The 68,227-nt window shown below is 42.2% G+C and overlaps 1 protein-coding gene across 3 annotated transcripts; it reads right to left on the reverse strand.

Annotated features, from left to right (window-relative positions):
• Positions 1-16,073: 16,073 nt before the first annotated feature.
• LOC124149165 (sodium-coupled monocarboxylate transporter 1-like) lies at positions 16,074-60,619 on the reverse strand. Of its 3 annotated transcripts, none has more exons than XM_046520568.2 (17): positions 60,547-60,619; positions 38,381-38,742; positions 36,054-36,122; positions 35,783-35,834; positions 35,194-35,261; positions 32,410-32,490; positions 31,796-31,866; positions 30,350-30,487; positions 29,567-29,702; positions 28,665-28,753; positions 26,907-27,025; positions 23,158-23,228; positions 22,609-22,695; positions 20,920-21,119; positions 20,687-20,790; positions 19,087-19,196; positions 16,074-18,639 (listed from the first exon to the last, which is right to left on the reverse strand). In XM_046520568.2, exons 2-17 carry the CDS (start codon positions 38,735-38,737, stop codon positions 18,583-18,585), a joined length of 1,809 nt encoding a protein of 602 aa, XP_046376524.2. In that variant the 5' UTR covers positions 38,738-38,742; positions 60,547-60,619; the 3' UTR covers positions 16,074-18,582. The 3 variants fall into 3 exon arrangements, with proteins under 3 accessions (XP_046376524.2, XP_046376522.2, XP_046376523.2); XM_046520566.2 differs by lacking the exon at positions 60,547-60,619 and adding an exon at positions 40,909-41,050; XM_046520567.2 differs by lacking the exon at positions 60,547-60,619 and adding an exon at positions 39,899-40,015.
• Positions 60,620-68,227: the final 7,608 nt, after the last annotated feature.

Raw genomic sequence — 68,227 nt, forward strand, 5'->3', positions numbered from 1 at the left:
TGTAGACGTGCTTGACGGTAGTTTCCTGTCAAAATGGGACGTCTGGCGGGTCATCTGGCGACAATCCCTGCATATCTGAGGCGACGACGTACGGTTTGTGAAGATATTCATCGAAGGCCAGGGATGCTTCTTGCAGTCACTGTTGCTGGCTGGAATCGATTTCGTAGGTGTGTTGTTCGAATCCAGTTGTCTCGTCGATTATTGGTTACGCGTGACCTGCCACTCCGAGGCTGGTCTCTGACTGCATTCGTCTGTTGCCAATGTTGCCATAAACACCCAATGGTGTTTCTGTGGACGTTAAATTGTCTTGCAACATCACGTTGACTCGACCCTGCTTCAATCATACCAATGGCTCGCAGACGCTCTTTTTCGGACAGTTGGGGCATTTCGTAATGTTGAATAATTTTGTTATTTTGTTGTTTTTCTGAGTGGTTGTCAGCACGATGCTAAACAATGCATATGGAATCCCGTTAACGCACATGTTTTTATACCCATTCTTGGGTACTGAAATGCATGGGGCTTGCATAAAAGTCAACTTTTGCATGGAATGCATGCTTTTCTGTAGCAGTTGCGTTTTTGTGACTTGATTCCATACATGTACTACAATATTGAAAACCAAACATTACTTGTTTGAAAAATACACTAAAATATTGGTGTCACAGGAACTTTTGTTGTTTTGTTGTAAATGGATTACAGCCTCAAGAGGGGATTCTTGTGCCAATTAGATCTCAATGGGCGTGGGATAACCACAATGAAAAATGGGTTGGGATACTACTTGACCAAAAGAACCAGCCTCGTCTAATCAAAGTCCATATTCTCATCTTTATCGACCACTGTTTTGTATGTCCCACTGAAAACACCATCGTAAAATCAGTGCCAGCGATATTCAAACCTTAAACCCAAGTTTACCCACATTATGTTGAAAACCAAGCAAAACCAACAACCACAATTATGCACCTAGGCATGGTCCATTGAACAATTTAACTAATACTCCCCATTGACAACTATATAATATAAAAAACTCTTCAACTTATTGAAAATAATACTTCAAAAGCAATCGATAAGTCCCGGAACAGCACATACTCATTATCCAGCGCCACGACCATCGCAGTTTTAATTACCAGCAACTCGTCGCGTTCAGTACGGTTATCACCAAGAGGCGCTAATGTCTGTCTGCAATAAAATGTTGATTCACGACATCCAATGCAGGGGAGGAGACGGGGGTCAGTGTACCCCTCCCGCGTGGGTGGATGACCCTAATCAAGATACAAGGGAAACCTAATAACGAGAGCTGATGAAAGCGAATCATTTCCATTGCATTCCTTCACTCAAATAATCCATTGCTGGCGGTGCGGTCTGGACTTGAATGCGATATCAATATATATGGAAAACCCGTTTGATTGCTTGAATACTCAAATTTAACTGTCCAAACGTTTCTCATGATCGTGGCATTTATGTACTCATTATCTCATGTTTAATCGATGAACGGTGTAGAAACGTATGTTTTTTAAATTCATCACTTGTCTAGGTGGGCGTATGGCGTTGTCATGGACGGGGTAACACAAATAGGTGTTTAATTTCAAGAACTAATAATGATGGGTCCATAATGCTTTATCGTGAACACATTCCTTGTTCCTATTGATAATGTTTTATGGATCATTTTAAATTAGCTAGACATGTATCTTTATTTGCTGTATAAAACACTACAGGGTATTATTAAGAATGATTCATGAGGGAATCTAAATAATTTTTATGTACATTTTCAATAGATTCATATTTTATGAATGTTTGATTGAATGACCGATGTCAATTGTCCATGCTATGGTCAAAAGTCTTACCGATGTCAATTGCCCATGCTATGGTCAAAGGTCTTACCGATTGTCAATTGTCCATGCTATGGTCAAAGGTCTTACCGATTGTCAATTGTCCATGCTATGGTCAAAGGTCTTACCGATTGTCAATTGTCCATGCTATGGTCAAAGGTCTTACCGATTGTCAATTGTCCATGCTATGGTCAAATGTCTTACCGATTGTCAATTGTCCATCAAACGTTAACAGAGAAGTCTTTGCACGTGTCGGTTACGTCACTATCTGAAGCACGGCAGTCGTAAAATCTGGAGCCGTGTGTTTCTGCAATGACCTGAACGACTTCACGACGCCTCCTGCCCTTGGAACAAGAATCCCGTGGATGACACGTTGTGGGATGGCAGCCCATTCTTCACGAAGAGTGAGTGAGTTAAAATTTAACGTCGCATCGTCTTCACGAAGAGCACGGCGTCATTGCTTTAGATTTTGTGGCCCTGATTGACGTTGATGTACTCGTCTGCTGAGCCCATCCCAAAGATACTTAAATAGGTTGAGATCCGGTGACCCTGAGATACATACAACAATATGTTTATGTTAAGAGTTTTCAGAAATTCAATACCGACCCTTGCTTTGTATGGACGAGCATTGTCGTATTGAAAATGCCTCCCGGTTCTTGCGACCGACGTGACAGCGAACGTGAGGTTGTAATTTCTCGTCACGATGACGCACACCTGTCACTGATAAATATATATATTATAGACTTATATACTGCACCTTAGTCAGATAGTCCCTGTCCCGTCCAACTGAGTCATATGCAGTCTTGAAGATGATGGTCTTGATGGTTGACCGGAAGCTGTTGGCACGTCGACCGGAAGCTGTTGACAACCTTGGATCTCCTGAATGTTGAATTGCTCCAGGTATGACCATTGTCTGTTCTTGTGAGAAATGGCTCCTCATATCAAATTTATTAATTGAAATTATCACAAATAAATACCGCCCCCCCCCCCCCCCCCCCCCCCCCCTTTCCTCTCCCCATAACATACACACCGCTGACTTTAAGACACGCCTGCACACGACATCGTGTTTGTCTTGTTAGTGTTGATACCAGGATTGTGCGAAAACGTCAGTATCGTGCCCCACCTAGCTGTGACACATGTCATCGCTTGAAGGACGTCTACAGGTGCTGTCAATATCTGGGGACCAACGTGTCGAACAGCGTGTGTTATTGCCGACGTGTGAGGTGAGGGAGCTGGTCAATGACGCCGTTGAGGTTGCCGTGCAGGGAGGTGACGGAGGAAACGTGCTGGATGTGGCCTTTACATGGAGATGTTGATACAAGATCCGTGGGTTCTGATGCAGGAAAGGAGTGAGTGAGTGAGTATGGTTTAACTCGGATCTTCGGCGAGACGAGCGAACGCTTTAACCACTAGGCTACCCGACCGCCCCTGCAGGAAAGAAAGCTCAATTTGACGCAATACCTATACTATATAACATTGTGTTGGGAGATAAGCGGTCACGACGTTCCTCCTTTTCTTAACACAAATCACCACCCATATCATTACGCTGCCCTCTCTGGACACAACAACGGGCATTCTCCTCCGTTTATTTACAGACCGACGTCACATAGCAATATTGCTGTGTGGCTTTAAACAACAAACAAACAAACAAACGCAGTGATACCCTCAGGTTTTCTATGTTGGTACTCCCAAATTTATTTTTACAGCTCAGAATATATATTTGAGAGTTATGATTTAAATTGCAATAATAAATTTGTTTTGCATTATTACAATGAATGTTAATCCCTCTTAAATATAAAATGTTTTATATTGTCCTGTTTCTTTGATTTGTGCCACTTCAGCTGTTGTGTGCAGCGTGTTTGTGACTTAGGCCGTAACTGCCCTGGTATGTTGGGATTTAGTATGGAGATTAGATACTGTTTCAGCTACAGCCACAAAACAAGATTTTTAGAATTCAAAACTATCAGCCTGCATATTTCTAAGATAAACAAACTGCAACAATGTCATATTTGTAGCACGCTATTGTTTGTCAACTGTCCGAAGCATATTAATTATGTTTTTCAAGAATTTTCGGGGACATTTTCTTTTTCGATAAACCTCAGCCCCTCCCTCCACGCCGTGATGCACTGGACATACTGCTCAAAGCAGCGTTAAAGCAAACTTACTCACTCACTACACAGTGTTACCCAGTCTTATAAGATCACTTTGTGAAACGCGGGGCTGGTTCCGCTCGCTCACTCACTCACTCATGCACACACTCACTCACTCAAACGAAAATGATAATCTTTATTGCAAGAAAAAAACACGAGGAAACACACATTTCTGTGAGCTATCTGCACTCATCTGTTATTTGAAATAAAGCCGATATCTACATTTGGTGTAGTAAAGGCGATTCTAATTGCACCCTACGGCAAATAAATCTCAACCATTTTCCAATTTAGAAATTGTGCGAATGCGTTCTAGTAACCCACTTGCGATCTATCCCCAAAGTAGTACAACATTCCATTGTGTTAACCATGAGCACGGCGATTGGGGTGTGTATTACTTGGACACGTGTAGTTCGGGGAGCTGGGAACACGAACGCAAAGCGCCCGAATCAACCGTAACCTGCCCTTCAGAACTGCCATAGATTTAAACCAGCTGCACCGTCACCGACGACATCCCCGACTTTCATCATTCTCCCATATTCAGCGGAAACGTAAAATTATTACCAAAGAACCCAACAGGGACTGGCAGCGGTTTAATTGGAACCATCTGCATCGTCATTTAAAAAACCCGTTCAATTAAAATACAAAAATACGAATAAAAACATGTCCTAACAAAAAAAGCCAACTCCCGTGCGAAATGTCTACGAGCGGGGGCGGTGAGCCTCCCTTTCACACCGAGGGACCAACGGGAATCGATCAATGATTTCTATCGAACGAGGTTCGTTTCCCTGGAAAATTTCACAAGACGCTGCCGCCGCTTTTTTTGGTTGGTTCCAGGAATCGGATCAATGGTGTACATGTTTCCGGCGTTCTCCAAGAGGAACATGGAAACGAGCGATCGTGTCACTCGCAGTCGAGTCAGACGGTTAAAGAAGTGCTCCTTGGCGGCTAAAACCCCACAGTGCTAAACCGCTTCATGTAATTCACGAAAGTTCACATGGCGGGGCTGTCTTCTCGAAGAGTGTTTACACGGCACCAAAGGGTATTGAACTCAGTGCCTTGTGGGTTACAGTGGCTGGCATCAGGACGTATTCTTGTCAGGATTCTTGCTTCTTAGAGAAAATAATTTATTTTGAGAGTGTTCCTGTAAACAAAAATGGTCCTACTTTTGGAACGAGACAATTTGTTGAAATTGTTTGACTTAGCTCTGGTTCTCAGGCACGTGCTTCGAGTATTACGAAATATTCTAGCTTCCTGGTTGGGGTGAACATGAAAGGGCAATGTTTGTTTTGCGACTTGGGGGTTGAAGTCAAATTTGTTCATGCTGAATGGCGAAAGTGTGTTAATGATATCGACACGCGAGACGTTCAAGAAATATGTTAACATGTTGGTGAAATCGTTGTTACAGCATTTTTTGTGTAAATTGTTAGCTGATGATAAGCAGGCTGTCAGAGTGGCAAACTATCAACAAGACTGTATGACAAGAGGAAAGGCTTCAACTCTCCAATAGTCAAGTTTCCCTTTATATCGAGCAATAATTCCAGCTCCAGCCTTTGGTGTCTTCATTTCAGAAGTAAATCGAGCAAGCTGTTTCCTAGAAGATATCAAGAAACGTCTTATGACTCTGGCACAAAAGTTGGTTCATCGGGGTAACAACATTCAAGGCCTCAGCACAGCTTTCATAAAGTTTTTGTTTGTTTGTTTGTTTGTTTGTTGTTTAACGCCGCACTCAGCAATATTCCAGCTATATGATGGCGGTCTGTAAATAATCGAGTCTGAGTGAGTGAGTATGGTTTTACACCGCTTTTAGCAATATTCCAGCAATATCACGGCGGGGGACACCAGAAATTGGCTTCACACATTGTACCCATGTGGGGAATCGAACCCGGGTCTTCGGCGTGACGAGCGAACGCTTCGACCACAAGGCTACCCGACCGCCCCTAATCGAGTCTGGATTAGACAATCTAGTGATTGACATCATGAGCATGAGCAATGGGGATACGATGACATGCATCAAACAAGTCAGTGAGTCTGACCATCCGATCCTGTTAGTTGCAAGCATGGGTTGCTGAAGACAGATTCTAAATGATAATAAAACCGTGGACTGAAAGGTAGCGATCGAGCTATCATTCCATTCGCTGCGTAATCTCAAAACGAGGCTTACATTATCGTGCTATTTTTAGCATCACTGGTATTTTATTCACATAAGTTGTACATGGCTGATATAACATTGGTGACGTGTGCGAACAGGACTTTCACTGTGACGTAATCAGGCCACGTGTTACTTTAAGTCGTCCAGACTTTTAGTATAGCTCTGTTGCTTCCTTTAATGATACAATGCAATACAACGGCATGTCACTGAGCAGAGTTGTATCTTTTCTGTCGTGGATCGAATCCCGAATTCACTCATTCCTCGTCTGTCATCACCATGCAACCTGTGCTCATGGGTTTCACAAAAGCGATATATGTTTAAACCTTTATGACCCACATCGCGCTGACGCATCGTCATAAAAATTAACATATATAAGGTTAACCCCTAATAACTCCACTCATCCACTACTGGATACCCAAGAAGATCCGGGGTAGAATAAGTCTTCAGCAACCCATGCTCGCCGTAAGAGACGACTATGCTTGGCGCAAAAGGCGACTGACGGGATCGGGTGGTCATGCTCGCTGACTTGGTTGACGAATGTCATCGTATCCCAGTTTCGTAGATCGATGCTCAAGATGACAATCACTGGATTGTCTGGTCCAGACTCGATTGTTTACAGACCGCTGTCATGTAGCTGGAATATTGCTGAGTGCGGCGTTAAACAACAACCATCCAACCAAGCAACCCCTACTGAAGATACACACCATACTGTGTTTGGTAGAAGTGTTCTCAACGAGAATGACCATCACCCAGTGCCGTCGAAAGTCATAAACAGTATGTATACAGTATACAGTAGGCTGAGGTACTTATATAACGGCAAAACATGTAAGTTGAACGCACTGGCGCAAATACTTTCAAACACGCAGCCACATCCCGGAAAAAAACAACGTATATCAAATGTCAACGTCGCATGTTTTATTATGAAAACGTTTCGTTTGACAAGCACCAATTTGGCGATATGTTCTTGACAATGATTAGATTCCGCGTAGCTCGTTGTTGATCAACAGCTGAGGAGGATAAACACTGTTAGTGGAACTAAACTTAATGTGTAGCATGTGCACAATACAACTATACGGCCAAGATACTCCATCCCGGATGGGTGCGGAGGATCTGTAATGAGTCATCGGCAAAATTAGTTAACCATTTACTTGCACAGAGCTTACGAAGTTACCGTCCACTTGGTGTACAGGAGCGGACTTAAAACAGTGCATTAAGTTTCATGCATCCATCATTGTGGAAGATACGATTGAATTTGTACATTTTTTTCTTGTCGAGTTCAATGTTTTTACTGAGCATTAGGAACATGGTATTTTAGTTCTTCATGATATTATATCACGGTTAATTTCAATTAGCTTATTTGTGAAATATCATTACCAAAGTATGAGGCAAGTTTGGAGCAGTTTGCGAGTGAGTGAGTATGGTTTTACGCCGCTTTTTGCATATTCCAGCAATATCACGTCGGGGGACACCAGAAATTGGCTTCACACATTGTACCCATGTGGGGAATCGAACCCCGTGGTCTTCAGCGTGACGAGCGAAGGCTTTAACCACAAGGCTACCCCACCACCTGTAGCTGTTTGGAGCCGCGTTAAAGGCCGTTTATGTCAGTTTGGGATGAAAGTCCCAGTAATACGGATGCCAGACGTTCGCCACAAGGGTTGAAACCCTTGAGAATGTGTCAGGTGCTGAGAGGCTAATAATAACATCTGGAATTTTAATTCACGACTAACGGATCCTGGCAAGGCTAAGGGAGATGTCTGCACAAAATGATTCCCAAAAGATATATAATTGTTCTCTGGCACCCATGCTTATTTCTGCGTCTACTTATACTGGATAAGGATGATTAACATGTGTGAACACGTGGTATACGTGGTATAATTGCTGTATAACAACCACCAGTCACTGAAAGATCCGGGGTAGAATAGGTCTTCAGCAACCCATGCCCATTTAAAGGTGACTATGCTTGTCGTAAAAGGCGACAAACGGGATCGGGTGGTCAGGCTCGCTGACTTGGTTGAAGCATGTCATCGATCCCAATTGCGTGGATCGATGTTCATGATGTCAATCACTAGATTGTCTGGTCCAGACTCGATTATTTACAGACCGCCGTCATATAGCTAGAATATTGCTGAGTGCGGCGTTAAACAACAAACCAACCAACCAACATGGATTGGCCCGCCTTGTTTATTTACAGGCTGCTGTTACGAGGTGACGCAATAGACACAATTCATAGGTAACAACTGTATGATGGATATTTTACTGTAAAGGCGACGTTTCGGTATAGATACTTATATGGTAGTCAAGCAAGTGCTTCTTCTCTAGTCTGATGAGGCTGTTGATGGTGTTGACTGCTACGTCTCCATGTAGACGACGGATTAATTGTTTGATAGGCATTACTAAGAAGTTGACGGATGACAAGGTAGACAAGTGCATGAAATTGCCCTCTTGTCGCTTGTATATATGTACCTGCCTTCTAGAAATTACCCACCCAGAAACGTCTCGAACGATCAAACCTTGTGTTAATGTACACAACTAGGGGCAGATAACTCTAATGACGTTTTGGTATAGATCCTTATACCGTTGTCAAGCAAGACTGTAAGGGTCTATACCGAAACGGCGTCTTTACAGTAATATATAGAAGTTATCCGTAAAGTGTGTATACTTGCCAGTACTTGGTCATCCGTCAACTTCTAAGTAATGCCCATCAAACAATTATTACGAGGTGATTTCAAAATGGAAACACAGAGGTTTACCTAGGAATCGTTCGCACAGAAATATATTGTGAATCAGTAAATGAGTGAGTGAGTGAGTTGGGTTTACAGCCGCTTTTAACAGTATTCCAGTCATATCACGGCGTGTCAGCTTAATGTGGGAGGAAAGCCCGAAGTGATGCAGGTCTCAGACGTTTACCACTTCGGTGAAACCCACGAGCACGGGTATGGTGCTGACAAACCAAGAAACATAATTGGGGCGAACCGAGATTGGAACCCACAATCATAGGTTTCTGGCGTGTCCAAGGGACGCAACTCTGCACAGGGAATCGCGGCGCCTTAGACGACTGGGCCACCCGTGCCCCCCAGTAAATGAATAACAATGAATAACAAATAAATTATTTAAACCCACAGTTTCAGGAGAATTACAAACGACAATACAATTGCAATGGGTCATTTAAGTGACATCAGCAAATAGTAACAGACCCTAAATTAAGTGCACTCAAACCAAAATCCGAATATTGTCAGTGTTGACGATCTTGAAAGGGGTCTGTCTACTGTCTTGAATCTAGAATAGTGCTGGAAGCCTGCAGGAAATCCAAATTTCCAAATAGGTTTCCAAACTGCGCTTGATAAGTAGATTAGAAACCAGCTAGGTCGAAAAGGGCGCAAAATCGCTCAAGAAATATCTCGAACGATCAAACCTGTCCTGTTAATGTACACAACTAGGGGCAGATAACTCTAATGACGCGAGTACAAAACCAGTTTGGAAAGCTTTACTTGCGGCTGTCAATTTAAATCTGACAACGACAGCACTTGATATATATTTAATCGGTGGCTCACTCATTTGTTGCCACTTACTTCCTACGCGATATTAATTTCTAATGGTACCTTGCTCTCTAGGGCTACCGGCCCGTGAAGACCTGGGATAGAACAGGTCTTCAGCAACCAATGCTTGCCATTAAAGGCAACTAACGGGATCGGGTGGTCAGACTCGCTGACTTGGTTGATGCATGTCATCGTATTCCAATTGCGTGGATCGATGCTCATGATGTCAATCACTGGGTTTTCTGATCCAGACTCGATTTAATTACAGACCGCCGTCATATAGCTGGAATATACTAGGAGCGCGGCGTTAAACAACAAACACACACACACAAACAAACAAACAAACAAACAAACGCTAGGGCTTCCCCGTTTGGACCCGGGCGCAGGACCCCATTGCTGGTCACAAGAGGCGACCAAATTGGGCAACCCGTAAAGATCCGGGTTGGATTTAATCTTCAGCACCCCATGCTTGTCGTAAGAGGCGACATGTCATCGTACCCCATTTGCATTGGGTGGTCAGGCCCGCTGACAAACAAACAAACCAACCAACCAACAAACAAACAATAAATCAAGTACACTTAGCATGAAATTTAGGTCACGCCGGGCTTGACTCCCCGGGCTTGACTCCAAACATGGGTACATATGCGAAGCCCGTTTGTGTCCTCTGTCGTGATTCTGATAGAATATTGACTGGGGCAATTTCACGTAAATCTCGGTGGTCGATGGGTAGCCTACCGAAGACCGAAGGCCCGGGTTCGATTCCGACATGAGTACAATGTGTAAAGTTCATTTCTGGTGTCCCCCACCGTGATATTGTTGGAACATTCATGAAATATGAAATACGACCACGCGACTCGCCAGTCCTGGGACATTTAAGGAGTGCAAGTATGCAAAGCAATATTTTGTAATTATGTTCTTATTAAATTAAAGAATCGTCAAAATTCAACAAACGGTCATGTCATGTTTCTGCATTTTGTACAGCCAGCCAGGAGGAGAAGCCGGAGGTTAACGGGACACAACGCACCATTCCATTATAATGAGTTAGAAGATCAGTACAGTGTTGTTTTAATTACCTCATTCAACTTTAAGTCAGTCTGAATATCGTCAAGCGTTCTCTTTATTCCCCTCCAGATCAAGGTCAGATGAAATGGGGTTCAACTTCGCTTTCAAGGTTATTGTACTTAAATAGCAATGTGAATAACAGGTGTACGCGTGCGTGCGTGCGTGCGTGCGTGCGTGCGTGCGTGCTTACGTGTGTCTGCTTCTACTTTAAGACTGTTTAACGCCACACTTAGAAATATTCCATCTATATGACGGCGGTAGAAATAATCGAGTCTGGACCAGACAATCCAGTGATTGATATCATGGGGATCATTGATATCACGATGACATGTCGCCTACTACGACAAGCATGGGTTGCTGAAGACCTATTCTAACCCGAATCTTCTCGGGTCCACAAAAATAATCTGTTAACGCCTTTAGGTATGAGGCGACCAGGGGGTTGAACCAACGACCTTCTACTCTAGAGGTAATGTTATTGTTTTGACGGTATACATGTATCTAGCCGCATTCGTGACCAACTCGTGTTATTCCGGATCTTCTTGCAGGTTACGGAAAGGGGCGAGTGGTGACGAATGATCTAGTCGGTCAAAGGGAAATAATCAACTCTTATCGCAAGATTGCCAGTCAGCATTCAAAATAACATATATACATTTAGTTTGTTTGTTTGTTGTTTAACGCCGCACTCAGCAATATTCCAATCTATACGACGGTGGTCTGTAAAAAAAAAGAGTCTGGACCAGATAATCCACTGATTGAAGTGAGCATCGATCCACGCAATTGGGAAACGATGACAGGCATCAACCAAGTCAGCGAGCCTGACCACCCGATCCCGTTAGTCGCCTCTTATGGCAAGCATTTTTACGGCAGGCATGGGTTGCTGAAGACCTATTCTACCCCGGATCTTCACGGGTCTGGCATTCAGTCTACATTGAGTAAAATTCCAAATTTAGTAAATGTCTGGATGGATGGTGATATTTAACATTTATTGTAGTTAAAACATTCTCACAAGTAAAAGCACCTGCCATTATAAATGACCATTTGAGCATATTTCAATGTTCGAAAAAGACGCAAAAAGGCCCATTTAAAGGTTGAAAATATATCACCCTGCTGACTGACTTCTGTCTCCTTGGCAGTTGAGCAGGGAAAAAGCTCTGGCCTACCGCTCCCCCTCACCTCTCTCACTTTTCATTTGATTAAAAGTTAATGATGATGTTTATCTCTAACCAAATTTACATCAATCATGCAGTGCATTTTCGATTTATTTGTTATTCCTGTAAATAAATATTCCTTAAGGGCACAAGTATATTTCAAGCATGCAGTTATCGCCGTTAATTTATCATCGCGGTATTTCGTTATTCTATTTCAAATGGCGGGGGATATACTATATATATCTGTCGCCACAAAGTGCCGTGATGCCCTGCTGTCGCGGTGGCGGTGACACAGGAAGAGGCGAAATAAACCATTTCTCTCGCGACAATTCGTGTCATTCTAGGACAAGATTCTTGCAGGTTACGGAAAGGGGCGGGTGGTGACGAATGGTGACAAGTGCAATTATCATACCTCCATGTCAGAAGGATGAGATCTGATTGGTCCACGTGATCTTGATAAAATACTGTGTATCCCGCCTTCGAGGGGAACAAATTTCTCAGCGGGGGAATAAATCTCTTATACACCGCCACGAACAAGTAAGGCTTCACGTGGATTTCTGAGAGGCAGAATAAATCCCTTGTACCCCGCTTCAAAGCTTTTTCCGAGTCAGTGGAAATCACGTGATATAGCGCAAGCTAACATTTTCTGTCAATTTTGAATTTGTTTGAATTCAATTACAATGTCATATTAAAACATGTCGGAAAGATAAATTCGTTGTAGCAGGATCACCAGGGGTACATGAGGTTTTATGCGGGTGCACGGGAATCACGCACGTTGAGACGCCCAACGCTAACACCGTATTCGTGCGTGCGTGATTCCCGTGCACCCTTTCAAGTTGAGTTGATTGGTTCAACTGTGTCATATGGCCCTGTGACATAGGGGTAGCATTATGCAGATGGCTGTTTCAATGAATGCTCGTTCCACCCGTGACGAACAGGTCTGGTTGTTGATGAAATATAGTGATAGCTAAATAGACAGATTTTTTATTCATGCACCGATTTTCTTTATATGTAATATCCAGTTATGTTTGACTGTTTAATAACCTCACACCAAGTTTGACTGGAGTAGGTCCAATAGTTTTTCAGATATTGTAGTAAACGTCGGTACCTTGAATTATCTTCCAGACTATAGGTTCCGAGTGCGTTCGGGATGTCATGTACGGGACATCCGGGTACACGGGTCATCGTGCAAAATCAAGTGTCAAGGTCAAGACAATGGCGGCTCGCACACTGGTTACAAGATATGGCGGACTCGCCACATTTACTATAGTATCCGAGATAAAGAGCCGTCATCCACTTTTTAAAAACTAACAAGCAAGAGACTGACAAGACAATAGTCATCCGTATATTTTCAACAAATGATGGGGCGGTGGGGTAGCCTGGTGGTTTCAAGTCTTCGCTCCTCACGCCGAAGACCCGGGTTCGATTCCGCACATGGGTACAATGTGTGAAGCCCATTTCTGGTGTCCCCCGCCGTGATATTGCTGGAATACTGCTAAAGGTGGCGTAAAACCATACTCACTCACTCGCCAACAAATGATGACACCGAATTAAGCTGAATTATGAAAATGTCTACCACCAGACGTAAACATTACAATTACCGCCACGTGCACATTCACATATTTCTTCTGAACGATTTTATTTCTCTGTTCGTTTTTACATGAACGTTGTACGTTGGTTTGGCTGCAATAGTTGTTAAAACCAATTGACGCCGTCACCTTTCACGGCCCGAGCCACATGCAAGATTTTACGTACGCACTTCCTAGTGTCAGACTTCCGGATTGTACAAATGGTCACACGGCCGTCATCGAATCATAGTGAGGCATTGAGTGAGTGAGTGAGTGAGTTGGGTTTAACGCCGCTTTTAACAATATTCCAGTTATATCGCGGCGTGTCAGCTTAATGTGGGAGGAAAGCCCGAAGTGATGCAGGCCTCAGACGTTTACCACTTCGGTGAAACCCACGAGCACGGATATGATGCTGACAAACCTAGAAACATAATCGGGGCGAACCGGGGTTCGAACCCACAATCATAGGTTTCTGGCGTGCCAATGTGACGCAACCCTGCACAGCGAATCGCGGCGCCTTAGACGACTGGGCCACCCGTGCCCCCTTGAGGCATTGAGGTAAGCGCGGGTGTGAACGTATTCATTTCTTATACAAAACACCCTCCACACGACTGTGTGACAATTGGGGTGACTTCAAATTTCCAAAAGTATTTTTGTCCTTAACGTCGAGCAATATTCCTGCAGTTCCAGCTCTTGGTGTTTACATTTCACAACTTTTGAGACACAATCGAGCATGCTCTTTCGACCAGGCTTTCAAAGAGCGTCACAGAACTCTGGCTCAGAAGTTGTTTGATCAAGGTTACATCACTCAAGACCCCAGTCAGGCTTTCAAAAAGTTTTATGGTAGACATTTATAAATTTGACACATCAGTAACAAAAATGATGTCCGATGCAATTCCCTTTTTTGACTTGTACCATATGTTCCCGTGTTTTTTCATGTGAACAATTGACTTGCCTTTGCATGTGTGTGTGGCGCGTGACACCGGTGGGGCAGGATACGCTCACCTTTTCACGAACACCTGGCATCATTATTATTTGATAGCGTTTCATAAACATATGCTCATGATATAGTCGGAATGGTACAATTACCCTGCTTTAGCAGAGATTTCTATTGAATGTGGAAAGGGCTTTATCGCTTTTATATACGTGTACCACGAGTCTAAATGGATATGCAGTGTTTGTAGTTATGTCCTAATCAGCAGGGGGTAAGGGTGGCCCAGTCGTCTAAGGCGCCGCATTTCGCTAAGCACAGTTTGGTACACCAGAAACCAATGATGGTGGGTTCTAATCCCGGTCCGCCCCGATTTTGTTTCTAGGTTTGTCAGCACCATACCCGTGCTCGTGGGTTTGGCAAACGTCTGAGACCTGCATCACTTCGGGCGTTCTTCCAACATCAGGCTGACACTGGAATACTGTTCAAAGCAGCGATAACCCAAACTCACTCACTCTTAATCAGCCATTGCAACCTTAACGGGGAGACCAACGTTTGTCACGACAATCACTCGGTGGCACGTATAATCTCTTTTCTACTAACGGCAAAAGGCACCACCAGTTCAGCAGTTGACTTATGTATGTACATACATGTTTCTGAATAATGTAGAGCCGTATGTGAGTTCTACCTACCTACATTTGAATGAAGTAAAAGAAAAACGATTTTGAAATGCAATATTTAAATTGCCTTTGCAATTTTCACAAAGTAATACCAAATAGTTTATAAGTTATGCTCCCAAATAAACCATACTCTCATTTGAGCATGTTTGATGTGTTGCCTTGGAAGCGGAAACAACATTTCTATATTGCAAGGCTTTTCTGGTATGTATACAAAGTTCCACAATAATTATTGAACAGATTAGAATAAATCCTACACTAATTTCCTCACGAAAGAAGATAGCAGGTGGGACTAGATCGGTCTAGTCCTTGCTGGTGTTAAGGTAGTTCGGAAGGCGAAATGACAGGTATTGTTGCTTTGTAATCAAATGCAAACTGAAACCATTTGCTTTGTTTTTTTAGTGAATTATCCGGGACTTGGGAGCGAATGTCTGAGTGATGGTATTTCATGAATATAGTTTAAAGCGGTACCTAAGGTTCCTGTCATGTAATCGGACCAGGAACATCATCTCTGTACTGTTGATGATTAACGATTTATCAAACTTATTAACCTGTAATTGATATGTATTTAATTAAAATATAATTACAGACACCAAATTAACTTTTGTGAAAAGGAGCTCTATTCCAGATTCTCTTGATGAGAATCAATCATGCTTCATGAACTTTAAATGGTAACAGTTATGTTAAACTTTCGATTGACAAAACTAGGATTATTTTGTAAGGATAAGAATTCATGGATTATTTTGTAACATTTGTTAAAAGATTATCAAGAGGTTGTACAGTTGAAACACGTAAGAGGTGACTAACGGGATCGGGTGATCAGGCTCGCTGACTTGGTTGAAAGTAATAGTAACAAGTGGAAGAAGACGTAAAAGAAAATGGTTGGACAATGGTCGTAGACAGGGTAGACGGGAAGAAAGACGGACACTAACAAGACTTATAAACAACAAATACAAATGTTTGAGTGAGTGAGTGGGTATGGATTTACGGCGCTTTTAGCAATATTCCAGCAATATCACGGCGGGGGACATCAGAAATAGGACATTGTACCCATGTGGGGAATCGAACCCGGATCTTCGGCGTGGCGAGCGAACGCTTTAACCACTAGACTACCCCGCCGAACCTATAAATGTTTGAGATGAACAAAACAAAGTGAATACAGACAAAACAGCTTGGATTTTACAAAAAAAGAGATTTATCAAACTTCTGGCGACGTTTTAGAAAGTATACAACTATACAACATTAGTTTGGAACAGTGGAATGCTTTTTTCTCAAATTTATACACGAAGACAATCGTGATACTACTTAAAACTTGAATGGAGATATACGGAAATAAGAAATAGATAAAGCAATAGACGAACTTATATATGGGAAAGCAGCTGGGAGGGATAAATTAATGTCATTTTTGAAGGAAGGAAAACAATATGTAATGAACTATATATGATGACTCTTTTTAACTGTACATTCAAGAACGATATTGTTCCTTGGAATCATTCTACCTATACATAAACGTGGTGACAGGACAAATCCACATACCTTCAGGGGTCAACATATTATATACATCAATGTTAAACACCAGAATTTCCTCATGGGAGTGAGTGAGTGAGTATGGTTTACGCCGTTTTTAGCAATATTCCAGCAATATCACGTCGGGGGACACCAGAAATGGGCTTGACACTCTGTACCCATGTCGGGAATCGAAACCGGGTCTTCGCCGTGACGAGCGAACGCTTTAACCTTTAGGCTACCCGGCCGCCCCTCCTCATGGGTAAACGAATGTGTGAAGATAACCAATGAACAAAGAGGATTCCGTGAAGGATATTCGACGAAGTTCTTGATCGAATTTTCCATAATAAGGCGTCCATCTTGAATTCATGACATATTGAGGGTTAACGTATGGTTTTAATTAATTGCTTGTACAAGAAAACATACAATAAAATATTTTATCTGTGGCACCATCATGTTCAATACCAAAAGATATGACGGCCATGTTGAACTTATCACATTTTTGGGTTAACTGTTGAAAATACAGCCCGGCAAAACACCTAAATCAATTTGAGACATATCAATACGTCTTGAAAAGTTGTTTGCCATCCATAAACATGAAATGCCACCACCATTAAGATTTTCGGAAAAATTGTCTAGTCTATCGGAATTGCAAATAGATCTTGATACTTTGTATTTATATTGTATAAAATTGAAGTTGAAAGTTAACTTAGGAAAAACGAACATTATCGTTTTTCGGAAAAATGGTCCATTGAATAAATGTGAATCATGGAGGTTTTGGAAGGAGATCATTGAAAGAGTCTCTCAATACCAATATCTTGAGGTCATGTTTAACTTTAATTTAATTAATGCAGAATACTTGTATTGACGATAAAGGGGCACAATATTAACTTCTTGGTTGAATAGATTCTGTTGGTCGTGTTACCGTCGACCTGTTTGATATTTGACATGAAGATTAAACCTATTAATTTGTATGGATCTGAATTGTGGTGTGCACAAAAACAAACAAAAGCATACACAAGATTTTTAAGAGTGCCGAAATATATGCCAAGTGTAATGGTAATTGTTTGATTCAATGCTTTATAAGATGTGTCAAATACTGGTTGTCTCTTGTATATATGAAAATTCACGTGCTCCCAAGAAAGCTTACAATATGTTATACTGCCGAGAAGCACAAAAAAACCGTGGATATCAATCATTAGAAAATAACGTTTTACAATGTCTTGGATATACATCGGTTTGTCACGAAGTCGGGAATACTGAATACTTATCAAATGGAGTCAAAATGAGACTGAAAGATATCTCCTTTCAAGAATGCCATGCAATATTGAACAAAATCTCCAGATTATTTATTCCAGTTATAACATCATTTATATCATGAATCTTATGTTACAAACAATAATGTATTATATATTAGACAGCACCTAGCACTATTAAGAAAAGGTGGGTCAGGACAACAGCCAGATACTGGAGGTAGACAAAATATCCCAAAAGAATTTGTATTTTGAATATGGTTGAAGATGAGTACCACGTTAACTTAAAATCTCCATTGTATGATACTATCAGAAAGCTATATGTACCCCCCAAATATAGAGAAAATTGTAATTTTGAACAATTCCGATTTCTTGAGATGGATACTAATAATGTAATTGTTAAAAATTGTCTAAACTCTGTAACGGAGTTATATTGATCCGACAATATGTTTGTTAACGTCATATACACTGTAACCGCCGTCATATAGCTGGAATATTGCTTAGTACGGCGTTAAACAACAAACCAACAACAACACTGTAAATGTATACCCATAATGATTACTTGCCTTAACATTATGTAACCTATATGTATGTGGGCCTTTGGCCTTGAATACAATAAACTGAAATGAGTATGCATATACGATTAATATATACTTTTCTATAGTCACGATTGAACTGAAATACTGCCGAGGTGACTTGAAACTTACTGCAGTAAAATAAATTGAAGCAGTTAGTGAATTGATAATCTTGGAACATTTGGCCAGACTCTGAAAGTGTTAAAGCATTAGATCTTGTTCTTTTGCGTCCACTTCTTTATAGTCTTCCGGGCGTTTCTGCAATGAAAATGATGACATCGTTCGCGAGGAGGTATAACAACATAATACAATTGTCCTTAATGTACTGTAATACAAAATGTTAGGGTTTGGGGGAACGAGTGGCGCAGCAATCTAAGGATTGCATCCCTTTGAAACGCCAGAAAACCTATGATCGAGGGTTGGAATCATGTTTCGCCTGATGTTTCTATGTTTGTCAGCACCGTACCCGTGTTCGTTGGTTTCAACAAAGTGGTAAGCGACCAAGTCCTGCTTTAAATGTCCCGCATCACTTCGGGCGTTCCCCCTACATTAAGTTGACACGTGGTGATATAACTGGAATATTGTTCAAAACGGCGTTAAACTCTCGCGCACTTTACTTTACGACATAGGATAGAATTCATTAACAGTGCTTACTTATAAACACTATTTTAACCTCTGTGACCTTCAAGCTAAAACATGTCCTACCGTTATGCTCATTGTGTTGTTGTCCTTGTTGGAGGCGCCCTTCATCCGCCACAGTCGCCGTGCAAAGGGGAACAGAAGAGTGGGATCGTCAGTGCCGGAATCAAGAGACCCTGAAGCAAACGGCACAATCATATGATTCCAGTGATTTAGCATACCGTAACCGAACTGAAAACACGTCTTGTATATATGTTTGTATTTTTTGGTTTGGTTTGGTTTGTTGCACTCAGCAATATTCCAGCTATATGACGGCGGTCTGTAAATAATCGAGTCTGGACCAGACAATCCAGTGATTAATCTCACGAACATCGATCCACGCAATTAGGATCGATGACATGCATCAACCAAGTCAGCGAGCCTGACCACCCGATCCCGTTAGTCGCCTTTTACAACAAGCATAGTCACCTTTTACGGCAAGCATGGGTTGCTGAAGACCTATTCTACCCCGGAATCTTCACGGGTCATATATGTTTGTAACTAACTGAACTATTTTAATACTGTATGTTCAATGAGAAATTCTAACTTGACGTCTTCGGGATTTTTAGTTTAATTGAAAGGAGTGAACGGATATTTATTTCGTACCATTTAAAATATGAATCCCTTCTAGAAAATGTGTTGTTTTCGAGATGATAAATTCATAAAGGGATTCACATTACATGCAAAATCAGGAGCAGCCCTACCTCTATGTTTTCCTGAATGTTCCAATTCATTCTCACCAGAAACATGAATCATGAATCATTACTTTACCGAATATAATGACAGCTGACGTAACCAATATCTGTCTATAAGGATATGATATCATCTCTAATGCAGCCTTAACAACTAAAGTACAACTTTGAAAAATTGGAGAGCCATGTTTCTAACAACCCAGATAAGGAATTTATAAGCACAGCAAGAAAGGCTATGTTCCATGATTTGTCCTGTAGAGAACCTGATCTGAAACGGAGGTCACACAAAAGTTGACAAGAACGAGACCCTGCAGTAGAGATCACGTATACTCAAATTCCAATAGTTCATACATGTGTACTAACGGCCTTGACACCTAGTTCATACCGAGAGACCTTGACCTTTAATATTCAATCACATATCAGAATGATATACAGAAGGCACATAAGGTATCAAGTTTCTAACATCTGTTTTAACGGCGTGGTTGAGAAAACTCATTGCGCCATGGTGGAGTGTCTTTTGAGCAAACACACTGAACAGCTGATATCACACGGGGATGCTATATTTATGATAAACTCATTGTTAATCGAAGAGCCGATTTACTGACTAAGACAGAAGAGGACGTACTTGGGAATTTCCAATAGCAACAATAAGCTAAGTGTAAGGGTGTTCTTTTTTTGTTTTCTGTTCCTTAACGTCGAACTCAGCATTATTCCAGCTATATCGCATGGCTTTAAATAATCGAGTCTGGGCCAGACAATCCAAAGAGCGCTATCATGAGCATCGATCCATGCAATATGGACATGATGAGATGGATCGACCAAGTCAGCGAGCCTGACCAACCGATCCCGTAATCGCCTCTCACGACAAGCATGGGTTTTTAAAGACCTATTCTAACCCGGATTTTGACGGGTATGCAATGATACAAGATAATTACCTGTGCAGTAACTGACTACTGAACCCAAAACCATCACAATGACCATTGCGAACACTCCGTACCAGTAGTGTGAGGTGTCGTATATCGACGAAGGTGGAGCAGAGCTGTAAAAAGACCATACTTGTTACATCTACAAATGTGTCACATGAATCTGGGTATGGCCATGTATATATTCTATTAGGTTTATTCTAATAAGCATCCGTCGTCATGGTGATACCCTTAAACATATTAACCTTGCTCCAGGCGAAAAGTGCGTTTCCATCACAACTGATGTCTTATTGAAGGCAGGGTGGGTTGAATTAAAAGGAGAGATTGCATCACAGTTGTCTGAGGGTGCAGGTGGGAGATGGGTTGTCGGGGTTCCATACAGTCTGCTTCCTATAGTCAGCCATAAGTTGACAGTCAGCGCAGCGAGACCCCCGGACAGGGCGCCCTGAGGAGGGAAGAAAGATGTTGAAGATTGACTTAGCTAACCTCTAAAATTACATTTATCAATCCCCCGTGAAGATTCGGAGTAGAATTGGTTTTCAGCTAGCAATGCTTGTCTTCGGAGGCGACTAACGGGATCGGGTGGTTAATCACTGGATTGTCTGGTCCATATTCCATCATTTTCAGACCGTCGTCATTAACCTAGAATATTGCTGAGTACGGCGTTAAAAACAAACACATATTTATCAACCTTGTACGCAAACTGTGGACGTTGACTGACAGGGAACCCAAAATGCTGTTGGTAAGATCGGAATAAGTCTTTATATAGTGAGTGAGTTGGGTTTTTCTCCGTCATTAGCAATACTCCAGTACTGTCACGGAAGGCGGGGCCAGATAAGGGTTTCCCACGTCGTACCTTATTTGAAATGGAACGCTGGCTTTCGGCGTGAGAAACTCGGCTATCTCACCGCTCCACATATTCGTTTATACCTCCTGCAACTGATGCAACACATATGCACCCAGGAACATGTTCATAGATTTGTATTTTCATTATTTTACGCCGGTCAGCAGTATTCCACCTTGTAGGGTCCTGAACATGCTCGAGTCTGGATCAGACAAACTACTGATGTATATTATGACCTCCGAGCCTGACCACCCGATCCTCTGCGTCTCCCCTTACCAGCATATGTTGGTGGGAACCAATTCGAACCCATAATACCCACGGGACCCCTGTTTTAGATGGCATCACTGACGTGTGTGAGATTTTCGTTACGATGTCTATTGGAAACGATACATCCACACACAATTTGACGACGCTTTGAACAGTATTTCAGTTATATCACATGGTCTCAGATTGATGTGGGTGAGAAGTACCAGGTGGTGCAGATCTTAGACGTTAATAAATTTGACGAAAGCACGGGTATGGTACAAACAATACAAGAATTATAATCACGGTAAAACTGGGATTCGAACCTACGATCCCCACGCGGAACACAAACTACAGAGCTAATTGAACCGTATCAGATGACTGGGTACAGTGACCCTGTGTCCATACGAAACTACAAGCATTATGAAATAAGAATGCTTGTAGTTGGTTTGTTGGTTTGTTGGTTTTTTGATTAACGCCGCACTCAGCAATATTCCAGCTATATGACGGCGGTCTGTAAATAATCGAGTCTGGACCAGACAATCCAGTGATTAACATCATGAGCAACGATCCACGCAATTGGGATCGATGACATGTATCAACCAAGTCAGCGAGCCTGACCACCCGATCCCGATAGTCGCCTTTTACGACAAGCATAGTCGCCTTTTACGGCAAGCATGGGTTGCTGAAGACCTATTCTACCCCGAATCTAATGCTTGTAATCAGGTGAGAATCAGAAGCAGTTTTGACCTTTTATGTGATAAACTCTTACATTCTCTATTTTCATTTTCGCTCATGTATCTAACATATATGATAGCATGTTATGATTGACATGACCCCAACGTACATATTTGTTTGCCCGTGGAACACTAGCACCAAGACAGAACATGCCCGTCACCGGACCTCCACAAGCTCCCACCACAGAAATGACCGTCTGAAAACAGAATCATGAGGCTACAGGTAGAATATAACGATGTGTTTGTTTGTTTCTTTGGTGTTTAACGTCGCAGTCAGCAATATAACAGCTATATGACGGTGGTCTGTAAATAATCGAGTCTGAACCAGACAATCCAGTGATTGACATCATGACCATCGACCTACGCAATTGGGACACGATGACATGCATCAACCAAGTCAGCGAGCTTGACCACCCGATCCCGTTATTCGCCTATTACGACAAGCATAGTCGCCTTTTACGGCAAGCATGGGTTGCTGAAGACCTCTTCACGGATCAGAATATAACGAAAGGAACATGATGAAGTATAGGCTGGCAATAAAGAGGATATGCTGTGTTCGCTTAAAAAAAATCTTACATATAATCTATATTGAAAATGATTATAGAGTAATGTGTTTTTTTTAAGCAAAAAAGGCAATAAAAACAACAACATGCCCATACCCTCACAACAGTTCCCGGGAAAGACTTGGCAGCATAAACCAATCCTACCGTTAACGCTCCATAAAAGCATCCTGAAGGAAAAGAATCACAGATCCTATGCAAGAGTGTCAGGAATAACAAGATTAACTTCGAAATCTTCAGTCTGTACAATTATGACGTCGTCATGATGTAGTGGATATATTGGTAAAAGACGATGCATCACAATTCGTTGCTCATATGTAGTCTAGCTCTATGGGTTATTGTATAATGTCTCTGTATTAAGGACAACCACTACTTTCAATTGCCAGACAACTAGTCATCAGTATTTTTAGCTAGAAGCTGAGAGGGTGAATTTCAACAGAAAGGCCGTTGTCCCACGTTAAAATATGGTATTTAAATATCATATGATTGCGACAGAATGTGACGGATGACATGCACAGATAGTATAATATTTTCAGTAACAATGCATTCCTTGTAGCTCAAGGGGGGCACGGGTGGCCCAGTCGTCTAAGGCGCCGCGATCCGCTGTGCAGAGTTGCGTCCCTTGGACACGCCAGAAACCTATGATTGTGGGTTCGAATCCCGGTTCGCCCCGATTATGTATCTAGGTTTGTCAGCACCATACCCGTGCTCGTGGGTTTCACCGAAGTGGTAAACGTCTGAGACCTGCATCACTTCGGGCTTTCCTCCCACATTAAGCTGACACGCCGTGATATAACTGGAATAATGTTAAAAGCGGCGTTAAACCCAACTCACTCACTCACTCACTTGTAGCTCAAGCCTCCTTTACATATTTAATTATAACATTTTGTTGATGGAATGATAACAGTGAGTTGCACATCTTGGTATTTAACATAATAATGTGGCATGAAGTTTTGTCTCAATATATTAAAGCACGGGCGTATGAACAAATAGATTAAAATTTCTTCTCCGACCTGCACATTACATAACAGTCTTTCGCATTTAATTTCAAAACCATATCACCTACCTACGTTTACCATTATTGCAAAGTCTCCTACTCTGAGCAACGAAGTGGTAAACGTCTGAGACCTGCATCACTTCGGGCTTTCCTCCCACATTAAGCTTACACGCCGTGATATAACTGGAATACTGTTAATAGCGGCGTTAAACCCAACTCTCTCACGACACTGAACAAACAAAATAAACGTCTGTATTCTCGACATGGTAGTGTAGACTTATTTTTTTAACAGTTCACAGAGATTTACGTTCTTTATACGGTAAACTACGGTTATAACGAACTCAAAGGGACTACTATTTTTAGTTCGTTATAACCGTAGTTCGTTATAAGCATATATACAGCATAACTACAGCAAATAGTCGGGACTAAAAAGTTAGTTCGTTATATCCGTCAGTTCGTTATAAGCGTGTTCGTTATAACCGTAATTTACTGTACATGACTAATTTGTTGGATTCAGATACTTTACCACACAGATCCTGCTGATTACTGTCTTTTACTCTTTTGACAAACTCTATTATATACAGTGTTTAGTCTCCCACTAAATCCAAACATGCCCAAATCCATAAGGAAATAGAAGTTGATTGACATATCTAACCCATGCTAAACGATCACACTAGATCGCTTGAAACGAAACGAAATGATGACAATATTTTCGGCGTTAAACGCCACTGCAGCCTGGATATTAAGGTATCAGTGTATTGTTCTCTCAACAAAATCTTCTTGCTCTGCATTAATGTTGGATGGTGATCTCTGGTTGATCTGAGTTGCCTGTGTGGTCTTTGGCCAGATCTTGTTGTACATCCAGGAAGTGATACATTTGCTTGTAGGTGAAATAGGTGTACATGGTAATGTTGGGGGTACACATCACACGTTCAGCATAGTCACATAGGTGACGCCTTCACATTGTTAATAGATTTTCACTTTTACATTGTTGAATCCACGGACTTTATCTGACCTGATGATCCTGGGCAAAGGTGAGCAGCTGTTAATTTGTTCTCGGGACTTCTAGAATCTTGGGTTTTGATTTGAATGGTTTCTACTCATAGATTTCTTGAAAATACATTGTGTGTTTGTTTGTTTGTTTAACGCCTCACTCAGCAGTATTACAGCTATATGATGGCGGTCTATAAATAATCGAGTCTGGACCAGACAATCCAGTGATTGAAATCATGAGCATCGATCCACGCAATTGAGATCGATGACATGCATCAACCAAGTCAGCGAGCCTGACCACCCGATCCCGTTAGTCTACTTTTACGACAAGCATAGTCGCCTTTTACGGCAAGCAGGGGTTGCTGAACACCTATTCTACCCCGGATCTTCACGGGCCTGGCTACATTAGACACATCTGTAAAGTCCATATCCCACCGAGAATTCAAACCTATAGCTGCAGCCACCACTCTGTTCCGCTTGAGTCTATAACTCAATGTGAATAGGCAATGTGAAGCAAGCCACTTCTTTATGTGATGTAGTCCGATCAACTTTGTCCTGCTTTTCGAAAATGGGATAAAGTTTAATGGGTCCAGAAAAGGACGCTTGGTGTTGGTTGGTTGTTGGTTTGTTGGTTTGTTGTTTTACGCCGCACTCAGCAACATTCCAGCTATATGACGGCGGTCTGTAAATAATCGAGTCTGGACCAGACAACCCAGTGATTAATGTCATGAGCATCGATCCACGCCATTGGGATCGATGACATGCATCAACCAAGTCAGCGAGCCTGACCACCCGATCCCGTTAGTCGCCTTTTACGACAAGCATAGTCGCCTTTTACGGCAAGTATGGGTTGCTGAAGACCTATTCTATCCCGGAATCTTCACGTGTCCGTGAATGAAATATGTACCAGAAAAATGCTCCTACCATCCTTCAGCTAGCATGATGAAAGTAGAAATGAAAAGAACAAACTGCATAGACTACAGGTTAAGTCTTTCAGAAACATTTGTTCACACAGCTGATTGACGACTGGTTATGTGACCCGATTTTATGCTGTAGCATGCCGGCGAGCTATGTGAGCGTGACGTCACTCCCTCGGTACTGTTATGAGAATCCATTATACATATTTACTTTTCATGAAGAATATATTAAATGTACTTAGTTTTCATTTAATGTATATTCCTACCTTTTTTTATATTATGTTACTTGTGTACAGATTGCCAGTGATCAACACTGACCAATTACACACTTCACTTCACATTGTCTATATGTAAGCCCTGGTAAGCTCACAGCCAAGTAAAGGCTGATGTTATGCAATTGTGGCTTGGCTAATGCTCGACATGTAGATCAAGTGGTCAGTTCCCAGGTCGGGTTGAGGTGTTAACTGACATGCCATGTCGGCAAGATTTGAAACTTTAATTCTGTATGCCATGTCGGCAATGTGTGAACTTGAATTATGGATTATATAAAACATTCACTCGATCCTGTTCGGAAGTGGTAGAATATTCAGCATAAAGTAAGACTGTTTTTGATTGATACTTGCTATTGCTGTTTGTGAATAATATGAAGCTTGACTAGACTGCCAGTATTAAATTGTTTTTTAAATGTTGTGTGATCTCTCCTTGTTATGTATGGAAACTGTTTAGTGGATCCACTCGTAACAATACCCTGTGCACTGTTGACTTTAGAGCCGCAGTCGGCAGCAGGCTGCACTGGTGATTAACGTCCAAAGTACTATCATCACCTTTCACCACAAATATCCATATACTTAACATCGGTATACTTAATAAAAGCACTTTGACCAGAAAAAAAACAAAAGTGTTCTCCACGAGAACAAAAATTAAAACCGTTGTTGACTAACCTGATAATTTAGCAACGATGGTTGTCTGTTTCTCTGTCAAGCTGAACCTGCTGACTGGATACTTCAGAAGGTCCTCTACAGTGTTGGCAGACAAGGCGTTAATCAAGGAAGATGCAGTGCTGGTAACATAAAAGCATTACGATTCAAATTGTCTTAGACTCATAAAGATCCGGGGTAGAATAGGTCTTCAGCAACCCTTGCTTGCTGTAAAAGGCGACAATGCTTGTCGTAAGAGGCGGTAACGGGATCGGGTGGTCAGGCTCGCTGCCTTGGTCAATGTTTGTCATTGTATCCCAAATGCGTGGATCGATGTTCTTGACAGCAATCACTGGATTGTCTGGTCCAGACTCGATTATTTACAGACCGCCAGAATTGTCATATATTTACAACGTGTATCCCAATAGCAGTATGGTTATAATTAATAATAGTAGTTTGACAGAATTTCCCTACTTTGGGCATGGTGCCTCTCGACAACTCTATTTTGTTTTAAGTTCATATCTGGCAAATCGACACAGATATTTTTACTCAAATCCGATACCTTAAAGTAAGGCGAACAAAAAGTTATAATAAGAAATTTAAGTTCTTCTAATCATTGCTGTTCTATCCATACAAACATTTGTGTATTAAATGACCTGTATCTTGTCAACTGTGAACACAAGATACATCACTGGATGATGACACAACACCCATCCATTGAATCTGAATTGAAGGGTAATTTCACAACATGGTTGTTAGAGAGGCGGCTTCTATTCCCCCGTATGTTGTATGGTGAAAGTGGAAGAAAACCCTTTTATATTTATGTGTGCTCTAAAATGACCACCTGCTTTTAAATAGCAAACCAACAAAACTCTCTTGTCTCATGTACAAAGTAGGTTACTAGATTATTTTGTTGTAAAATATGAATGATAAACCAGAAAATAATTCCATCACTTGTATTCATAATATTCTCATCCAGACAGGTAATAACTACATTTGGACTTCTCCCGCAATAGAAAAAAACAAATCACCTCAAATTTAAAATTTTAAAAATTGTCTTGAAGACCAATATATTCCAAACTGGAGATCTGACACAGACTCCTCATGTAAGGGTATTCTATACCATAATCAAGAAAACTATATTGAAAATGAATTGTATTTACAAAATCTGCCCAATAAAGGTATTTTTACTGCAATACAATTGAGATTTTCAAACCACCGACTACCAGTTGAGTTTAGTCGGTGGAACCATATACTTCTGTTAGAGACAAAATGTTTCTTATGCCAATCTAGTGATAGTGGGAACTAGTATCACTATTTATTTGTTTGCGAATATGCTGTAGCTGTAAGAAAGAATATATTGTCACCATACTTTCTAAAGAGCCTTTCTATGTTCAATGTGATAAATTTATTTAAAAGTGAAAATAACATAATAATAAAGAAACTTTCAAGATTTTGCTGTCAAATAATTAATAAGTTGTAATCTTCCGCCACATACCTGTATCCTGACCTCTGATAACTACTTCATTATGCTGAGTGTGCTATGTAGCCTTGAGTGAATATTGTTCTGTTCTGGTACAATGCCTAAAGACATTCTTTGAAAGAAACTAAAAGTCTCCGAAAAACTCTCACTCACTCACTCACTGTAGATGTACTGAAATTAGCATGAACGAAATACCTCCCAATTCCTACGCATTTTCCTATTAAGTGAATAACAGTTCATCTTGTTCATCATGAACTAGTTTTGTTTCCATATTCCACCAAGATAATCATTTGATGTACCTCAAACTTCCACTGAAGAGAGTTGCCATGTAGAGTCCAGATAATCCAGGCACTGACCTCAAGATGTGGAATACATAGTAGGGAACTATCTGTGAAAAAAACAGCACAATCATATCAAAAAGTTAAAACCTTTCATCAAATTTCAATTAGTGTTCATAGATTACACACACAAATATGGGACGGCCCCCGTGTTCTTGTGAATAGAGCGTTTGACCAGAGAGTGGAAGGTCCGTGGTTCATACTAAAACACGTTAAAGGATGGTTCTTGTTGTTGACCTGCCAGTACCCGACGTAAATGGGGTACTAGGTACCCGTTGGGGTGCCGGGTAAGAACGTAGGTCAACAGCAACATATGCTTGGCGTTAGAGGTGACTGAAGGGCTCTGGTGGCCGGGCTCGGTGATGCAAAATATGGTCGTATCTCAATTTGAGGTCAATTAGATTTTCTGGTCCAGATTTGATTTCTGATAGTACGCCGTCATGTAGCTGGAATATCGCCGAGTGTGGCGTATAACAACCAAACCAGAACGATTTTGTATAGAGATTATATAGTTTTTCAACTTCAGCTGCAAAACCAGATGTTTTTATGTAAGACTATGGGCCTGATTTATTTACCTTGCATCAATGTTTTTTTTGTAGCAGGCTATTTCTTAAATAAATAAATAATAAAATAAATAAATTTTAAAAAATGTAAAAAAAATATAATTTTTTTTATATATTTTAACTTATTGTCGATCCCTTAGTCCTATGGAGCAAAAATGACACATTATAATTGATACAGTGACCTTTCATTAGCAACACGTTTTAGTGATGGTATATATACACGTAGATCATGTTCATAACATCATTCAAACCTGTTATTCTAACATTAAATATGAAAACTCAACGGTACTTCTAACTCACCTGGTTGACATTAGATATGAATCCAGCTTCCTTAGGATCACAATGGATGGAATGAAAGTAAGCGTAGATCAACATGCCAGTAAAGTTCAAGATCAGGAAGAATGGCACTAGCATTGGAATATTCATCAGATACGCCCTGTAAGAGACATGTATTTAAGGACTAGTTCAACAAATGTTTGCTAATGCATATCAGAATACCACTGTTTTATTCAAAAATAGAAAACAGAGAACGAGTGAACTGCTTTGAGCGTGTGTCCCCCAAATCCATCTTCAGCAATAGTCAGGGTGTTGGTTTATGGGAATAAATTGAAATCAAATATCACAGCAGTTGCAAGTAGCACATTTAACATACGTTAGCATATCTTAAATACAAACCGTCAAGGCCGGAGAATAATCAGTCATGATTGTCTGCCCAAACAGATTCCATTGCACGTAAAAGGCAAAATAGTGGTGAAAATAATGTTAGTCGATCAATGAAAAACAACACATGGACATATATTGGAAAACATTTATCGTCAGACATATTTGCAATACTACGAAAGCATGTCAGGTTGTGTGCAAGGATCGCCCATTATTTCAATCAATGTCTGGTCAAGACACGATTACGTTGAGACAGTCGTGGAAAAGTTGGGATACTACTGCGGCGTCAACAACAAACAAAACGCATGCCGCGGGCGCGTACAACGGATCAACGGATCAGTGCACATCCCCTTTGAATTCTCAGCTCCCTTGGTAGAATATTCCCTCTGCATTCTCAGCTCCCTACACAAGTACAATACTCACAGCTTTGCTTTTCTGAGACTCCCGACTGCCCCCGTCCTCTGTATCGTTGCCTGGCCGAAGGTGTAGGAGAAGAAGGAGAATGCACTACCAAGTGTCACACTCCATACGGTGTAGCTAATACGTGGGTCAGCACTCGTTCTGAAATATGAAACACCAAAAACAGTCAAATGTTGCATAACTAGTAAGTTCTTGGTACAAACAAAGGTCACATAAACGGAAGATCGGCTGCTATCTGGTTTTAGTTGCAAGACCTTTTGATTTTTCTTATCCCTTTCTGGGGTTGAGGACCCGTGAAGATCCGGGGTAGAATAGGTCTTCAGCAACCCATGCTTGCCGTAAAAGACGACTATCGGGATCGGGTGGTCAGGCTCGCTGACTTGGTTGATGCACGGTCATCGATCCTAATTGCGTGGATCGATGCTCATAATTTCAATCACTGGATTGTCTGGTCCAGACTCGATTATTTACAGACCGCCGTCATATAGCTTGAATATTGCAGAGTGCGGCGTAAAACAAAAAAAACCCAACCAATCTGGGTTTGAGCAATTATTCCTGTTTATGCTCCGCCAATAATTGCAATCTCAAATTACGACATCAGTATACTAATTGCAAGATAATGAATGACCCATGGGGAGTTCCTGAGCAAATACCGTTCAACTATAACCTTACCCTGACATCATTTTCTTGTCTTGTCTTTCGCTGCCAGAGGCGTATATGCCTATACATTAAGACGCCATTCGGACAATGGACTCAGTGGATTTCTTAATATTGCCGAAACGGTCTTTCGATTTATTGAAATAAAACAAAACGTGATATCAAATCGCTGCATGATATTCCTTGGCATATCTGGACAGATACATATAGCACGAGGTGGACATGTATAGTGGACATGTATAGTGATATGTGTACGTTGAAGCATTGGGTATACATGTATATCATTAAGTATATATGTATATCATTAGGTATGCATGTATATTATTAAGTATATATGTATATCATTAGGTATACATGTATATCATGAAGTATACTTGTATATTATTAAGTATATATGTATATAATTAGGTATACATGTATATCATGAAGTATACATGTATATCGTTAAGTATATATGTATATAATTAGGTATACATGTATATCATGAAGTATACATGAATATCATGAAGTATACTTGCATATTATTAAGTATATATGTATGTCATTAGGTATACATGTATATCATGAAGTATACATGTATATCGTTAAGTATATATGTATATAATTAGGTATATACATGTATATCATGAAGTATACATGTATATCATGAAGTATACATGTATATCATGAAGTATACATGAACATCATTAAGTATACATGTATAGCATCAGGTTTTATTGTATAGTAACATGCTATCTATATAGTCCCTTGACAGAATAGGTATCCTATGCTTGTACATGGAACACAACTCACTCAAACTGCACTCTTCCTCCAATGATATTTAGCTCCGATATCTTTGATGGGTCTCCGATGTCTACAATACCCTGAAACATAGCATCACGTTCAATAGTGTCAGTCATATATTGGGTAGGCTATAGCAAGTTGAGTTGTAATTTATCAGTTCTCGTTGGTGGTGAGTACTAATGTTTGAAACCGAGAATAACAACTTAAGTGGGGAAACGGGTGGCCCTGTCGGTCTAAGGCGACGCAATTCGGTGTGCAGAGTTGCGTCCCTTGGGCACGCCAGAAACCTTTTGATCGTGGGTTCGAACCCCGATCATGTTTCTAGGTTTGTTCCCCCTACCTGGGATCGTGGGTTCACCAGAGCGGTAAACTTCTGAGACCTGCATCGAACTGGGTTATCCTCCCACAACAAGATGCCACACCGTTATATAACTGTTAAAAGCGACGTTAAATCCATCTCGCAAAGCTTAATCCAACACGCAATGCTTAATCATGTTCATTGTACAAATTAATACCAGTTGTGTTCAAAGATACATATAATATTATATTTTTCTCGCATGAAATACATGTCATGTCTTCAGAACCACAGCACATACATAATGCTGTTTCATATCAGGACGTACCTTTATGAAAACTGCAATCAAACCCAAGTATATGACTACTGTTTGAAAAACATCTGCCCAGATGACACTTTTTAGGCCTCCCTGAAATAATAGGTGAAGTGGTGTCAGATTAAGAATTGCAATTTAAAGTGGAGCACTCCAAAAGTAATATTCGAATATATAAGATAGCTACGCGATAAATCGCAAAGAACAATGAAGAACGAAGCGTAGTTCTATCATGACGTCATTTCTGGAGATCAAACATGTGCTCGCAACCTGATGACGTCGTATGTTTGACGACGTTATTTTTGATAGGGAAGTTTTCTAGTGAGGTGTTCCCCTATAGATGTAGCTGGACATCGCAGATAAACGCGATGGCCGAACGATCGCATCCAAAAGCGGGTGAGATGTGACAATTGGTATTGGGGGGAAAGGTACAGGTTATCGACGTGACGCGGGAAATATCCACCTGTGCATGAAAGTATCTTGTCCGTCATTGCCGAGGTCGGGTTCCATTGAGGGAGTCATCACTATTACAATACGGGTAAATATTATCAAAGCTTGTACCTTTTATCATCATCCTTAGAGAGGTTGTACATGATGTTGAAATCTCATGTAAGAAATAAACGTGTGCGCCCCTCATGGTTCATTCTCCCTGCAGTGTTTTATTGTACGCCCCTCATGGTTTATTCTCCCTGCAGTGTTGTATTGTACGCCCCTCATGGTTTATTCCCCCTGCAGTGTTGTATTGTACGCTCCTCATGGTTCATTCTCCCTGCAGTGTTTTATTGTACGCCCCTCATGGTTTATTCTCCCTGCAGTGTTGTATTGTACGCCCCTCATGGTTCATTCTCCCTGCCGTGTTGTATTGTACGCCCCTCATGGTTCATTCTCCCTGCAGTGTTGTATTGTACGCCCCTCATAGTTTATTCTCCCTGCAGTGTTGTATTGTACGCCCCTCATGGTTCATTCTCCCTGCAGTGTTGTATTGTACGCCCCTCACGGTTTATTCCCCCTGCAGTGTTGTATTGTACGCCCCTCATGGTTCATTCTCCCTGCAGTGTTGTATTGTACGCCCCTCATGGTTTATTCCCCCTGCAGTGTTGTATTGTACGCCCCTCATGGTTTATTCCCCCTGCAGTGTTGTATTGTACGCCCCTCATGGTTCATTCTTCCTGCAGTGTTGTATTGTACGCCCCTCATGGTTTATTCCCCCTGCAGTGTTGTATTGTACGCCCCTAATGGTTCATTCCCCCTGCAGTGTTGTATTGTACGCCCCTCATGGTTTATTCTCCCTGCAGTGTTGTATTGTATGCCCCTCATGGTTTATTCCCCCTGCAGTGTTGTATTGTACGCCCCTAATGGTTCATTCTCCCTGCAGTGTTGTATTGTACGCCCCTCATGGTTTATTCCCCCTGCCGTGTTGTATTGTACGCCCCTCATGGTTTATTCTCCCTGCAGTGTTTTATTGTACGCCCCTCATGGTTTATTCCCCCTGCAGTGTTGTATTGTACGCCCCTCATGGTTTATTCCCCCTGCAGTGTTGTATTGTACGCCCCTCATGGTTTATTCCCCCTGCAGTGTTGTATTGTACGCCCCTCATGGTTCATTCTCCCTGCAGTGTTTTATTGTACGCCCCTCATGGTTTATTCTCCCTGCAGTGTTTTATTGTACGCCCCTCATGGTTTATTCTCCCTGCAGTGTTTTATTGTACGCCCCTCATGGTTTATTCTCCCTGTAGTGTTTGAGTGTACGATAAACAACTCCCACTCGTTATTTATTTTTTGATTAAGCCCATGGGGTTAAGTACTGGTTTTTAGGCCCATGAGCGTAAGAGAGTGTGTGTCTTAATACGAGAAGTCCCGGTTTATTGGTTAATATGGGTTTGAGAAAATTACACGGGGGCATGGGGACGAGTAATCGTTGGAAAGATGGAACCAAACTTTTAAAAGAATCTTTGTGTAATCTCACATGTGTATAATGATATGTATACATACATAATATATAAGTAATAATGAAAACTGTTCATTATTACACTAAACATGTTTATGTTATAATCATAACAGGGAGCCACGTGATTTTCTAGCCCTAGAACGCTTCCGCTTCTCCCCTGCAGCCGCTAGGAGGCGAAAGGCAGGGTACCAGTCTAGCTCTGTTCGACCAATTTCCTCATACAGATTATCGCTATGGGGTAAACGTTTACCCATTTCCGTGGAGCGGACTGTCTGTCAAGAGGCCCTGGGACAGCCTACAGCACAGGGTCGAAACGTTGACCCAATTTCCGTGTGGCGAGATATTATCATTTTTGGACAGTGTGAATAATTGACGTGTCAGGCTACAGAAGTAAGCATATTATCATTAGGGAGGTAACTCTTCTAGAGAAGTATGGTTAAAGTTACAAACACACTAAACACGTTAGTTAGTTATTTTCAACAATATCTGGATGTCTCATCAGATCTACTTCATTATAAACTAACATAACAACAATATACCTATTACTTTGAAAGGATTATTTATGAAAACATATTAATAACTTTATGTCAATGTGAACAGTATCATGTATAACACTATGATTGTGTCAACCCCATGTTCTCTGAAAATAATAAGAAATGTTTCAGGAAGTCATTTTAGAGAAAACATATTACTACTCTGGTTTTGTTTTCATAATTTGTTTGTTTACCACTTTTATATTACATAAGTTTTTAAAACCAAATTTTGCCATATTCTCATTCCTGATTCTGAAGGTACCACATGCTAGCATGACTTTAAGCAGGGCATTGCTGATGGTGCATACAACAAACTCACCAGAGATGTATACACCGTGCCAATACCACCGATGACAACTGCTGATACCCAAAGGGGGAGCCCAATAGCTGGAATATATAATGTGAATTTGAAAATAACAACGGACCAATATACTTTTCGGTCACTGCTACAGAATATATAATTTGTTTCTCTCAAAGGAGGAACACAATTGAAAGATATTAATGTAGATTCGTTAGGATGGCGTCTAAGATATCACCTAGGAGAGTTATAATGCTGTCTTAAGAATTTAGCACAGTTATTACACCACGTCTATCAACAAGGGGTATGGTTGCTCAACTGGCCAATTATTACGGTACCGTTATACAGAAAGTGTTATTCTTGGATCAGTCGTCTAGAGCGCACCAATTCACTGTGCACAGTTGCGTCCCTTGGATGTGACATGATATGGTAGAAATTCCAGATTTGGCCATGTTAGAATATTGGGGTTGTCAGCACTATAACCGTGCTCTTGGGTTTCACTGAAGTGGTAAATTTTGAAGACCTTTATAATTTCGGGCTTTTCTCTCTCACAAAAGCGGCATGCGCAACTCGGCGCATGACACAACTCAATCATTCAACATATACAGACCTGCTTGCATAGCGAAGGCTGGGGACAACAATGTGACTGTGGTGTACATTATCTGTAAGAGATAATTTCATTAAACATTTGATTCAATACAGTTTATTTAGCTTTATAGACGAAACGAGGTACTGTGTTCCTTTTAATAGACTTGCGTTGATATATTATATTATAAAGTCATATAAGGTATTGATATATTATAACAGTCAAGATTAAGCTGAACATTTACATAAATATTTACTTGCATTGGATTGATACCAGATAAGTTTAAGATTCTCACCTGAACGAGAATTCCTAGGACAACTCCTATCATTCGCACTGCATAAGATTTGAACCGCATTTCAAAGTACTGAAAAATATTAATATTAGGATAAATTATAGTCTGTTTATGTAATCTATACATATGTGGTTTTCTTTAAACTACACTGATTAGTGGTTTATTAATTTATATGTAGGACGCGATGTACACGTTCAAAGAAACCAATCTGTGCAACTGCCCAATGCGTGCACTGGACAGGCCGTTTACCCATTGCGTGCACTGGACAGGCCGTTTACCGATTGCGTGCACTGGACAGGCCGTTTACCCATTGCGTGCACTGGACAGGCCGTTTACCCATTGCGTGCCCTGGGCAGGCCGTTTACCCACTGCGTGCACTGGGCAGGCTGTTTACCCATTGCGTGCACTGGACAGGCCGTTTAGCCATTGCGTGCACTGGGCAGGCCGTTTACCCATTGCGTGCACTGGGCAGGCCGTTTACCCATCGCGTGCACTGGGCAGGCCGTTTAGCCATTGCGTGCACTGGGCAGGCCCTTTACCCATTGCGTGCACTGGACAGGCCCTTTACCCATTGCGTGCACTGGACAGGCCGTTTGCCCATTGCGTGCCCTGGGCAGGCCGTTTACCCAATGCGTGCACTGGGCAGGCCGTTTACCCAATGCGTGCAATGGACATAGACGTGTATGAGTTTTAAAATCTTATTCAGAGATTTCAAAAGGACAAAGTTATTTTATCAGGATCTATTCACCGAGTTATTTTACACAGATCTGTTCACTGAATTGTTTTCACACACGGATGCATCAACATAAAATCACAAATTACAATTTATATGGTTTCTTAAATACTCTAAAACAAATAAAACTCGAAAATAATACGTCAGGCCAAATGTAGACTCTAATGCGCACTAAATAAATGCGATCAACAATTATTATTTATAAATAAATTACAATCATTATCTGTACGTGAAATCGTGAGAGCACAGAGTGTTTGTGGCGGTGGCAATGCAAAAGCAATTGCTTGACAAACAGTCAATCGTTATTATTTTCTACGTACAGATTAAAATGTAAAATGCATCAAAGAGGGTTTGGGTTATCCTGGCACAGCCTAGGCTGGTTAGGATCATCATCAGCTCAGGCCCCTTGCCCCCTCTACACGCAGCCCAGACAGCGAATGGGACTTCTCCCAGGAAGCGCTGCCTTGTCGAACCCAACCAGAACTTTTGGAGAATGTGAAGACTCCCCAACGCTGCAGCTTTCTGCATTACCCAGATTGTCAGAAGAGCTGTATTCCAGGCAGCAAACCCCGGTACTCTCCAAATGTCAGCCAACAGATTGGGACGTACCAAACGTAAGGCACCGAGAACAATAGGCAAGCGTGACATTTCGAAAGCGAGGTCCGCATATTTGCCATGTTTTTCATCAATCTTGTCAATCACATAAGTGTATTCATCATTTTCCGTGACCCTATATATTCAGGGTCGTACCATGATGGTGATAAAAGGATAGAGCTACACCATCATGTCGCTTAAAATACTGTGTTTGCGCCAAAGCTGGGCATCCGCTGACAATGTGTTGGACAGTTTCATTAAAGTCATTACATAATTTACATTTCATTTTTTACATTTTGATCCAAAATCACACATTGACGGTTTTAAGTGGGACGTGACTGGTCCTGAGCAGAAACAGAAAGCCTTCTGTTTCACTTTTCAGGCCGGCCGAGTTCCTCCAAGCGAAGGACTGATCTGCAGCAATGCACATAAACTCGATGCAGAGGTCGTTCAGATTGCCGCCCCTTGAAAAGCTCTCCTTAAATCTGGGACGATTTGATATAGCACTTTGGTTGGTTGGCATTCATTTCTGTCCAGCAGTAAGGAACCATCAACAAAACCAACATTGACCTTGATATTATGTCCCACATCCCTGGCTCGGAATGCCTTGTTTTCATTCTGAGTCTTGACATGCTTCACAAAAGGATCATCAGACAAATAAATGTGTGCAAAAGTGCACAATATAATTCTGGCATGAAGAGCATCCACGTTAATCAAACCACGCCCTCCCATTATAACCGAAATAATAATAATAATAATAATAATAATAATAATAATAATAATAATAATAATAATAATGATATTATGATGATGATGATGATGATGATGATGATGATGATGATGATAAATACGAATAAAAAATTAATGAATATATTTTTTTCTAAATAAAAGGTAATACTTTTGTGTTACTGTACCACTTTAAGACTATGACATACCAACGCTTCACCTTAACCAATAAGATTTTATGCAGAATTAAAAATAACCTCACCAGTTAATATCTTACCTGGTAGATACTTGTCACACGCAGCTCATAGAACAATGGCACCACTGTGAAGTAGCCCATGATATAGCTCAGGCAAATACCAATGGTTATTAGGAAATTTATGGTTCCGTAACTGTACACTTCAGCCGGGACGCCCAGTAACGACACCGCCGACATGTACGTGGCAAATATGGACAACGACACGGCGATAGGACTCATCTGTCTGCCCCCTAGAAGGTACTCCTCTCTTGTCTGACGTTTCCGGCCCCTGATACCAAAGTACAGGCCTATTGACAGCGACACTGCCAAAAGAATGCCCAAAACTGCGTAGTCGGCCACATGGAGAGATACTTTGCTAACTGTGTCTCCTGGATTCATGTTTCCTGTAAAGCAAGAAAAATATGTCGAATGGGCCACGTCTAATGGGATATGTAAAGCATTCTACATTCTACATAACTGTGACAGGTGGTAATGCTGACACATTAAGCAATAGTCTATGGCTACCTTTATATTCTACAAGACGTCAAGACTCCAGAGCATGTACTTTTGAAACAAACCCGTGAAGATCAGGGGTAGAATTGGTCTTCTGCAACCCATGCTTGCCGTAAGAGGCGACTAACGGGATCGTGTGGACAGGCTCGCTGACTTGGTTGACATCATGAGCATCGATCATCGATGGGATACGACGACATGCATCAAGTAAGTCAGCCAGCATGACCACCCGATCCCGTTAGTCGCCTCTTACGACAAGCATAATCGCATTTTACGGCATGCATGGGTTGCTGAAGACCTAATCTACCCCGGATCTTCACCGGTAGAGTCACAGATGAGTGATTAGATGAGACATCCTTGGTAGGTCTGTTTCAAAGAATGGATGGCCAGGAATTACTTTTTAGTTGATAAGGCAGATTGTAAGCTGTCAACAGTCGTAGGCGTTTTACATGTGCTAAGATAATCCTTCCATTTGAAGGGGATCCAGCAAAGGCTGTACAATTTTAGATCCAGATAAGGTGAAAATAGCTGTGGAAGTGTTCAAATATGTACAGATGTATGCTTCAATCAAACTGAACGGAAACAAATATTCATTCATTCATCCATTCATCGATAGCCAACATATCGATCCATAAAAAATGGCTGCATTCGATAAGGTAGAGAGTTGCCACTGTGAAAGCGTCAACAGAATAGAGGCCGGGCGTCTAACAGAGGACATACGATACCACCAACGTTGGGATTTAGCAGAAGGATTTGAAAGTAAATCAGAAAACACTTCCAAAGGCCACAAAAACTGTCCCAACTTCACTGCAGTCACAGGGGCGGTCGGGTAGCCTAGTGGTTAAAGCGTTTGCTCGTCACGCCGAAGACCCGGGTTCGATTCCCGACAATGTGTGAAGCCCATTTCTGGTGTCCCCCGCCGTGATATTGCTGAAATATTGCTAAAAGCGGCGTAAAACCATACTCACTCACTCACTGCAGTCACAACACAGGCACGTGGTCACAACAACTTATTAAACATGATGAAATCCATTTCTGAACACTCACGACTAAGTACAACATTCACGAACCACCGCGTCACGGCCACAACTGCCTCATTCTTTCACACGCTGGCGTTGAATGCCGTGAAATCATGAAACTGACAAGTCACAAAAATGAAGAATCCTTCGTGTCATAAAATGCCGGCTTATCTGCAGCTAGGCCGCCAGGGTGGTTCCACTGTCAATCACGCTGTACATGCAAGCTCATCCCCAGTAAATCTACAGGTTAAAGAACCAAATTTCTTTATCTGAAAGTATGAGTTTGAATTTCTTTCAAAAGAAAACACCTTGCAACAATGTAATTTTGGTGACAGGCAATTTTCCTTTCAACAGCATGAAGCATAATTATTCTTTTAAAGAATTTTAGGGTACAATTTATATTTTTCCTGCGTAGTGTACTTCAGTCCAGTCCCATCTGTTTCCTGTCACTTATACCCCTCGGACCACGTCGTGCCTGCACGTTTACACCACATTGCCCCTGGACATTGACACATGATGGGTTATCATGTCTTTCTAAAATGAGTAGTCAGGCAGCAACTCTGTGTACTTAAGAGTTTAACAGTAAACAGCCTGTCTACAACAAGATAATAATTTATAGCATCGTCCACCCTCCCCTTGGACAAACAACGTACTTGACCTGTTTCCTTAGTCAAGCATATCTCTCCAGGCATGTGTGACTGTAGTCACGATAGAATGATTCCTGACTGAACAGCTATACATCTCGAGTACAAATCTCAGAGAACAGACATGCTGTTAATGAGACAGTTGATGATTTGCACAGAGCAAATGACCAATGTCACAAGAGCTGCAGGGATAGAGTTGAATCATCAAGTTGGAACAGGAAATTAAAATATATCTTCAGCTTGAACTGGTTAATAAAGAAATAGGAAAACTATGACATCTTTTTTGGAACACTTCCAACTACAACTGAATACGTTATCGTTGGGACACTTGTCTCCCAGCACCATAACACCAAGCAATCCGAGAATTTATTAAGGGAAATTAAAGTCCACTTACCAGCCACTCGTAACAATATATCAGGTAATCCAGACACTGATTGGTTGCACTTTTCTCATATTCCCAAAGTAAGAGAGTTAACTGACGATAAAAGTCCAGTTTCCACCCTTGCCGAACTAGGCTGGAAGTACTGGGCTCGATTGTAGCGCCACCAGTGGCTATTACCAGTTATGTCCCTTCTAAGCCTCTCCTATGGACCAGTCAGATTCCACCTCTCGTATCACATGCGTTTGCTTCACACAAAATGGTGGCGCCCAGTCAAACGATCTGATCGATAATCAAGATCTATATTGTGATAAAACGGGTATTACGTCGCGAAATGCATCAAATCACGTGAGCACCTTGATTAGAAACATGAAAAGTTTTGGAAAATATCTGCTGACAACGAGTTGGCGGTGCACGTGTAGTGTTTCCCACGAACACGTTCCCCCAAATACATGCAGCTGACATCAACATGAACTTGTTCACCATGTGCATCAAGTTTTGAAGCCACGACATCTCTGCACATTCAACCGCCTGTTTCATTTCGATACAGGTGTAGTTGGTTGTTTTTGCGCGTTGGCACTTCGTCAGCGTTGAATTATTTTTGTCAAAGAAATACCCTCGTTATTTCTTTATGAAAATAACCGCCGGTACGATCCCACGCAAAGACTTTATGTTTTCATTATGTTGTTGCCTATTTGCCAATCCATGCAATAAACACACCCATATCTTTTTTTAATTCAATGCCTTCATCATCCAGAATGTATCAGGGGTCGGACACCTCCCCACAATTCCCTACCAAAAACGTCAATTCCCCACACCCATCAATATTTTTATGAATGAACATGAACATATTGTATGGATTACATACAGATCTCACGAAGTATATGTTATATATGTTGCGTGCATGGAGGATGGCATTAAGATAGAATGCAAATGTTTTGCTAACTGTTTCTAATAACTAGTGGAGGGTGTTGGAAATGGCCGAACATGGAGAAAGCATCAAACTAGTGATAGGTGTGACAGATCTCACAGGGTAGCATTCAACAGGCGCATTACCTTAGGCTCATGTTAACGTCATTCTGAACAGTTTCAAAGAACTGAAAAACTAGGAAATGAATTAAATTGGAAAGTAAGAGAACAAATTAGCAGTCAATGGTTTTTTTCAGGAAAAAGTATCCGTTTAATAAACAACAGCTGTTATTTTAGTATTTACCTCGGGGAATCCCATTTCCTAAACCTTCTCTTACTCTTACAGTATATAATGTAAAAATGGAAACAAAACTATGAATGCGCAACAAGCATTATCCATGAAGTTATTAATTAGCTCATAGTTGATATAAATGTGTTGAAATTATTTATGACATTGTATATAATGTTATATATCATGTGGGCACTTCTTTTGTTACTTACACTACAATGAGAAAAGCCTCCGCAGAAACTAATGGGGACTACGCAGAAAGTTTGTAACGTTTCAAGTTTCATTCATTACTATATCTACTATAATTTGCTTACGTGAGTGAATGCGAGTAATACTTGGCTCCTCAGTACTCAACTTGATTAAGTTGTATATTAAAAGTTGTTGTACGTTGATATGGAAGCATCTACAGAGGATGAAGAGTGAGTATGGTTTTAACGCCTCTAATAGCAATATTCCAGCAATATCACGGCGGGGGACACCAGAAATGGGCTTCACACATTGTACCCATGTCGGGAAACGAACCCGGGTCTTCGGCGTGACGAGCGAACGCTTTAACCACTAGGCTACCCGACCGCCCCCAGAGGATGAAGAACACTTGTTATTCGTCAGTAAACAACTCAAATAAAGTCCCATTCACATGGACACTTTTACTTACGTGAGTATATATACTTACATAAGTAAATTTACTTATGGTGGCATGTGAACGCATTTGCTTACGTGAGTAAATATACTCCAGGAGTAAAGAGACATGAGTAAAAGTATATTGCTACGCCTGATAAGATCTAGTAAAAGTATATTTACTCATAAGTATAAATGCTCCTGGAGTATTTCTGGTCATTTATGCACGGTTGAGATACCAACCCCAAACAGGTTGCTGATTGTTCTAAACTCTGCAGAGGAGGCAAGCCAGTACATTGTTATGGCCACCTTGTGATCCAGCTCCAATGGTTCCCTCACATACATTTCCTGTGCAGGAAAATACGGCTGTAGTTCCTTGCAAAGAACATAAAATGTTTCGCGTGTCATGCGAAAGTTATCGATCCACAGTTTATCATCAAATGATCGTTTGACGACATTGTTCCACCAGTGTTGAGAACGTTCTCTCTTCCACAGTTCTCTTTCCTGGCATAATCCTAAGAAAGTATGGAAAGTCTCTCTTTCGCCTCTGGTTGACTATCTTAGACAGCGACATGGCCTCAAATGATAAAAGTCCACAATTTATTTATGAAATGATGTTTACTTCTGCCTTGCATAAACTTCATGTGAACGCAATGTAAATATACTTTTGCTTACATGAGTAAATATACTCCATGAGTAAATTTGCTTACATTAGTAAATTTTGTCCATGTGAATGGGGCTTAAGTCAAGCACATGTTTAGTGTAAATGCAATATCGTATATTTGGACACCGCATGTGAACAGGAAAGCTGTTGAGTACAATCAGTCCCAAATCAGCTTGTTTCACCGTAACCTTCTGTACAGTTATTTATGCATTATCATGTTGTTTAAAGGACCTTGTTTCTCATGTCAGTGACTGATTTCAAACCGCATGTTTTGGTGTAACCCAACCAGTGTTCCCAAGCCTCGGATATCATAAAACACTAAAAATGTTTCGCCCTCGTCATCTAATGTCATAACATTTCAGGGGACAGCCATCGTCTAATACACGACAGATTTGTCCTGGACATATTATATACTGAGTGAGTGAGTGAGTGAGTGAGTGTGAGTGAGTGAGTGAGTGAGTGAGTGAGTGAGTGAGTGAGTGAGTGAGTGAGTGAGTGAGTGAGTGAGTGAGTGAGTGAGTGAGTGAGTGAGTGAGTGGGTGGGTGGGTGGGTGGGTGGGTGAGTGAGTGAGTGAGTGAGTGAGTGAGTGAAAATTTAACGTCACATCGGTAATATTGATTGACATCATGAGCATCGATCTCCGCAATCGGGATACGATGACATGCATCAACCAAGTCAGCGAGCCTGACAACCCGATCCTGTTAGCAGCCTCTTACGACAAGCATAGTCGCCTTTTACGATACGCATGGGTTGCTGAAGACCTATTCTACCCCGGGTCTTCATTTACCCTTCACTCATCACTTATATCAAACGTCTAAGACCTGCATAACTACGGGCTTTCATCCCACGTTAAGCTGACATGCCGTGATATAAGTGGAATATTGTTGAAAACTCGATTATTTACATACCGCCGTCATAGAGCTGGAATGTTGCTGAGTGCGGCGTTAAACAACAAACAAACAAGCAAGTGAAGGTTTTTACTGCAGTCTCATTTGCATCTCTACAACAACTCCAGTTAATAATTATCGGGAGGGATCACATTAGGACACAATCAACGCCCAAATATAGAAAACACAAGCTGTAGAATTCAAAATATGTAGAAATTGCAAATAGAAACTGGCAAGGTAATATTATTTTAAGTTACCTAGGCTAATAGGCTTTGTATAAAATGAATTACATCGTTCTCTTCGCTTTGCAGGTAAGTTATTTTTTATGGGTGGTAGTTTCCTAAACAATGCATTCAGTCTAGGCTTCCATGAGCGAACAATTTGATAGCGAGTTTAGATATTTAACATTTCCAATTGACAGCAGACATCTGTCGCATATATTTCATAGTTTGTATTAAGAAATTTGAATAACATCTGTCTACTCAAATTAGCATCTGTCAAAACGGTTGATGTGGCACTGGTAGAATTCACAAACTGAAAAACAAGAAACAACTAGAATAAAACTATTCTGTTCCAGTAAACTGTAGTTAATGCCACTTACAAAGCCTCAAATAACATAACCATGCAATTTAAGTGCTAATTATTTGGGTCTACATTGAAATGCATTGTTTCATCAACTCTCTTTATGCCGAACAATATTCCTGAAGCCCCATCCTTTGATGTTTACATTTAACAACTTTTGAGGCACAATCAAGCATGCTCTTTCCACGATGATTTCAAAGAGCGTCACGTGACTTGTTAAAAAGTTATTTGATCTCGGTAGTAACATTCAAGGCCTCAGTTAAGCTTTCAAATTTTACGCTACGGTGAAAGAAGTGGTGTACGGTGTAATTCTCTATTTTGACTTGTGCAATATATTCCCGTAAACACTTGACTTGCAGCATTCCAAGCTACAGTCCCATGTCCTGATGGGCCACCTTGAAGAGAAAAGTCCACCAGATTCATGTGTGGCAGCATGCACAGCCACAGTCCCATGTCCTGATTGGCATGGGCCACCTTGAAGAGACAAGTCCACCAGAGTCATGTGTGGCAGCATGCACAGCCACAGTCCCATGTCCTGATTGACATGGGCCACCTTGAAGAGACAAGTCCACCAGAGTCATGAGTGGCAGCATGCACAGCCAGGATCCCATGTCCTGATTGACATGGGCCACCTTGAAGAGAAAAGTCCACCAGAGTCATGAGTGGCAGCATGCACAGCCACAGTCCCATGTCCTGATTGACATGGGCCACCTTGAAGAGAAAAGTCCACCAGAGTCATGAGTGGCAGCATGCTCAGCCACAGTCCTATGTCCCGATTGACATGGGCCACCTTGAAGAGAAAAATCCACCAGAGTCATGAGTGGCAGCATGCACAGCCACAGTCCCATGTCCTGATTGACATGGGCCACCTTGAAGAGAAAAGTCCACCAGAGTCATGTGTGGCAGCATGCACAGCCACAGCCTTATGTCCTGATTGACATGGGCCACCTTGAATAGGCAAGTCCACCAGAGACATGAGTGGCAGCATGCACAGCCACAGCCTTATGTCCTGATTGACATGGACCACCTTGAAGAGAAAAGTCCACCAGAGTCATGTGTGGCAGCATGCACAGCCACAGTCCCATGTCCTGATTGACATGGGCCACCTTGAAGAGAAAAGTCCACCAGAGTCATGTGTGGCAGCATGCACAGCCACAGTCCCATGTCCTGATTGACATGGGCCACCTTGAAGAGAAAAGTCCACCAGAGTCATGTGTGGCAGCATGCACAGCAACAGTCCCATGTCTTGATTGACATGGGCCACCTTGAAGAGAAAAGTCCACCAGAGTCATGAGTGGCAGCATGCACAGCCACAGTCCCACGTCCTGATTGACATGGGCCACCTTGAAGAGAAAAGTCCACCAGAGTCATGAGTGGCAGCATGCACAGCCACAGTCCCATGTCCTGATTGACATGGGCCACCTTGAAGAGAAAAGTCCACCAGAGTCATGTGTGGCAGCATGCACAGCCACAGCCTTATGTCCTGATTGACATGGACCACCTTGAATAGGCAAGTCCACCAGAGACATGAGTGGCAGCATGCACAGCCACAGCCTTATGTCCTGATTGACATGGACCACCTTGAAGAGAAAAGTCCACCAGAGTCATGTGTGGCAGCATGCACAGCCACAGTCCCATGTCCTGATTGACATGGGCCACCTTGAAGAGAAAAGTCCACCAGAGTCATGTGTGGCAGCATGCACAGCCACAGTCCCATGTCTTGATTGACATGGGCCACCTTGAAGAGAAAAGTCAACCAGAGTCATGAGTGGCAGCATGCACAGCCACAGTCCCATGTCCTGATTGACATGGGCCACCTTGAAGAGAAAAGTCCACCAGAGTCATGAGTGGCAGCATGCTCAGCCACAGTCCTATGTCCTGATTGACATGGGCCACCTTGAAGAGAAAAGTCCACCAGAGTCATGTGTGGCAGCATGCACAGCCACAGTCCCATGTCCTGATTGACATGGGCCACCTTGAAGAGAAAAGTCCACCAGAGTCATGAGTGGCAGCATGCACAGCCACAGTCCCATGTCCTGATTGACATGGGCCACCTTGAAGAGACAAGTTCACCAGAGTCGTGAGAGGCAGCATGCACAGCCACAGTCCCATGTCCTGATTGACATGGGCCACCTTGAAGAGAAAAGTCCACCAGAGTCATGTGTGGCAGCATGCACAGCCACAGTCCCATGTCCTGATTGACATGGGCCACCTTGAAGAGAAAAGCCCACCAGAGTCATGAGTGGCAGCATGCACAGCCACAGTCCCATGTCCTGATTGGCATGGGCCACCTTGAAGAGACAAGTCCACCAGAGTCATGTGTGGCAGCATGCACAGACACAGTCCCATGTCCTGATTGACATGGGCCACCTTGAAGAGAAAAGTCCACCAGAGTCATGTGTGGCAGCATGCACAGACACAGTCCCATGTCCTGATTGACATGGGCCACCTTGAAGAGAAAAGTCCACCAGAGTCATGTGTGGCAGCATGCACAGCCACAGTCCCATGTCCTGATTGACATGGGCCACCTTGAAGAGAAAAGTCCACCAGATTCATGAGTGGCAGCATGCACAGCCACAGTCCGATGTCCTGATTGACATGGGCCACCTTGAAGAGAAAAGTCCACCAGAGTCACGTGTGGCAGCATGCACAGCCACAGTCCCATGTCCTGATTGACATGGGCCACCTTGAATAGGCAAGTCCATCAGAGTCGTGAGAGGCAGCATTCCAAGCCACAGTCCAATGTCCTGATTGACATGGGCCACCTTGAAGAGACAAGTCAACCTGAGTCACGTGTGGCAGCATGCACAGCCACAGTCCTATGTCCTGATTGACATGGGCCACCTTGAAGAGACAAGTCCACCAGAGTCATGTGTGGCAGCATGCACAGCCACAGTCCTATGTCCTGATTGACATGGGCCACCTTGAAGAGACAAGTCCACCAGAGTCATGAGTTGCAGCATGCACAGCCAGGATCCCATGTCCTGATTGACATGGGCCACCTTGAAGAGACACGTCCACCAGAGTCATGAGCGGCAGCATGCACAGCCACAGTCCCATGTCCTGATTGGCATGGGCCACCTTGAAGAGACACGTCCACCAGAGTCATGAGTGGCAGCATGCACAGCCACAGTCCCATGTCCTGATTGACATGGGCCACCTTGAAGAGAAAAGTCCACCAGAGTCATGTGTGGCAGCATGCACAGCCAGGATCCCATGTCCTGATTGACATGGGCCACCTTGAAGAGACAAGTCCACCAGAGTCATGAGTGGCAGCATGCACAGCCACAGTCCCATGTCCTGATTGACATGGGCCACCTTGAAGAGAAAAGTCCACCAGAGTCATGTGTGGCAGCATGCACAGCCAGGATCCCATGTCCTGATTGACATGGGCCACCTAGAAGAGAAAAGCCCACCAGAGTCATGAGTGGCAGCATGCACAGCCACAGTCCCATGTCCTGATTGGCATGGGCCACCTTGAAGAGACAAGTCCACCAGAGTCATGTGTGGCAGCATGCACAGCCACAGTCCCATGTCCTGATTGACATGGGCCACCTTGAATAGGCAAGTCCATCAGAGTCGTGAGAGGCAGCATTCCAAGCCACAGTCCAATGTCCTGATTGACATGGGCCACCTTGAAGAGACAAGTCAACCTGAGTCACGTGTGGCAGCATGCACAGCCACAGTCCCATGTCCTGATTGACATGGGCCACCTTGAAGAGACAAGTCCACCAGAGTCATGTGTGGCAGCATGCACAGCCACAGTCCTATGTCCTGATTGACATGGGCCACCTTGAAGAGACAAGTCCACCAGAGTCATGAGTTGCAGCATGCACAGCCAGGATCCCATGTCCTGATTGACATGGGCCACCTTGAATAGGCAAGTCCACCAGAGTCATGAGTGGCAGCATGCACAGCCACAGTCCCATGTCCTGATTGACATTAGGCCACCTTGAAGAGAAAAGTCCACCAGAGTCATGAGTGGCAGCATGCACAGCCACAGTCCAATGTCCTGATTGACATGGGCCACCTTGAAGAGACACGTCCACCAGAGTCATGAGCGGCAGCATGCACAGCCACAGTCCCATGTCCTGATTGGCATGGGCCACCTTGAAGAGACACGTCCACCAGAGTCATGAGTGGCAGCATGCACAGCCACAGTCCCATGTCCTAATTGACATGGGCCACCTTGAAGAGAAAAGTCCACCAGAGTCATGTGTGGCAGCATGCACAGCCAGGATCCCATGTCCTGATTGACATGGGCCACCTTGAAGAGACAAGTCCACCAGAGTCATGAGTGGCAGCATGCACAGCCACAGTCCCATGTCCTGATTGACATGGGCCACCTTGAAGAGAAAAGTCCACCAGAGTCATGTGTGGCAGCATGCACAGCCAGGATCCCATGTCCTGATTGACATGGGCCACCTAGAAGAGAAAAGCCCACCAGAGTCATGAGTGGCAGCATGCACAGCCACAGTCCCATGTCCTGATTGGCATGGGCCACCTTGAAGAGACAAGTCCACCAGAGTCATGTGTGGCAGCATGCACAGCCACAGTCCCATGTCCTGATTGACATGGGCCACCTTGAATAGGCAAGTCCATCAGAGTCGTGAGAGGCAGCATTCCAAGCCACAGTCCAATGTCCTGATTGACATGGGCCACCTTGAAGAGACAAGTCAACCTGAGTCACGTGTGGCAGCATGCACAGCCACAGTCCCATGTCCTGATTGACATGGGCCACCTTGAAGAGACAAGTCCACCAGAGTCATGTGTGGCAGCATGCACAGCCACAGTCCTATGTCCTGATTGACATGGGCCACCTTGAAGAGACAAGTCCACCAGAGTCATGAGTTGCAGCATGCACAGCCAGGATCCCATGTCCTGATTGACATGGGCCACCTTGAATAGGCAAGTCCACCAGAGTCATGAGTGGCAGCATGCACAGCCACAGTCCCATGTCCTGATTGACATTAGGCCACCTTGAAGAGAAAAGTCCACCAGAGTCATGAGTGGCAGCATGCACAGCCACAGTCCCATGTCCTGATTGGCATGGGCCACCTTGAAGAGAAAAGTCCACCAGAGTCATGAGTGGCAGCATGCACAGACACAGTCCCATGTCCTGATTGGCATGGGCCACCTTGAAGAGACAAGTCAACCTGAGTCACGTGTGGCAGCATGCACAGCCAGGATCCCATGTCCTGATTGACATGGGCCACCTTGAAGAGTCAAGTCAACCAGAGTCATGTGTGGCAGCATGCACAGCCACAGTCCTATGTCCTGATTGACATGGGTCAACTCTTAATAGAGAAGTCAACCAGAGTAGTGTGTGGCAGCATGCACAGCCAAAGTCCCATGTCCTAAATTGACATGTGCCACCTTGAAGAGTCAAGTCAACCAGAGTCACGTGTGGCAGCATGCACAGCCACAGTCCTATGTCCTGATTGACATGGGCCACCTTGAAGAGACAAATCAACCTGAGTCATGAGTGGCAGCATGCACAGCCACAGTCCCATGTCCTGATTGACATGGGCCACCTTGAAGAGAAAAGTCCACCAGAGTCATGTGTGGCAGCATGCACAGCCAGGATCCTATGTCCTGATTGACATGGGCCACCTTGAAGAGAAAAGTCCACCAGAGTCATGTGTGGCAGCATGCACAGCCAGGATCCTATGTCCTGATTGACATGGGCCACCTTGAAGAGAAAAGTCCACCAGAGTCATGTGTGGCAGCATGCACAGCCACAGCCTTATGTCCTGATTGACATGGGCCACCTTGAAGAGACAAGTCCACCAGAGTAGTGTGTGGCAGCATGCACAGCCACAGTCCCATGTCCTGATTGACATGGGTCACCTTGAAGAGACAAGTAATTCTTAACTCCAATTAACAGCAAGCGTCAGAGACAGGTCCACCAAATCATGTGTGACAGCATGCTACTCCAGTGTCTTCACTCTGTGCTTAATGGATCTGATGTGGAAAAAATTGAATGGATATGTCTTCAGGTTCAGAGTCAAGTCAAAAGTTGACAGTACTGACTTAGGATTTAGGCAGATTTCTTCCTCAGTTACCACACTGGCATATATACACTGCCACACATGTTGCATTATTTGATAGGTTATTTATACCAGATTCTTTGATCAAACAATTAATGTAGGAATGCTTACATATAATGGTTATGTTATCTGAGGCCTATGAAGATTCCGGGGCAGAATAGGTCTTCAGCAACCCATGTTTGCCGTAAAAGGTGACTAACGGGATCGGGTGGTCAGGCTCGCTGACTTGGTTGATGCATGTCATCGTATCCCAATTGCTTAGATCGATGCTCATGATGTCATTGGATTGTCTAGTCCAGACTCTATTTACAGACCGCCATCATATAGCTGGAATATTGCTGAGTGCGGCGTTAAACACCAAACCAACCAACCAACTTTATAGACTATATTATGAAAACAAAGTGGAAAATTCAGTTTTCTTGCATTTCCAACAGTACTTTAGTTACTTTTGTTGTTTGTTGTTTAACGCCGCACTCAGCAATATTCCAGCTATATGATGGCGGTCTGTAAATAGAGTCTGGACTAGACAATCCAATGACATCATGAGCATCGATCTAAGCAATTGGGATACGATGACATGCATCGACCAAGCCAGCGAGCCTGACCACCTGATCCCGTTAGTCGCCCCTAATGACAAGCATAGTATCCTCTTAAGGCAAGCATGGGTTGCTGAAGACCTACTCTACCCCGGATCTTCACGGTTGTAGTTACTTTTGTGATAGATTTGAAACAATACTAGGATATCATGAACAAATGTGCAAACAACATAGCAGAAGTAGCTGAAGCAATAAGAAAATTAATCAGTCGAATATCATTCTGCAACTGAGAATGGAATGAAGAACATGTTTCTCAAATTAGACAATGAGACAACAACATGCTAAATAGAAGTAAACTGCTCAATGACAATTTCACAGAATACTATAAATTGCAACCTAAACACAAAATATCAATTTTACCGTTTTGGGGGAAGGCTCTGGGTTTGCTTTTTGCTACTATTGCTCATTTAGACTCCATTAAATGAAATTTTAGCAAGTTAGTAAAGAACCACAAAGATACAGCAAATGTGGTAACTTCAGGCCTTTCTATACTGAATACATCTCGAGTACAAATTTCAGAGAACTGACATGCTGTTAATGAGATACTTGAAAATCTGCATCATTGATGAGAAAATGACAAGTGTTACTAGTGCTGTGAAGAGTAGAATCATGAAGTTGGAATAGGCAATAAAATATATCTACAACTTGAACTGGTAATTGAAGAAATAAGAGATATGTAGTAAAATGTCTTATTTTAAACACTTACAACTACAACTGAATATGTTATCGTTGGGACACCTGTCTCCCAGCACCACAACACCAAGCAATCTGAGAATATTATCAAGAGAGGTTAAAGCTCACTTACCAGCTCGTTTCAAGTCACCAGTTAATCCAGACACTGGTTTGTGGTACTTTTATAGTTCACAAACTTGGAAAATGATAAGATCTCAGTGATAATTCCAATTCCATTATTAGACGCAGATGACAGATTTGAAATAAAAAGAGCACATAATCTACCAATGCCAAACATGATAAATCAAACCAAGGTAAATGAACAAGGTAATGTGATAGCTCAATATAAACTAGAAACAGAGTCCTGTCTGTCCCATCAACCTTTGCACCCCATGTGTGATAGCCCTTTTCATGAAAGGTGAAATGAAATTCAGTCATGTGTATAGGACAGAGATGAGACCAAACGCTGTATTGTCCATGGCTGAATACTAGTATTTTTTCAGTGGCCAGTGTATTGTGACGACTGATAAGATACTTGCAGTCTCAATGGTTTGTAAAGACGGATGAGAGCGATCTTACAACAATCTTGCCGCCATTAGGGCAGTCAAACTAAATATATCATGTTCGCTTTCAAATCATCACCTTACTCTGCTACCCTACTACCATAATGAAGGTAAATATCAAGATATTTTCTTGAAATCAGGGAATGAATGACAACAACGTTTCAAGTATATTACTTTGGAAACCAGTCAGTCAAGCCATTCGATCAAATCTTAACTCTTTGCCTACGAAATTGAAAATGTTTGATGAAATTTCAATGGATAATTTGGTTAATCAGCTGTTGGATTTAGATGAAAAGGAAATGCCGGAAGCGAAATATAACTGGAAATATCTGTTGTAAGAAGCGCGTATTGGTACTATTAATAGTCGTGAGTGTACTGTTGTATGTAAAGAAAGTAAAACTCTGGCTAGCCAAAAGGGAATGTGGTAGGAGAAGTGCCTTTGTCGCGACAAGTATGGGTTGCTGAAGACCTATTCTATCCCGGATCTTCAAGGGTCTTTACCCGATGTTGGACAGGTTGACTCCCCTGTTAAGGTCAGGGCCATGCTGTTCATTCAGGCATGAAGACAATGAACCAGATATAGGAGAAATTAAAACTGATCTCACAACTAGAGAAAAAGTTGTTAAACAAACTAGCATGTAATTGTTGTGTTTCAATGCCTTTTGTTACAATGGGGTCTGCGGGAAGTGTTTATAACTCCTATCGTTGAAGCTGGAGATATGAGACTAGGTTGTACTTCATTAGACAGCATTAGGAATCAAAGATGACAGACACTGGTGAGGTCAGCTGTCGCCTGATCAGGTTAAGTCACATTGGTCCATGATGGTTCCTGATGGTAGCTACGGTTAAAGATTTGGAAACAACTGCAGCAGCATTGATGGAGGAAAGTGTGTACTAGAAAATGTCTGTAATACAATGTATATGCAAAAATATATCAGTTTTATACACGCAATGGAATAATGATGATATGAGTGAGTGAGTGAGTTGGGTTTAACGCCGCTTTCAACAGTATTCCAGTTATATCACGGAGTGTCAGCTTAATGTGGGAGGAAAGCCCGAAGTGATGCAGGTCACAGACGTTTACCACTTCGGTGAAACCCACGAGCACGGGTATGGTGCTGACAAACCTAGAAACATAATCGGGGCGAACCGGGATTCGAACCCACAATCAAAGGTTTCTGGCGTGCCCAAGGGACGCAATTCTGCACAGCGAATCGCGGCGCCTTAGACGACTGGGCCACCCGTGCCCCAATGATGATATGAACTAAGTGTAGCCGAGTGGTGGTGCTAACTGTGACTGAGTTAGCCACATAAGTACCACCCTCCCCCCCCATATATATATAATTTTTTTCATCCATTATCACCATCATTCCATGTTGTGTTCACTATGTGATTTCCTTGTCTGAAGTTCACAGTCAACTAACATCAACCTTGATACCCTTTTACAGCCTCTGTGATTTCTCCAGCTTCACCTGGATTTCCCCTGTCTATTTTTAGATATGTCCACCACCTCACATCACTGTGAAGCATCTTGACTTCCTTTGACACCTGTAAGATGCTACCTTCCTTCTGATTGGCCCTTTGTTCCACTTTGTCACCCAACCCCTCATGCATTCTGTTTGAAATCTTATGGAGGGAGGTTCTCTTATTTCAAGGTGCGAAACATTTCAATATTCTATCTTTTTCCACCCTGTTCTGGAAACAAATATATTCATTGAAAGGGTATCATACATACAAGAATAAACTTCATCATTATCCAGAACTGCCTTATGTTTTCACCTTCAGCCCAGTGGCTGTACATTACATACCACGCCCAGCTATAAAATGGCGCCCAACGTGGGGCTGCTAGTTTCACCAACAGCATCACTTGCACAGTGAGAAAAGACAGTTAACAATTCATCAGATGTCAGATGTCAGTTCAAGTATTCATGCAGTTTCAAAGGACCATTTCATACACTTTCATTGATGGATGATTTATTCATCATACAGACTGATTCTTGAAGTGTATGAACCCCATAACTTGAGCTTCACAAATTCAGGACTTGTGTGAACTTTGACACTAGAGCCTGACTATCCGACATTATCTGTGAACCACATTTTATACTGTATATTTCTATTTATGCATTATATATATATCCTAATTGCAATATCCCATTTGTAATATCATCCTGTGATATATAAGTTTACCATGTTTACATTTGTTTATAATTCTTAATCATATTGATTTTTACAAAGTATTGATTATAGGACATATTCTATTTCTACCACATTTCTATTTCTACAGTGTTCATTTATATAGTATAGACTTATATTCATCTCATTGAAACAAATTTATTCATTTCTATTCAAAATTGCACTGCTGATAAAAAATTCAGGTTGATATTAAATGTAGCTGGTAATTATTTGACTTTGATTCCAAATTCATATTTCAAATCATCTAACATTTAACTATAACAGTTCAATTTCAAAATCCAAAGTTTATTTTTTACGGAAGCGTAGTAGGGCCACGGTGATTTTTTTTGTATCTTAGTATCTCCAACGTAGGACTTAGTATCTCCTACGTAGGACTTACTATCTCCTATGTAGAACTTAGTATCTCCTACATAGGACTTCCTATCTCCTACGTAGGAGATAGTAAGTCCTACGTAGGAGATACTAAGTCCTACGAAGGAGATACTTAGACCAAAAAAATACACCGTGGCCCTTCTACGCTTCCGTAATTCTTTACTGATCTTTTCAGTCAATACTTCTGATACTTGCACTGATACCCTTTCACCTTACCGTATCTGTGTCAAACTTTATCCTCAGTACTTTTTCCGTGCTGTTCCTGCTGTCTTTGCTTTATTGTGGACGCATCTCTCTTCAGCAAACCACTAACAAAAGTATTTTGTTTCTTCATTTCGTCATATACTCGTTAGTCTTTTAATACTATCATCAGTCATAGCAGATCTTTAACTGCTTGCTTAACTGACTTGATGTCAGTATCACTATATAGTCCATCTTGTATCCTTGCTTTTTGTATCCTAATACCTAATAGGTTTTGTACTTTGCAATCGCCTTCCATACTGCCCTCAGTTCATAATATAGTTGTTGGGTCCCAACTTATAGGATCCTTGTTGCCTGTTAGAGGGTTAGTCAAACTTGTATATTATACACATCATCATGGCTCAATCGGACAATGATGTTAGATCACAGGTTGATCAGGTTGTGAATTTCATCCATCAGCTTGATCCCTCAGTCCGCACTAGTGTACTCTCCCGTCTAGCAGGTGACACAAATCCACATCCACCTCAGACGACTTATGTAGCTGATGTTGGGTCTGGAGATACATCCTCCTGGGGATAGCTGAAGGGCTGTTGTCCCTCCATACACACCTGGACTATCGTCACTGCTGGCACATTCACCTCTGGGGTCTCCTTTGTTGCCTTCTGTATGGGCTCATAGCAGAGAATACCCCCACAAGACCCTTGTTCAAGGATAGAATTGCCTAATTCTTTGCCTAGGTCCTATGGGTCACTCTTCAGCTGTGACCAACCCCAGGGTTCATCAACCGCTTACTCACAGCAGTTGCGTGTCATTACATGTCTGACTCGGGCACCATTTGAGGCCTGGCCCAACAGACATATTCCCATGCCCATTCCATACCATGGGTGCACTCCACCTTCTCAGACTAGTAAGTTCCTGGCAACTCCACATTCCACCATGCCCATATCACGCACTTCTTACATGCCAATAATCAATAAATCAAATCCCCGGGTGTCTACATTTTCTCGGGGATAGGGCAAAGAATAATGTGAAGTATAGTCAGTGGCACCTTGAAATATTGGGGGGTCGATATGAAAATGCTTACTCTGACATCGCCATAGTCAATGCCAAGAGAGCAGCCAAGGGCTCTGAAGCAGATCTTCTCATTGGCTTCCCTGCTGAGACAACCATTGATACTGCATTAGAGCAGTTGGACATTGTATTTGGCAATGTGATGCCTCATGGGGCGCTTTCACACAGCTCGCAAGGTAATAAACGAGTGTGTTGCAGCTTGGAGTTGTAGACTTCGTGACTTGATATCAAAGATGTCAGTTGCAGGAATGCTCCCACCAAATGCTGCCATGACCTTCGAATGGCTGGATGGGGTTGTCCCAGGATGCTTTGAAGCAGGTAACTCGTCATCACTTTGACTCTAGTCTCGATTACAGCCAACTGCTGCTTCATTGTACTTCGAGTGGAGGAGGAACTGTTAACTCCTAAAGGGACACATCAGTGTCCCGTGCCCAGATGGAGGATGTGCTCTCTAGGCTTAAATACCTTGATAAGAGTCTTCAGTCTATGGGGGACAAAGTTCCTTGTGTTGATCCTCCTCTTACAAACCACCCACCAGGAGCCATGCCAAAAGTCCCTTAAAAGGGGCAGATAGAAACAAGCATACAAGAAACAGGTTGGGGATAAACCATTTCCTCCACAACAATCATCAGTTATGTGTTTAGAGTGTGGAGGCCAGGGCTTAAAAGTGGTCACCAGCTTGGTTTGTTGGTTTGTTGTTTAACACCGCACTCAGCAATATTCCAGGTATATGACGGCGGTCTGTAAATAATCGAGTCTGGACCAGACAATCCAGTGATTAAAATCATGAGCATCGATCCACGCAATTGGGATCGATGACATGCATCAACCAAGTCAGCGAGCATGACCGCCCGATCCCGTTAGTCGCCTCTTTACGACAAGCATAGTCACCTTTTACAGCAAGCATGGGTTGCTGAAGACCTTTTCTACCCCGGAATCTTCACGAGTCACCAGCATTTCCCTGCTTTAAACTTGTAAGAGTCCCAGCTATGGAGCGAACTGAGGACTCTAACCAAACCTCTCAACAAAAGGTTCCTTTAAATTTAGTTGGGCATCCAAACATTGTGCATGTGAAGGTTGAGGAGCATGCCTGTGAAGTTTCGATAGTGACTGGCATTGAACGAGTATCTCTCTCTGAAAACTTCTACAGAGCCTACCTGCCTCACTTACCACTCCACCAAATCAGCTCATTACTAGAGGTGCATGGAGCTGGGGGAGCCAAGCTACCCTATTTGGGGGTATGCTGAGGCTATTATTGCTTTACCCCCTGACTTAATGGGTCAAGTAGTGGAGGTACCCGCACTTATTCTTGTGGTGCCCACTACAGACTTCCCCTCTGAGGTACCTATTATCTTGGGGACCAATTCTTTTCGTGCTGCCTGTGAAAGCAACCCTGGTGACAGGGTATCTTGGGAATTCTTCTCAAGGTCAAGGTTGAGGTCGATAGACTGTCCACCAAGGCTGTTACAATTCCAGCCAAAGTTAGAGCAAGTCGCTGTGTTGGACAGCTTATCCACTGAAGATGAAGTCAACAACACTGACTACAAAATTATTTGATCTGGACTCGCTCGGTGATAATCACACTCTTGATGAAAGAACTTAATTGTGCTCTCTACTGAATGAGTTTGATGATGTGCTAGCAAGTCTGATATGGACATTGGACACACTGACTTGGTCACCTATCGAAAGGAACTCACAGATGAGACTCCATTCAATGACGTTTTCCACCCTCTATGTATCAAGAGGTCAAGGACCATATAATGCAGCTGTTAGATGCTAAAGTTATGCCTTGCGTGTTGTCCTGGTACGGAAACATGACTCGAGTTTGCGCTTCTGTATTGACAATCGGAAATTTAACATTTGCACAATTCGAGATTGCTATGCTCTACTCAGGATAGCGGAAACTCTTGACCCTTTACATGGGGCAAAATACTTCTCTTGAGCTTAAAAGTGGATGTTGGCAAGTTCAAGTAGATGAGGAGCACAAGGCCCGCACTGCTTTTACTGTTGGCCCTACTGGGTTCGACGAGTGTAACTCGATCCCGCTCTTAAATTCCTGGGTCACATAATCTCCAAGGAGCGTATCAAAACAGACCCTGAGAAGATTGAGGTATTGAAGACCTGGTCAATTCGATGTGATGTCAAAGATGTTTGTCGTTTTCTTGGATTCTCTGGCAACTATAGACGTTTTGTTCCTGAGCAAATTTCACTGTGGGCGATAACAGGTAACAGATAACAATCAGCACACAGATAAATGAATGAAGCCACATATACAGTAAGGACCCGTGATGATCCGGTGTAAAATAAGGTCTTGCCTGCTTTAAAAGGCGGTGATGCTTGTTGTAAGAGGCGACTAACGGGATCGGTGGTCAGGCTCGCTGACTTGGTTGATGAATGTCATCGATTCCAATTGCGTTGATCGATGTTCATGATGTCAATCACTGGATTGTCTGGTCCAGACTCAATTATTTACAGACCGCCTTCATATACCTGGAATATTACTGAGTGCGGCGTTAAACAACGAACAAAACAAAACCGAACCAAATAAGTGGATCGTTGCTCATGATATTAATCACTGGACTGTCTGGTCCAAACCCGATTATTTACAGATCACCGTCGTACAGCTGGAATATTGCTGAGTGCGGCGTTAAACAACTAACCAAACAACTTGAACGCTCCTATATGATGAAGGCATATTAAAAGAACTGCTATAAAATTATTACGTACGCAGTATAAATGTTTGACATATCAAGTCCCATCTTCCCGAGGCAAGAGAGTTTACTGACTGTTAAAGTCCAGTTTCCACCCTTGCCGATCTAGGCTGGAACTACTGGGCTCGATCATAGTGCCACCAGTGGCTATTACCAGTGATGTCCCTTCTAAGCCTCTCCTATGGACCAATCAGATTCCACCTCTCGTATCATTTGCGTTTGCTTCACACAAAATGGTGGCGCCCAAGTCAGGAAGATCTGATCGATAATCAAGATCGATTTTGTGATAAAAAAGGGTCTTACGTCACGAAATGCATCAAATCAAGTGAGCACCTTGATTTAAAACATGATAAGATTTGGAAAATATCTGCTGACAAGTTGGCGGTGCACATGCTTTGCAAATCCTCCAATCGATCGAAATCTGCTCGACAGTTTACGAACCGGACTTCGATTTTGACTGGACTATGCATAGACTCGTTAGTCCAGCCAAAATGTAACTCCATAATGCCAGTCTAGTTCGGCAAGGGTGGAAACTGGACTTTTATAGTCAGTTAACTCTCTTGCCTCGGGAAGATGATCAAGTCCATACTTTGAGATGATTATATATATGTTATATATTTGTATCTCTCGAGTGAAACACCGATTTTTCTTTGTTGTATTTCATTATTAAAAACATAATTAAAGATTATGAAATAACAAATATATGCAACGGTATCGAATACATGATCATATTTGAAAAAAAAGGCAACACAAAAGTAGGCTTGTGTATAAAAAGTGAACTGAAAAAGAAACGTCACTCGAAACGAAACGTAAATAAGAGCGAGTGAGTGAGTTTGGTTTTTACACGCTTCAGCACTTAGTTATCTCACAGAACTAACTGTTTAAACAATATGTCGGTTATCTCATGGCATATCTGCTTGATGTTGGAGGAAATCCCAAAGCGACCTTCACCACTTTGGTGAAACCCTCTAGCAAGGGTAGGGTGACGAAGCCAGAAACGTAATCATGGCGATTCTACGATTCGAACCCACCGTTTCCTGGCATTCCTAAGGTACCTTTATGGGTTGCATAAACAAATGGACCACCTGTCCCCGTGGTAGAAAGGCACATTGCGTGGCGTCCCATTAAAAGAAAGAGTGGAGCAGTAAAGACAAAGTCTTTGTCTCTGGAAACGAAACACATGCAAAGGTCAGTTTAAAAAATGATATCTATGAGGAAAGATAAATGTTATATATTCATATAGATAGCAAAATGTTCGTTTTTCGACAACTCACGTTCAGATCAAAGCTTTGAAACTCTATTCAGCTTGGGGGATGTATACAACGCTTACTGAATAACAAGCACCGCAAAGGCACAAGTTGCACTCTCGCCTGGTATTTATACCAATTCACTGAGTGGACTTAATATTGTTATTCCACTGCGAAGAACAGTGAACATTATGAAAATGAGTACTGTAAATCTTGAAATTAACGCGAGCGTGAAATAAATGCGACAAATGCGAGTGGTCTTTGTTCGCATTATTAAACATCATATTTATATCAACAATAAGACATTTTGGATAGGAGAGAAATACCAACTTAGACATACGCTGAAAACGAACAGCTATGTATTCCACAACACTGATTTTTTTAGCAGCACTTTAGTTAGTATATAAACACTGTCATTCAAACACTAATTACATCCTGTGAATTGTCACAGCTGGGGTCAAGCCAAGCGTTCGACTTACTTATGTCATCACTGAGTGCAAGTGCAAGTCCCTTCAGACGCCACCCACGCAGTACGGTGTCTTTATTCTTTGCGACTGCATCAAAGGCCGACACGAGCCAGCGCGCATGTATTGTTTTAGCGGATAGAATAGGTCTTCAGCAACCCATGCCTGCCTTAAAAGGTGAATATGCTTGTTGTAAAAGGCGACTAACGGGACCGGGTGGTCAGGCTCGCTAACTTGGTTGATGCATGATGTTTGACGCCTCACTCAGCAATATTCCAGCTATATGACGGTGGTCTGTAAAATAATCGAGTCTGGACCAGACAATCCAGTGATTAATATCATGAGCATCGATCCACGCAATTGGGATCGACCAAGTCAGCAAGCCTGACCACCCGATCCTGTTAGTCGCCTCTTTCGGCAAGCATGGGGTTCCACGTAATTGAGATCGATGACATGTATCAACCAAGTCAGCGAGCCTGACCACCCAAAACCCGTTAGGCGCAAGCATGGGTTGCTGAAGACCTATTCTACCCGGAGATAATGGCACGGGTATTACCTCGGGAAGTGCATCAAATCACCCGAGCATCTTGATTAAAATCATGCAAAGATTTGGGAAATTTGGGAAATATCTGTCGACGCCCAGTTTGTTGTTAACGAACCAGATGTCTAGTTCGTTACGAGATTATGACTGGACTATGCATAGACTCGTTAGTTCAGCCAAAATATAACTCTGGAATAATGGGTTGGTTTGTTGTTTAACGCCGCACGCAGCAATATTCCAGCAATATGACGGCGGTCTGTAAAATAATCGAGTCTCGACCAGACAATCCAGTGATTGACATCATGAGCATCCATTCACGCAATTGGGATCGATCACATGTATCAACCAAGTCAGCGAGCCTGACCACCCGATCCCGTTAGTCGCCTTTTACGGCAAGTATGAGTTGCTGAAGACCTATTCTACCCCGGAATCTTCACGGGTCGACAAACCCGTTGAGACTTTCGAGATATGACCCTGAAACGTATAGCTACAGCATCCCCCATTACAACTTTGATACTATTCTTCACGTAAAAGGAGAATAGTAGCAAAGTTGTTAAGGTGGATGCTGTGAAACCGTGGATGCTGTGAAACCTTATTTTGCCTGGACTATTACAGGATACGCTCACGTTTTCGTGACCACAAGGTGACTCATAAGACATGAAAGGTCAACGGTTAATAAAAAATGAGCATGTGACAATATATAAGCTGTTGTGAGATCAGTTTTCGAATAATACCATGAACGGCAAATTGATAAATATTACCTAATGTGGTTTATGTACCGTCATTCGTAGATGACGTCTCGGTCAAAGTTACAGGACATTTCATGATGGTGAAATATCCCAAGCTGGATTATTAATTCAAAACATCAAGGTTATTTGAATACACTGACAATGTGTCAGTACGGTAGGAGTAACTTAATATTTAAACTCAGTCTCTGTACACAATGTGGCTGCGGTACTGTTAGTGTTTTCCATTGATTAATGCTATGACAAAGGTGTATAATGAAGAGTGAAAAGACTTTTGTAACAAATACAATAGCTGCCGATGTTATTAACACACTGGTATCTATACGCCCCAGGTAATATGTTAAATCTTGAACGGAATGTTTATGTAAAATTAAGTTAAGGAAAACATCAACTGGCATACAAATCGCCACGCCCGCGGCCAAATATGATATTACCCTGTTACCTACATCTACTTGCTGGTGTTTCACTGGTTTTACAATGATTTCGGAAAACATTTCCGTCTTTCCTTTTCACACATTTTAGCCTTCCCTAAGCATTGATGTTAAAATTTCTAAACATGCAAGACAAGTGTTGAAACGGGGTATAATAGGTCTGCAGCAACCGCCGTAAAAGGCGACTATGCTTGTCATAAGAGGCGAGTGACCGGATCAGGTGGACAGGCTCGCTGACTTCGTTGATGAATGTCATCGATCCCAATTGCGTAGATCCCAATTGCGATGCTTCTGATGTCAATCAATGGACTGCCTGGTCCAGACTCGATTATTTACAGGCCGCCGTCATATAGCTGGAATATTGCTTAGTGCGGCGTAAAACAACCAACCAACCAACCGACCTGTTAGTATCCCCAAATAATTCTACATACATAACTAACCTCTTTTTCATAGCACTCAGTACTTCTTCAACCATCAATATACACATATTGCTATAAGTCATTAACTATTGAATATAATCAGAGACGAAGATATATAATGCAATGTTAAATTTAGATAAGTAGCAAAGCGTTCCTTAGTCCACATTAATCTTCATCAATAACCTCATCACAAAACACAGGTGTTGGGTTTAAGCAGTAGCCCTTGCACATTGCAATGGATGCCACATGGGATTCTCTTCCTAGAGCAACTGCAGTTTGAACATAGTCTTGAAGTTGTTGAGCAAGTACAAATACTTTCCTTGATAAGAATATAATTTAAGGGGCAGGACGTTTGTCTGTGATTGTTGCAATGATGGTCCCATCCACAGTTTCAAATCCATATTCATGCTTGTCCAACAGTTTTTTGTTTTTTTGTTTAACGCCGCACGCAGCAATATTTCAACTATATTACGGCGGTCTGTGAATAATCGAGTCTCGACCATACAATCAAGTGATTAATATCATGAGCATCGATCCACACAATTAGAATACGATGACATGCATCAACAAAGTCTCGCTTATTTAGAGAGCCTGACCACCCGATCCCGTTAGTCGCATGTCATCGATCCCAATTACGTGGATCGATGCTTAAGACGCCGTCATATAGCTGGAATATTGCTGAGTGCGGCGTTAAACAACCAACCAACCAATCAGATTCCAGTAGTGTGACATAGAGTGCTGCATAAGCCCAAAGGCATGCTTTCAGGGTCTTTGAATAGGACTTACCATCAAACATATTTGGGATACTCTTCCTTGCATACAAGACCCGTGAAGATTCCGGGGTAGAATAGGTCTTCAGCAACCCATGCTTGCCGTAAAAGGCGACTATGCTTGTCGTACAGGGCGACTAACGGGATCGGGTGGTCAGGCTCGCTGACTTGGTTGATACATGTCATCGATCCCAATTGCGTGGATCGATGCTCATGATATCAATCACTGGATTGTCTGGTCCAGACTCGATTATTTACAGACCGCCGTCATATAGCTGGAATATTGCTGAGTGCGGCGTTAAACAACAAACAAACAAACCAAATCCTTGCATACATAGTTGCCCAAAGTTCACCCAGGACACTGTCTTCAACACATTTGCTACCAGCATCCAGGTAGGACATAAGTTGATTAAATCCTCCATTGGGGTTGTCGGTCTTGATTTTGTATCCTTTGGCATAGAGAGGCTGATCAAATGTCAGTTGAGCACAACATTGTCCAAGCTTTATTCTCTGCGAATCAAGAAACGTCATGGTGCTGAACACTGCCCCATCTGTTTCAAGTCTCAACGGTATCATTTGGTTGTAGGTGACTGATATGCAGATGCACTGACCATTTGCAATCTCGGACATAAAGCCTTGCCAGTTAGGTGATGAACGGCTGTAAAGACATGACAAGAGCCATATTGATTCCAGTTGAGGGAATTTACGGACTGAAATGTTTATCTGATGTAATTCCAAGAAAACATACAATTCTTTGGCGGATGCACCATATTTCCAAAGTTTCCAGCCAAAAGTAAATCAGATGGAAACACCTTTCTTCTTTGTATCTGTACTGGACTGATGCGCTGGAGTTTGACATCCAACAATTCCCATGACATGTGTTGCTTGATGCCCATTCAACGTGTCTTCATTATAGTCGAAATTGTCAGCAACCCACTGACAAAATCCTTATGAGACGTCTCCTTGTGAGGCTTGAGGCATATCGTCACTTTCTTCAGAAAGAACTGCAGGTTTTTTAAAATCTAAGACCTGGTCATAGGAGACACTCATTCCAAGGGTAGACAGAAGATTCCAGGCAACAAGGGATCGTGTTGTTTGATGGATGAATAGTCCAGTCGACCAGAGCAGTGGAGATACTCATGCAAGCTTCTCACCAGTCATGTGTATGTGGCATGCAGAAACTATCCACATCCTTTGTGTGAGGCAGGCGGGTGGACTTCGTGGTTTATCAAACATATTCTGCATCAACATGAAAAGTAGTGGTGGAACTTGTTTTTCAAGAAGCTCAATATCAACTTCACCTGGTTGTGGATACACATCTGGTGCCATGTCCTTCAAGTGATTTTTGACTGCCCGTCCAATGGATTTTGCTGCTTTGAGGTCTTCCATTGGCTATGTTATCAACTTATGATTCATGAAGTATAGAGCATGTCTACGGTGGATCATACCCGCCACTGGTGAGATCATGTTTCACTGTATGCCTCTATATTTTATCTTACCAGTGGAAGTATCTGGCGGCCGCCAGATAAAATGTAGAGGCATACAGTGAAAAGTGATCTCACCAGTTGAAGTTTCTGGCGGCCGCCAGATAAAATAGAGGCATACAGTGAAACATGATCTCACCAGTGGCGGGTATGGGCCACCGTACATGTCTCATCTGTTAATGTCACAACATTTGGTCAACCATCAACTTCTGTGATACTTGATTCAAAATACTGAAGGAGGCGGCGTTTAAAATGCTCCAGGCTTTAGGGTGGAATCCCAGTTGGCAGAACACCAGCATACTGATGCAACAGCTCTTGTGCAACTTTCCATTCTGCATTCTCTCAGGCAGTATGTCACATAAGGTAGTGAAAGCTGTGTTCTGAATATTTCTGGCTGAAACCTCAGAGTTTTCAGTGGTTGTCCTGTCATGTTCATACATAAAAACACTTATATTGCATCAATTGCACGAATGTCACCAGCAACAACAGAGCTTCAACATCGACTGCCTTATCATCAGATCTTCTCACAGAGGCCAAGGAGGGTTTCCTGCAGAATACTTCTTTTTCCTCTCCTGACAATTTCGAAATTGCTGATTGCTGAATTCCTGATTGGATGTTTTTTTTGTAGATCTTCAAAATCAATTTCATATGCACATATGAGACAGTGAGTCCTATAGTTAAAAGAATTATCCAAAGATCTTAAATTAAACACACGGCTGGATATTTTCATGGTTGTTTGTTTTTTAGCTTTCAGGATATTTGATACTGCTGTGTAGGACTTTCTGCATTTTTCATGAACAATGTTAATTTCATTTGATTTTAGAGTTGATTGCAATGACTCTTTGCGATGAATGAAACTTTGAGTAAAGTGTTCAGACCCTTGTCTCTCTTAGTTAGACTTCTCCAGAACAAGTGTGACAAAAAATGACATGTCATGTTGGGGATCCATATCTTTAAGTTGGTTTGTTTGTTGTTTAACACCGCACTCAGCAATATTCCAGCTATATGACGGCGGTCTGTAAATAATAGAGTCTGGACCAGACAGTCCTGTGATTAATATCATGAGCATCGATCCACGCAATTGGGATCGATGGCATGCATCAACCAAGTCAGCGAGCCTGACCACCCGATCCCGTTAGTCGCCCCCTACGACAAGCATAGTCGCCTGTAACGGCAAGCATGGGTTGCTGAAGATCTATTCTACCCCGGATCTTCACGGGTCCTTTAAGAACATGAGGGATAAATGAAATTTGTAATTTAAAATTAGCATATTTTGATATATATTTTGATATAAGTGAATATTAAGAGAAAAGAATGTATTTTTTAATTACGTTTTTTAAATGCTCGTTGTTATGTCTTGTATCAATCAACTGTGTAAGATAGATATAGAAACGCCTACATCAACTTATCCAGCGACGGCGGTCTGTCAATAATCGTGTCTGGACCAGATTATCCAGTGATTGACATCATGCGCACCGATCCACGCCATTGGTTGGTTTGTTGTCTAACGCCACTCTCAGCAATATTCCAACTACATAACGGAGGTCTGTAAATAATCGAGTCTTGACCTGACAATCCAGTGAATAATATCATGAGCAATATCGCTTACATCAATAACAATGCAAACATATAACATCCCCTTTTCTTTGGGATTTAAACAATTATACCAAAGAAAATGTTCACATTGGACTATCAGGACAACTCTGCAGTTAGTGTGCACTGATCAAGGATGTTACTCCAGAATGTCACTTGTTTTCAATAAAGTCTCTGATACACTGCACTTCAGGATGAATTCAGTCCAGGAATTTCCAAACTTTCATGTCCATGAAATCTTACTTATTAAATTCACATTTACACTTAATACAGTCCATATATTGAAATTCAAATTAACAGTATATAGTCCATAAGTGTTTTACAATACACTCACAGTCCACGAGATTCACAATTTTGCACTTAGAAATATCGCTTTAGAGACTCTGAATAATTAGCAATATTTGGCACTTCAACTATTAAGCGTTCTACATTATTGAACACTTGAAATTAAAGTAATTGATTGGTCTCTCAGCCTAGCGGGCTTAACAACGACTCGGCCACTCCTGGTTACGGCCTTGCCTGGCAATGTTGACTGGTACTTGTTTGGTTGGTGTTGACTCCATGGACAGCTTGGATGTCATGGTCGACATTGGCGGACAGGTTGTTACAATTGGTGACTTGACGTGATACTGCTGGCGTACTGAGTGCTGCGATGGTGATGTCTGGTACGACGGGTTTACTGATTTCTGTTTCTGATGTCTTCTGTAGGTGCGTCAGGTCTCGGACTGAACGATGTACGATCTAGGTGTGACATGTGGCAGGCATGCAGGAGTTATCTCCTCTTTTCATGACTGTATCTCCTGCTTCTGGTGGTTTCAGATCACTGCAACCTTTGTAATGTTTGTGTTGACTGACTTGTCTCTTCCGGAGTAGGTTTCTGTCTTGTTCTGTATGTTCAGTGCTTAGTTGGTTGGTTTGTTGTTTAACGCCGCACTCAGCAATATTCCAGCTATATGACGGCGGTCTGTAAAATAATCGAGTCTGGACCAGACAATCCAGTGATTGATATCTTGAGCATCGATCCACGCCATTTACGGCAAGTATGGGTTGCTGAAGACCTATTCTTCCCCGAATCTTCACGGGTCTTCAGTGCTTAGTGATGGGTTTGACATTGGTACAGTTCCTCTCAATCTCCTCCCCATGAATAATTGAGCTGGAGGCTTTCCTATCCCCTCGATAGGTCCGAACTTGAAAACTGTTGTCCATTGTCGCTCATGACATATCTGGAATGCCATACCTGGCGAACTGGCTCTTCGGGTG

The sequence above is a fragment of the Haliotis rufescens genome, unplaced genomic scaffold (assembly GCF_023055435.1).
Source record: "Haliotis rufescens isolate VD_foot unplaced genomic scaffold, xgHalRufe1.0.p SCAF_96, whole genome shotgun sequence".
NCBI lineage: Eukaryota > Metazoa > Mollusca > Gastropoda > Lepetellida > Haliotidae > Haliotis > Haliotis rufescens.

Excerpts from the sequence above, each read along its gene's own strand:
- LOC124149165 (XM_046520568.2), bottom strand. The coding sequence starts at position 38,737 with ATGAATCCAGGAGACACAGTTAGCAAAGTATCTCTCCATGTGGCCGAC. Across the intron at positions 30,488-31,795 it reads GGAGGAAGAGTGCAGTTTGA|AACGAGTGCTGACCCACGTA; the intron begins GTGAGTTGTGTT and ends TTCATATTTCAG. Across the intron at positions 22,696-23,157 it reads TCCCGGGAACTGTTGTGAGG|ACGGTCATTTCTGTGGTGGG; the intron begins GTATGGGCATGT and ends TTCTGTTTTCAG.